Here is a 72,089-nt window from a genome sequence, read left to right on the forward strand (position 1 = left end):
ATCAGTGTAGGTTGAATTCTTCTTTTAATTAGCCTCCACACACTCCCACACTCCAGAGATGCCATAAAAGCTTCTATTTTTCTGATACATCTGACAGTTTCATATCTTCTCACCTTTACTGATACTGTACCTTCTGTCTAAACTAACCAGTGCTCCATAACAACCTGAAAGTGCTTTTCCTTCTGGATTCAGTGTCAGTGTTGGTCCTTCTTTAAGTCACTCTCAAACCTCTACCTGTCTGCAGGTAACTGACACTTCCTCACTTGCAGGTCTTCCTTCTTTTCTGGTTGAATACTTTTGGTTATGACTGGTTAGAAGATTCAGCATTGAACCAGGTCATGGCCTTTACCTATTGAGTAGGGGTGGCTTCCTCCATGGCTTTGCAAGAAGATGAGAAGTAAATACAGAGAATGATTAAAACCACGCCTTCTCGTTTTGCTTCATGTAGGCCAAATCTGTGGTGAATGCAAGCTGTACAATAGTAAAAATGCTGAGAAATGTCAAGGCCATATCATAGTCAAAGATTAGAATGAAGAAATAGAAAGCAAAATCTTGACCACATTTAGCTCTTGAAGCAAAGCCCCTTCACTATCTTATTGTCATGAAATCAAATATTTATGTGACTATTTTCTGATGTTAATTGTGTATATTAATGTAGATTTAGTTAATATTTACTGAGAGCCCACCATGCTGGAAAACGTTCTACATGTATGAATATGTGTTATCTGCAATGACATTACTATTAGGCAGGTCTTTGTGCAGCTGAAGATGCTGAGGCTTATGAAAATGTAGCCAAGAATGAGCACATATGGATATTAAATCCAGATTGTCTGTTTCTGAAGCCCACATATTTAACCATTTTGCAGACTTTTGGTGCTAACTCTGGGAAAATCCTGAGCAACTTGGTCTAGAGTTGGTCACTCTAGTTATGCTACAAAATCAGGGCAACTGCAATGAGGTCTTGAGTGCTATTATTAATAGCCCAAGGCTGCCATAACAAAATGCCAGAAACAGGATGGCCTATACAACAGAAATTTATTGTCTCACAGTTGTGGAGGTTACCGTCTGAAATCAAATTGTTGGCAGGGCCATGTTTCCTTCAAAGGCACTGGGGAAGGATCTCTAGTATCTTTCCAGTCCCCTCTCCTTCACCGGTAAATGGCCATCTTCACATTCACATGGAGTTTTCCCTGTACATGTGTCTGTCTCCTAGTCCTCCTTTTTATAAAGATCCCAGCCATGTTGTGTTATTGTCCACCCTAATGGCCTCATTTTAACTTGACTATTTTCTGTAAAGATTTTATGTCCAAATACAGTCACATTCTGAGGTACTGGGGTTTAAAAATTCAGCATGTGAACTTAAAAAACTATTTATTTTTTACTTCCTTGCATCTTCATTGCTGCACGCAGGCTTTCTTTTGTTGCACTGAGCAGGGGCCACCCTCTAGTTGTGGTAGACAGGCTTCTCATTGCAGTGGCTTCTCTTGTTGCAGAGCATGGTCTCTAGGGTGTGTGGACTTCAGTAGTTGTGGTCCACAGGCTAAGTTGCTCAGTGGCATGTGGAATCTTCCAAGACCAAGGATCAAACCAGTGTCCTCTGCATTGGCAGGCAGATTCTTTGCCACTGGACTACCAGAGAAATCTCAGCATGTAATTGTATGGGATACAATTCAGCTCACAACAAGGATCATCCAGTAAAGAGAGACCAAGGTCAAGGTCAGGCCATCAAGTATATCAGGGGCTCCCCATTTTGTCACTTGTTAGAATCATCTAGATGGCTTAAAAATAAAGAATAAAAAAGAAAAGAAAATGAACAGCAAAAAATAGCACCTGCAGGCCCCACAAGAGACCAATTAAATAAGAATTTTGATGGTGTGTCAAGCATTGGAAAAAAAAATTTCCCCTCTTTTATCTCTTTACTGTTTTTTACATGCATAAGGTTAAAAGCCCCAACACATACTCTTAAAATGGACAAGAGGAAGCCATGAAATGTGCAGCTTGACAAATAAGATTAATTCAGCATATCAGGAAAGATGACCTCTCAGTTTGTGGAAATAGAGTTGAAATATAAACACAGTAAATAAGGTCCCCAGATTTCAAAATGGAGGAATGAAAGCTTTCATAAAACTAAATACTTTAAACTAAGGATGACCTACTTAAGAAAATAATTTCCCTTTCTAATCCTTTTTGTTTTAAAATTAATTTATGTATTTTAATTGAAGGCTAATTACTTTACAATATTGTGGTGGTTTTTGCCATACGTTGATGTGAATCAACCACAGGTGTACATGTGTCCCCCATCCTGAACCCCTCTCCCACCTACCTCCCCATCATATCCTCTGAGTTGTTTCAGTACACTGGCTTTGAGTGTCCTGTTTCATGCATCAAACTTGTAACGGTGATCTATTTCACGTGGTAATATACATGTTTCACTGCTATTCTCTCAAATCACCCCACCCTCACCTTCTCCCAGAGTCCAAAAGTCTGTTCTTTATATCTTTGTCTCTTTTGCTGTCTCACATATAGGGTCATCATTACCGTCTTTCTAAATTCTGTATATATGTGTTAATACACTGTTTTGGTGTTTTTCTTCCTGACTTACTCACTCTGTATAATGGGTTCCAGTTTCATCTACCTCATTAGAACTGACTCAGATGAGTTTGTTTTAATAGCTGAGTAATATTCCATTGTGTATATGTACCACAACTTTCTTATCCATTCATCTGCTGATGGACATCTAGGTTGCTTCCATGTCCTAGGTATTGTAAACAGTGCTGCAATGAACATTGGGGCACACATGTCTCTTTCAGTTCTGGCTTCCTTGGTGTGTATGCCCAGCAGTGGGATTGCTGGGTTGTATGACAGTTCTATTTTCAGTTTTTTAAGGAATCTCCACACTGTTCTCCATAGTGACTGTACTAGTTTGCATTCCCACCAACAGTGTTAGAGGGTTCCCTTTTCTCCACACCCTCTCCAGCATTTATTGTTTGTAGACTTTTTTAATTGATTTTTTTTATTGAAGGATAATTGTTTTACAGAATTTTGTTGTTTTCTGTCAAACCTCAATATGAATCAGCCATGATAGCAGCCATTCTGACTGGCGTGAGATGGTACCTCATTAGGTTTTGATTTGCTTTTCTCTGATAATGAGTAATGTTGAGCATTTTTTCATGTGTTTGTTAGCCATCCGTATGTCTTCTTTGGAGAAATGTCTGTTTAGTTCTTTGGCCCATTTTTTTGATTGGGTCATATATTTTTCTGGTATTGAGGTACATGAACTGTTTGTATATTATGGAGATTAATTATTTGTCAGTTGCTTCATTTGCTACTATTTTCTCCCACTCTGAAGGCTATCTTTTCACCTTGCTTATAGTTTCCTTCATTATGCAAAAGCTTTTAAGTTTAATTAGGTCCCATTTGTTTATTTTTGCTTTTTTTCCCATTACTTTGGGAGGTGGGTCATAGAGGATCTTGCTGTCATTTATGTCAGAGAGTGTTTTGCCTATGCTTTCCTATAGGAGTTTTATAGTTTCTAGTCTTACAGTTAGATCTTTAATCCATTTTGAGTTTATTTTTGTGTATGGTGTTAGAGAGTGTTCTAATTTCATTCTTTTACAGGTGGTTGACCAGTTTTCCCAGCACCACTTGTTAGGGAGATTTTAACACTATATGTTTCCCTCCTTTGTCAAAGATAAGGTGTCCATAGGTATGTGGATTTACCTCTGGGCTTTCTATTTTGTTCCATTGATTATATTTCTGTCTTTGTGCCAGTACTGTACTGTCTTGATGACTGTAGCTTTGTAGTATAGTCTGAAGTCAGGCAGATTGATTCCTCCAGTTCCATTCTTCTTTCTCAAGATTGCTTTGGCTATTCGAGGTTTTTTCTTAATTTCCATACAAATTGTGAAATTATTTGTTCTAGTTGTGTGAAAAATGCCATGGGTAGCTTGATAGGGATTGCATTGAATCTATAGATTGCTTTGGTTCGTATACTCATTTTCATTATGTTGATCCTTCCGATCCATGAGCATGGTATATTTCTCCATCTATTTGTGTTATCTTTGATTTCTTTCATCAGTGTTTTATAGTTTTCTATATATAGGCCCTTTGTTTCTTTAGGTAGATTTATTCATAAGTATTTTATTCTTTTCATTGCAATGGTGAATAGGATGGTTTCCTTAATTTCTCTTTCTGGCTTCTCGTTGTTAGTGTGTAGGAATGCAAGGGATTTCTGTGCATTAATTTTGTATCCTGCAAATTTACTATATTCATTGATTAGCTCTAGTAATTTTCTGATGGTGTCTTTAGGGTTTTCTATGTAGAGGATCATGTCATCTGCAAACAGAGAGAGTTTTACCTCTTTTCCAATCTGGATTCCTTTTATTTTTCTTCTCTGATTGCTGTGGCTAAAACTTCCAAAACTATGCTGAATAGTAGAGGTAAAAGTCTTATTCCTGACTTTTGGGGAAAAGCTTTCAATTTTTTGCTATTGAGGATAATGTTAAGCATTGGAAAAAATTTTAAAGCTTCCCAGGTTATTCTAATATAGAGCCAGGGCTGAGAGTCACTGATGCTTCTGAGGACCATGCAAGTAACAAGATCAGGAGGAACAAAGTTGGGGATAAGACTTTAAGAGGGTAAGACCCAAGGAGAAGCAAAGACACAGTCAAGGGGCCATGTCAATAACAAAATACACAGCTCAGGTGGGACATATGGCACAGAGGGTCAGGAGGCAAGGAAAGTGAGACAGAGCCAGGCAAAGCAGTAATGGACTAAGGCAGGGTGCAGACTTAAACACAAGTGTTCAATCATCCAGTCCCAATAGGAGTAAGGTTGGTGAGCAGAACATGGAAAGTACCTGAGCAGTGGCTAGATTCAGGGGGTGGATTTGCACCAGTGTCTGTCAGAGGTGCTCTCTTCTCCCTCTGCTGCTGCCTTTTACCCACATTGCAGACTCGGCCAGCCTGTTACTACATTTATCAGAAGAAACGTGGGATAAGATTCAGTAGCTGAAATGGGCAGGCTCCCATGTATGTAGCTTTCAGCAATGTATAATATATTTTTAGAAAATCCAGATTAATAAAATGGATGCATTAGAGAATATTTACTTCATAAAATGACTCACAATGGTTCCTTTTTAAATAGAAAGTTTCCTCTGGGCCAACTGATTTTTTTTTTACCACAAGTCAGTTCACCTAACAGTTTTCTATAAGCAAGCCTGAAACATGAATTGAGCTTCAGGAGACAGTATTTCTTGTTTTTCTGACACTTATCACTTTTGAACATAAAACTATAATTTATCTCTCTAGGACTCTAGTTTCAGTTCAGTTCAGTTCAGTCGCTCAGTCATGTCTGACTCTTTATGACACCATGGACTGCAGCACGCCAGGCCTCCCTGTCTATCACCAAGTTCCGGAGTTTACTCAAACTCATTTCCATTGAGTTGGTGATGCCATCCAACCATCTCATCCTCTGTTGTCCCCTTCTCCTCCCACCTTCAATCTTTCTCAGCATCAGGGTCTTTTCAAAATGAACCAGTTCTTCACATTAGGTGGCCAAAGTATAGGAGTTTCAGCTTCAGCTTCAGTCCTTTCAATGAATATTCAGGACTGATTTCCTTTAGGATTGACTGGTTAGATCTCCTTGCTGTCCAAGGGACTCTCAAGAGTCTTCTCTAACACCACAGTTCAAAAACATCAATTCTTCAGTGCTCAGCTTTCTTAATAGTCCAACTCTCACATCCATACATGACCACTGGAAAAACCATAGCTTTGACAAGATGTAACTTTGTTGGCAAAGTAATGTCTATGCTTTTAATATACTGTCTAGGTTGGCCATACCTTATCTTCCAAGGAGCAAGCGTCTTTTAATTTCATGGCTGCAGTCACTATGTGCAGTGATTTTGAAATAAAGTCTGACAGTGTTTCCACTGTTTCCCCATCTATTTGCCATAAAGTGATGGGACCAGATGCCATGATCTTAGTTTTCTGAATGTCGAGTTTGAAGTTAGCTTTTTCACTCTCCTCTTTCACTTTCATCAAGAGGCTCTTTAGTTCTTCTTCGCTTCTGCCATAAGGGTGGCGTCATCTGCATATCTGAGGTTATTGATAAATCTCCCGGCAATCTTGATTCCAGCTTGTGCTTCACCTAGTCCAGCATTTCTCATGATGTACTCTGCATATAAGTTAAATAATCAGGGTGACAATATACAGCTTTGACGTACTCCTTTCCCGATTTGAAACTAGTCTGTTGTTGCACGTCCAAATCTAACTGTGGCTTCCTGACCTGCATACAGATTTCTCAGGAGGCCAGTCAGGTGGTCTGGTATTCCCATCTCTTTAAGAATTTTCCATAGTTTGTGGTGATCCATACAGTCAAAGTCTGTGGCATAGTCAATAAGTCAGAAGTAGATGTTTTTCTGGAACTCTCTTGCTTTTTGATGATCCAACGGATGTTGGCGATTGGATCTCTGGTTCCTCTGCCTTTTCCAGGTTTGAACCTGGAAGTTCATGGTTTGCATACTGTTGAAGCCTGGCTTGGAGAATTTGAGCATTACTTTGCTAGTGTATGATATGAGTGCAATTGTGTGGTAGTTTGAGCATTCTTTGACATTGCACTTCTTTGGGATTGGAATGAAAACTGACATTTTCCAGTGCTGTGGCCACTGCTGAGTTTTCTAAATTTGCTGGCATATTGAGTGCAGCACTTTCACAGCATCATCTTTCAGGATTTGAAATAGCTCAACTGGAATTCCATCACCTCCACTAGCTTTGTTCATAGTGATGCTTCATAAGGCCCACTTGACTTCTCATTCCAGGATGTCTGACTCTAGATGAGTGATCATACCATTGTGGTTGTCTGGGTCATGAAGATCTTTTTTGTACAGTTCTTCTGTGTAATCTTGCCACCTCTTCTTAATATCTTCTGTTTCTGTTAGCATTTCTGTCCTTTATTATGCCTATCTTTGCATGAAATGTTCCCTTGGTATCTCTAATTTTCTTGAAGAGATCTCTAGTCTTTCCCATTCTATTGTTTTCCTATATTTCTTTGCATTGATCACTGAGGAAGGCTTTCTTATCTCTCCTTGCTATTCTTTGGAGCTCTGCACTCAAATGACTGTATCTTTCCTTTTCTCTTTTGCCTTTCACATCTTCTCTTTTCTTAGCTATTTGTAATGCTTCCTCAGAAATCCATTTTGCCTTTTTGCATTTTTTTTTCCTTGGGGATGGTCTTGATCACTGCCTTCTGTACAATGTCACAAACCTCCGTCCATAGTTCTTCCGGTAGTCTGTCTATCAAATCTAATCCCTTGAATCTATTTCTCACTTCCACTGTAGAATCAGAAGGGATTTGATTTAGGTCATACCTGAATGGTCTAGTGGTTTTCCCTTCTATCTTCAATTTAAATCTGAATTTGGCAATAAGGACTTCATGATCCAAGCTACAGTCAGCTCCAGGTCTTGTTTTTGCTGACTGTATAGAGCTTCTCCATCGTTGGATGCAAAGAAGATAGTCATTCTTATTTCGGTGTTGACCATCTGGTGATGTTCATGTGTCTCATCTTCTCTTGTGTTGTTGGAAGAGGGTGTTTGCTGTGACTAGTGCATTCTCTTGGCAAAGCTCTATTAGCCTTTGCCCTGCTTTGTTTTGTACTTCAAGGCCAAATTTGCCCCTTACTCCAGGTATTTCTTGACTTCCTACTTTTTGCATTCCAGTCCCCTATAATGAAAAGGACGTCTTTTTTGGGTGTTAATTCTAGAAGGTTTTATAGGTCTTCATAGAACCATTCAACTTCAGTTTCTTCAGCATTACTTGTCGGGGCATAGACTTGGATTACTGTGTTATTGAATGGTTTGCCTTGGAAATGAACAGAGATCATTCTGTCGTTTTTGAGATTGCGTCCAAGTATTGCATTTCAGACTCTTTTGTTGACTATGATGGCAACTCCATTTCTCCTAAGGGATTCTTGCCCACAGTAGTGGATATAATGGTCATCTGAGTTACATTCACCCATTCCAGTCCATTTTAGTTTGCTGATTCCTAAACTGTTGATGTTCACTCTTGCCATTTCCAGTTTGACCACTTCCAATTTGCCTTGATTCGTGGACCTAACATTCCAGGTTCCTATGCAATATTGCTCTTTACAGCATTGGGCTTCAGTTCCATCACCAATCACATCCACAACTGGGTGTTGTTTTTGCTTTGGCTCCGTCTCTTCATTCTTTCTGGAGTCATTTCTCCACTGATCTTCAGTAGCATATTGGGCATCTACTGACCTGGGGAGTTCATCTTTCAGTGTCCTATCTTTTTGCCTTTTCATACTGTTCATCGGGTTCTCAAGGCAAGAATACTGAAGTGGTTTGCCATTCCCTTCTCCAGTGGACCATATTCTGTCAGACCTCTCCACCATGACCTGTCCATCTTGGGTGGCCCTACACAGCATGGCTCATAGTTTCATTGAGTTAGACAAGGCTGTGGTCCATATGATCAGATTGGTTAGTGTTCTGTGACTGTGGTTTCAGTCTGTCTGTCCTCTGATGGAGAAGGATAAGAGGCTTATGGAAGCTTCCTGATGGGAGAGACTGACTGAGGGGAAAACTGGGTCTTGTTCTGATGGGCGGGGCCATGCTCAGTAAATCTTAAATCAATTTTCTGTTGATGGGTGGGGATGTCTTCCCTCCCTGTTGTTTGCCTGGGGCCAAACTATGGTGGAGGCAATGAAGATAATGGTGACCTCCTTCAAAAGGTTCCATGCAGGCACTGTTACACTCAGTGCCCCCAAACCCTGCAACAGGCCACTGCCAGCCCATGCCTTTGCTGGAGACTCCTGGACACACACAGGCAAGTCTGGATCAGTCTCTTGTGGGGTCACTGTTTTTTTACTCATTTATGAAATTTGAAGTTTTGATGACGTCACTATTTTAAATTAATGAGATGGTGTATGTGAAAGCAACTATAAAATGATAAATGTTTTAACAAAATACAGTGTTCAAGGAAGTCATTGATAACACCAAAAAGTGATGAGAAAAGTTCATGATTCCATTGACATTTAGCTTATGATAAGGGATGTAAGACTGAGATTGCTCAACCAATGGCTTCAGGGAGGTGCACTGTTCCAAATCCGGAAATGGATTCTCTGCCTTTCCCACAGCAGGGAAGACAGGAAGAGTTCAGCAGAGAGAATCCGGGTGGGCGGGATGCAGAAGCTGAAAAAGGAACCACAGACGCATCAAGTCATTTCTAGAATTGACAAGCAAAGCAGGCAGCTAGCATCTTGCAGAACATATAATGGCTAGTCAGGGCTCTAGAAGCACATGTTTACCTTGAAGTTTGGGCATTTAAAGATGAAAAGATTAAAACTTTAATAATAAGGGCCCTGGTATGGAAAACAAAAGAAAGCCCAGTGAAGAAAGCCTGTGATGAATCGGCTTATATAAGAGATGGTGTGCTGCAGGCTGTTACTGAACAATATTATTGAATACTTCAGTGAAAGTTACCAACATGTCCTTTATGAGTATGGACTATGAGATAATAGAAGAATCCTGCTGGACGTTATTTACATCTGGTTATTTATAAGCTTAATATAGTTTGTAAAGAAATATATTCCTCTCATTAGCAGTTAACTTTTGACACTTTTTTTTGCTTAAATAAAAAAAAATCTTATAATTTCTCTGAGTTTTGTTAGTCACAGAATAATCCTGCCTAACACTCTGAGGCAAGTTGCCAATGCTCTAACGGACACAAGCAACGACCAGCATCCTGAGACATGTTGCCTGAATAGAGGTTTGTTCAGGTCTTGTCAGTATTCACATTGTATACACAGGTCCCCTCCTTCCTCCTGGTCCACACTCTCACCTGGTCAACTCAGGACTAGACAAATTTTTACTTGTCTCTCTTCCTATCTCTCCTCAGTGGGAGCACAAATACACAGGAGAAGTTCCCAGAGCCAGAAGAATCAAGCACAAGTGGAAACAGAGCATGTGGAGGTGGATGAGATCGTCCACACCTAAATAGTTCATACTTCATGCCAAGACAGTTGGGAATACAATTTTATAGAGAGCAGGAAAGGGTGTTAAAATGAGAAGCTTTAGTCTGAATCAAAGGATCTTAAAAGTCAAACTTGCTTCCATATCGTCTAATCATTCTTTTTGGAGTCCAGCTATTTTTTATCCTGTATTTGCTGCAACTTTAGGAAGATTCCAGAGATAAAGTAGAACTGAGCCAGCTCTGGAAATTTGAATGGGAAACTGGATTCCTCAGTGAGTTGTATGGAAGGTAAAATAGGTAATCAATGATCCTAAGAACAGGGTCCTTACGATTTCTGAAACCATAAATCATGTTGAACAGTTATTGTCTAAGGTCATGATCTGGATCAGTTGAAAAAAGTTCTGGAATACAAAGCATTTGATGATATATATGTCCAGAAAATGTCTAAACATGATGCTGAGGGTCAATGTTAGTGAATTTTCAAGCTAACTGCACTTATTTCTTCAAGCAGGAGAGGATACAGGTTCTTAGTGGGCTTGCCTGTGTGCTCAGTTGCTCAGTCATGTCTAACTCTTTGTGACCTCATAGACTTAGCCTGCCAGACTCCTCTGTCCATGGAATTTTCCAGGCAAGAATATTGGAGTGCTGTTTCCTACTCCAAGGATAGGAAAGACCTATCCTTGGGTCTTTCTGACCCGGGGATAGAACCCACATCTCTTGTGTCTCCTGCATTGGCAGGAGGATTCTTTACCATTGCACCACCTGGGAAGCCCCAGTGGGTTGCCTAAAAAGTTCAAAATACTGTGCAAAACTACCTAAAAGCATGACAGCTCTGACTTGGGTCACTTCTTACCAGTGTTGGAAAAGTGAAAAAAGAAGTGAAAGTATTATTTGCTCAATTGTGTCCGACTCTTTGCAACTCCATGGACTAGCCCACTAGGCTCTTCTGTCCATGAATTCTCCAGGCAAGAATACTGGAGTGGATTATCATTCCCTTCTCCAGGGATCTTCCTGATGCAGGGGTCAAACCCAGGTCTCCTGCATTGCAGGCAGATTCTTTACCATTTGAGCTACTGAGAAGCTTACACCAGTGCTGGAACACCGTCTAAAAAACATCAAGCCCCTGCTGTAGTGCCCATATCTGCAGAAAAGGTTTTCTGAGTATAAAGGCGATAGAATTTACAGTCTAAATCACAGTATAGCTGACCAGACATTTTATAAATGTTCTCTTTCTTCTTGTAAACTAGACTTTAAAATGTGATATGTTATAGTACAAACTTTGCTCCACAGAAGCATGGTCTTCAAGATCTTTCTGGCGCTGACTCAGATTCTGTTCTTGAGTTTAACTGGCTGGACCTAGAGCTGGTTTGCTCCATAACCACAGACTGAGTTAAAATTCCAATCTCACGACTCACCAGGCTCATGCACTGGGCAGTTCACATAAGCTTCCTCAGCTCTGTTTGCTCCACAGATGCTGTGAGGACAATATCAATGTACTGTAACAATTGGGAAGAATAAATGAGCTAATGCATGTGGGCACCCAATACGGAGACTCATTCTCAGTACATGGTTCATTCCCCCTGGATGGGTTGTGGTTACTTCCTCCTACTCTCTGGGGCTTCTGACCTTGGCCCTCTTCTTAAGCTGATTTTGCTAGAGGCCCAAAGAGGGCAGCACCAGCCTGTCTGACTCTGTGGGATTCCATCACTGTCTGGTCTGGCCTATGACTCGCTTGATGTGGTGAATTAGGTGAGTGTCAGGAGCTTCGTGTTGCCCATCAAGGCTCCCAGGAGATATTATGGTCTATGAGGGAAGATTCATTTAGCCACAGCTGGCCTTGCATTGTGATAATTGCACAAAGAACTTCCTTTTCTCCACTTCTTACTGCTCCACAAAGACAGCCTATTACTTCAATCAGCCACTCAATATATTTTATGTTGACAGTGTGGGATGAAATGTCTTTCAAACATGTTTACAATTTCTTTTTTACTACACACCTCTGCTGCTGAATGAGATCACCATTCTTGTTAATTCTTATGTGCATTTGGGTCAACCTCAAGCGTCAGTGCAGCCCTGGATGTCAGTTGCTCCCTAAGCTGGTGAGCACAATGGCCCTCAACCACCAGTGAACTTACCACGACCACAAAGAAGGTGAACCAAGCCTCTGTGGGTTAATACTTTCCTTCAAACAGAAACAAATAGACAGACCAGTGCTGACAAATAATCACTGTACTCAGACTACACCAAACATCAGGGCAGCAGACTGGCCTCAGGTGCTCTCTCCCTCATCACTGCATGTAAAGAAGTAGTGAGGCATACTTATTAGTAAGTAGGCAATCCTTATTTTCAAGAACAGAGCAGATCTATGAGTGAACAATGGTTTGGAGTTTGGGAACTCCCCAGTGAAACCTAGGGACCTTAGCCATCGGTCCCCAAGTCTTACCTTCCACTCTGGGCTGCGGACAATCCAACTTTCTGCTTTCCTGCGTGATCCCAACCCTGCTCTCCTTCTGGTGACTTTGACTGGAGCTCGTTCTCAGGTTTTGTACCAGAGAAGATATTATTTGAGCTCTGTGTATGGAAAGCAGATTGAGACAGTGCTCAAATACAAATCGAGACACGAGCATCCGTCGTTCCCCACTTAAGTTCTGCTGTTTTATGTCATAGCCTGGTTTGAGATCATATTTTCTGTGGAGGCTGCCTCTATATGCTGTTCTGCTGCTTTGTCATTTGTATAATCAAGAGTGAGTCTGACTAGGGTGTTACTGCTGGCCCATACCCACTGAGCACAGCTAGCTCAATAAGCAGGCAGTTATTTGAGTAGCTTGATAGAGAGTTCATCCATATTGATGCTGTCCAGGACTTGTGGCTTCATACTACTGCTGAACAGTTTTCTTTTAAAATCATATGGTTCATGACAGTATCATCTTTGTCAAGATTCATATTTTTCACCTCTTGCAAATTTCTTTTAAAGTAACACATAATTGGCAAAAAAAAAAAAAAAAAGTTGCTTCACTTTGAAGTTTTAAATTCATTTCTTAAATTTCTCTGGGGAAACAACCACTAATAATGATTTTTGGCATCAAATTTATATTTATTTACTTTTACTAGCTCGCACAGACAATAGCATGTAGGCTCTGGAGCTGGGCATTTGGTTTTGAATTTTTTCTGAACCACACATTATGTTTGTGTCTATGAGCAAGTGGCTGATTTCTCAGTGCCTCAGTTTCCTCATCTGTATAATGGAAATCATGAGTAGTGTTTACCTCTTACAGTTCTGTGTAGATTAATTTCAACCACAAATAAAAAAAAAAGGTTAGAATAGTAGCAAGCTAACAAGAAACACTCAGTAAATGGCAGCTTTTAATAATATATTTGAGATGTACTTATGTTTGATGCATAGAACTTATACACAGGAGCCCTTACATTTTGGTAAGTGACTTCCTTTTGAAAATTTATCAAATTGTGAACTAAGTGTTTAGAGTTTGGTTGACCATGAGAAATATTCTTCTTTTAATGAAGTATTTCAATCAGGGTATTGTTTTAGTCGTGAAAAAGGAGCTCTTTTTTTTTAATGAGGCAGTCAGTGCCTTGAATAAGGTGTCACATCTGATGATAGAATAACTTTAAAAATGAAAAAAAAGAAACACAATGGGCTTTTAGCATAAAACCACTGCTCTAAATTTATTAAAACTCATTAGATACTTTAATTTTTATGTCAAATAGTGTATAAATGGTGTTTTTGTGGCCTCAGAGTCTGGGATCAAGTTCAATGAAGACAGAGATTATGCTTGTTTTGTGGACTGCTTTGTATGGGCTGGACAGTAATGGACCTGCAGGAGTCACCCTATGAATGTTTGTTGACTAGACACACCCACTGATGGCTTGAGGCTTTGACTCACAAAGAAATTAACCATATGTTGTTGTTGTCTTTTTATACATTTCACTTATCCCAATGTCCTGGGAAAATTTTTTTTTTTTAAAGAGATGACATTATTACAAAATGCTGTGTATTGTGTAATTTAAAGTCAATTATTTGCCACAAGGTAGATTATTTGTTGATGGTAAACTTCCCATATGAAGTACTATCTTTAAAAAAAAATTTGATAAGGTTTAATCTAGTATGATATGAAATTTTTGTGGAAATTATTTGGTGACCAAACTCATTCTGGCTTTGAAACCTGTGACTGCTATGTGCCACCTTACTCATCTGACTCCTTCATTGACGTGAAAGCCAACGTTGACACACCTGGTTCTCGCCCAGCTGTCTCCCTCCCTTTGCTGCTTTATTTCTCCTCTAAGTTTGCTCCCACTGGTGTCCTCTCTAGAGCTCTTTGACAAAGCTTAATCACAGGGCCACAGTTACATTAGTTTTTGCAGTGTCCTTAGAATGATAATACAGTTTGCATGTGTCTCTCCTAATGGATTTATGTCACGTTTTGCTGAGGTCAGTTGAATACAGGGCATGGTGAAGTTTATTAATACTTTAGACCATTTCTTCCCTATCCCACATGGCCTGAGTCCCTGAGACAACCCAGGGCACCCCTACTCCCTTTCTATTCAGTTGCTTCTCCATGCTAAGCTGCCCTGAGAGTGAAGGACAGACATGATTCCTTGCCAAGGAAAGCCTCAGTCATGGGAGCCAGCAACTGGGCAACACCATTTATCCATTTTTCTCCCAACAAAGCCCTTAGGCTGTTAGGAAAACCATGCTCCAGAAGTACACCCAATCTCTTTGCTCTTAGCACAGGGAATGGTTTTATCTTGGAACCTTACCAACAACAAAAACATAACCTAAAATGGACAAAGTACCTCAGGAGAGCTACAAATAAAATGCTGCCTTGGGTGAAATGAGAGAGAGAGAGAATTTCTGGTTGGGATGATGAAGAAAGTGTTTAAAAATGATGTGGTAGCTGAAGGTGCTTCTTGAAGAAGGATCTTGGAAAAGGCAAAAATAAAAGATTTAAAGAACATTTTTGAGCCATGACTCTGTCACTCTGCTACAGATTATTGTTGACTAGATCTCAGGTCTATCATTGGTTTATGTTTAAAGTGCTAGTGTAACACCAGATTCCTACGGCCTCTCCCACAGCTTCACGAATCAGTGGCTCTATGAATGGGTAGGATTTAGAAAGGCAGAGATGGTGAGTGTTAGAGACAGAGGCAAGAGAGTAAGCTTGGGTCCAAGGTATGTTTGGGAAATGGTGAGTAGCCTATGGGGGGAGGTAAGACCTGAAAGGGAGAGAATAGTCTCAAGCATGGGAATGAAATTAAAGAACTTTATTTTGAGAAGTGAAATGGGTTGGTGCCCTTGGTTTCCTGGGGACAGGGATTAAACGTTTTTATATGGACACAGAAGGAACTCACTACCTTATGAGACTTTTCAAAGTCCTGCTAAATAGATCTTGCAAGTCAAAAGCAACTAGGAAACATTTGGTAAGCTAAGAATTCAGCTTTGCAAGTGACCTTGTAGTACTTTTTAATTCCCTGGAAGCGATTATATTAATTTATATTTTTCATTGTTATTGGTAACACTGACTGACTATTGTAAATCCTAACATTAACTTTCATTGAGTTCCATCCTAGTTTCTTGTGGGTTTGGGTTAATGTGGCATGATTGTGTTATCTTAGCCTGAGGAAGAAGCAGACTGTGTTTTAAAGTACATGAGTTGTGAAGGAGTCTCAAAAGAATCAGCCAATTATGAAATAATAAAAAGCATCACTGTGGATAAGAGGAGATAATAATGTGTATAGCATCCAGGTTGTCTCTCACAGGACTTACTATCTAGTTAGGGAAATCAGATGGACATAGACATTCAAAATGTCAAATGAAGTTCTATAGGACTTTATGAAGTTCTATAGCAGTGGGAGAGAGAACTCTGGTCAGAGTTACTAAAGTTAACAAATAAAAATATAGGACATCCAATTGAATTTGAATCTCAAACAAACAATTTTTAGCACAAGTATATTCCAAATATTGAACAAAATATACTTATATTAAACACTATTGATTGTTTAACTAAAATTCAGTTTAAGTGGGTGTACTGTATTTCATGATAACTTTATAAAAAAAAAAAAAGGACATCTTATCCTATAGCTTGATGGTTATAAAAACTTTTAGAAAGAATGGAATCTTTAGAAGAAAGAAGAGGTGTATAATTTACAAAGTAGGCCACTTTTGCAAAGTGATGATACTAAAACAGGTGGTCTGGAATGAAGAGTTTATGTAGAAGACAAAGGTGGATTGGCAGAAATTCACCACTCTCATTACATGGAAATTTAAAACTGGTCCAATGAACTCTGAGTTGAAGATATAAAAGTTAGACAGATATGATCTTTCTGTTTTATAACTGAAAGTTCGTGGATAACTAATGCAGGAAGAAACCTTAACAGTCATTTCCCTCTTCATTTACAGATGAAGAAAGCACAGCCCAAACTCACAGATCTGGGATCAGAACCCTAACCTTCTAATTCTCAGGTTAATATACTTTCCATTTCACCATGCAAAGTTTATTTTTCTTATTTCTCAAATAAAGTAGTAGTTTCAGACCAACAGTGGTCCCAAACCAATCTATTGGGACATGAGAGTGAAAGCTAAGTAATGAAATTCTTTTCTAAGTTCCATCATGACTCTCTCAAGTCACCTCAAGTAACTTTGGAAACCTTCCTTGGGTGTTCAGATTTCTCTGGGCTCCACTTCTTTTATCAGCCCTCAGTGAGGCAAATTGCTACTGACGTCCTGAAAAGTTTAGAGAGGTAGTTTCCCTTTAGGGTTCTGATGGTTGTTATTTTCCACAGACAATTAAATTCTCCACACACAGATCTGTGCCAGAAAATAATCTTCCATGTGTATCAATGTCGTAAGCAGTGATTGACTTGGCTTGAGCATGTAAATAAATCTAAATTTCACTCAAAAAATTAGTCCCTTAGTCATTTTCTTCCCTCCCTAAACATTGTCCCTGAGGGAACCCCACTCTCAGCTGACACTGGAAATTTGGCTCAGGTGATCTTCTGAATGTGGCCTCCTCTTTTTCCTAAGCCAATCAAGATGTTCAGCCATCATCAACATAATTTATTGAAAAGAGCCCAGTAATTCATAAAATTAATTCAGCATTCTCCTTTTAGGTGGGATGAGTTTTTTATTAGAAACCAGTGACATTAATGCACCATAATAATGAAGTATCTAAGTGGAAATGTCATCTGAGAAGATGCCAAAGATATGGAAGTCTCATTTCATCTGAATGATCATAGAGATTTGGTGTTAACTGGAGCTTTTCTGGCAATTCTGATTTATGTCTTCTGGATTATTATCTACCTTGATTACATATTCAGTTGACCATAGAAATTCATGAATTCACTTAGTTACCATTTTTGTTTTTTTCCATTGACAAAGCACTGTTGTGGCCTCATTAAAAGTTATTATTGGGGAGAGAAGTACTAAGAAATTGTCTATTTTCTTCACTTTATTTTATGTATTAGGAACACTGAGAATCAGAAAGAGAAGTGACTTTCCCCAAAGTCACCACTTTTAAGCAAAGTGGCAACAAAATCCTGGCTCTTCTGTCTTCCAATCCTGACTCATCCATAGATTGCCTCAACCCAGTGGAAATGATTTTGTAAAATATAATTGTTGGAATTGTACCACCAATACAAAACAGCTGCTAAAGATTACAGCTAGTATTTGAAATATTTACTATTAAATAAACATTTAGTTGGTACTATTAACCTGCCAAATGCGCTCTCCTAATTTAGATGAATAAAGGCAAGAGGAACAATGGATCAATGTCACAATGCTTCTGAAATGGAAAAGCAAAAGCTACCTATTGCTGTTATTAAGATACTAATACAAGTCACAGCCTGTCAGGTAGTGAACTGTCTCAGTAGGGTGTTAAAAAACTAGATTGCTCTTTGGCCGGGATGATGCATAAAAATTATGAAATGGGTGGGAGATGAAGCTTGATGATATTTTTAGTGTTTAATCCATCTCTAAGATTCTATAATCAAGCTTAGGGAATCCTAAAGGAAACTCCAAGTCTGGTCGTTTTTATCTAGAAGCAATGACAATATCAACAATAATGAGGCACTCTATAAGATGCTTAATAATAATACCTGCTCACATATGGAAGACCAATGCCAGTTTCAGTTTTTCCTTTTTCCTTCCGTTATCATTCAGTTGGGAGTTGAAGTGTTAAGAGTAGAGCTCACCTGAGAAAATATAAAGGAAATAAAGAGACCAAGGCAAAACTTCACAGCTGTGAATAGAAAGGATCAGCAAAATATCCTGATATTTAACACTGATAAATATACTGATAGGTTTGTTTGATAAACACTGATAGGTTTGCTGTGAGTCCAGCTGTTTGGAGCTGGAGGGTTGGAGAAGAGACCAATGCCTTTGAGTGGTGGCAGCTTGGAAGATTTAGAACCTGACTTACAAGGTGAAACATGAATGGAGGACCACAAATAATTGTCAGTTATGCTTAATTTTTCTTTCAAGGCTTGAAAGCTAAATGTATAGCCCTGTTTGATATCACCCTGGCTCTGTGATCCCTCAGGAAATTGCAGTGTGGTGAAGATGAAGAAGGGTACTCAGCTGTCCCCAACTGACCTTCCTCTACCCCCATTTTTCAGAAGAGGAAAACTGAACCCAAGAGTAGTTCAACAACTTGACTCAGGACACACAGCTGATACCTGACAGAGCTTAGTCTCCTGGTTTTACTTTGATTGGGATAGTGTTTGCCATATTTCAAATCAGTTTCTGAGCTTCACTTTAAAGGATATTATGGAGTAAACCATTACCCCATATGAGTGTGTGTTAGCAGGTCAATTCTTGCATTTGAATATGCTTCCTCCCACCCCAAGCAGCCCCTGAACTGGGCTCACCATTTCTATTTTTAAAGCATAGGGTAGAGCAGATATGTGCACCTAGGGAATGAGTTTTCTCCCTAGCAGCGAGCATGTCACAGCAGATCTCTCCCACCATGTCAGCATCTCTATTAAGAGTGACACTCACCCTTCCTTCCCCCTAGCTATGACAGAGTGCTGGCCATTTTTCTTTTTTGCCAGTGGATTTCCAGGTGACTGGCAGGTGGTTGTAAGGATAATTTCTCCTGGACAATTTCCTGCAAACCTTATTCTTCGCTCCACCATTTTCCTAACTACTATCTTGAGAGTAATTGTTCTAGGAAGACCACTCTAGGGAAGTTACACATATTCTCTAATTTGCACATTTCTTTCAGAACTAGGAAGAAATGGAATCCTGTTATAAGTGGAGAGTCTGCCAGAATCACCATTTTTTTTTTTAAAGTCAGAATTTGAATGTCAGTCATAAATTGCCATTCCTCTTCATTTTTTCCACCTCTAATAATAGTTACATGAACTTCCCTTCTTAGCATACACACACATATGTGTTATTAACTGAAAATTAAGGCAAGAAGGGGCCCTAACAAAAAACAAAAAAATTGAGTCCCAGGGTATCCTACTTCTGTTAACAGTAGTCTGTTCAAAATTATAGAAGGTGAGGTATACATGTTTAAAACATCTGAGATAAAGAACAACCTAATAGATGGATGGATCATGAATATGAACAGTGAACGAAATGGAAATACAAAAGGCTTTTATATAGAAAAATGCACAATCTTGCATAATAAGAGAAATAGAAATTAAAATTATACTGGGATCCCATTTTTGCTTATCAGATTGGCAAAAATCCAGAAGATCAAAAAATATACACTGTTGGCAAGGCTGTGGGGAAATAAGCCCTTTTCATACACTATTGGTGGGAATTTATGTCAGTATGACCCCTGTGGAGGGCAGTTTCGTGGTATCTGTCAAAATTACAAATGCAAATATGCTTTGACCCAGCCATACCACTTCTGGGAATTTATACCACAGATATACTTGCACAGGTGCAAAATGATACACCTACAAGGTTATTAATTGAAGCCTTGTTTGTAGTAGCAAAGGATTGGAAACAAACCACTAGACTATCAATAAGGATACTTAAATAAATAATTGTATATCCATACAGTGACTTAAACAAGAAGGGAGCTCTTTATATACTGATGTGAAAAGATCCCCAGGATATATTAAGTCAAAAAAAGGAAGGAGAAAGCAGTGTCATAATATACTACATTTAATGACTCAACAAATGGGAGTGGAGGAACAATGATACCTGCCACAACAAGGGCAACTCTGGAAGTTTCCTGAGAGACTAATAGCTTTGTTTGCCTGTATGATATGATATGATATGATATGATATGACTGATAGCTTTGCTTGCTTGTCTGTGTGATAACTGGGCAGGTGGAGAAAGAGGGAGGAGCCTCTTCACTCCATACAGTTTGACTTTTTTGGCTTATGAATGGATCATGTTCCAAGGAAAATAGGACTAAAGACCTAAGTTCTTGAATAAGTTGTTTTCCAAGGTGACAGGCAGAAAGGAATAAAACTCCGGTTCAGAAAGTCACGCTGCAAACTGTTCCTTGTGATGGGTGACAACATTGAAGAGCATTCTGTTGTGTTCTCTTATGGCTGGGCCATGGGGTTATCAACCTTGATGAGCCTCTGTAAATAATGCTGACAGCATACTTCTGAAAGGGGTCACACTATTTGAACACTATTTGTTCAGGGGAGAAAAATATAAGTTTTATCCGTTTTCTGAACCATTAATTCTCAGTCTATGTGACAAGTAACGAGGGGCTAATTTCTTCTTCACATACCTGTTCAAATAAATAAAATTTTAAAACTATAGCATAAGAGTCTCTGACTAATAACTTTCTATTACCTACCTATAAAATTAGTAGGAAGAAACAAAATAGACAAGTTACCTTACCAACCTGGTGAAGTGGTGGCAGTGAGCAGACTGCCAGAGAGGCTGGACCAACGTCCACACTGGTTGTTCACCTCTGCTGTCCCTCCCTGAAAAAGAATGGATTTGTCCATTTGAAGTGAAAAATCAAAGCTAATACTGAGTGTTCCTATGTGCTAGACACTCTCAGGATTATTTTGCAAATATTAATGCATTTGATGGTCACAACTACATGTGATAAATAATATTTTTATTTCCATTTTACAGATGGAGAAATAGGGCACAGAAAACTTGCTCAAGTTTCCTTAGCTAGTGAGGAAGCAGAGCTGGGATTTGAATTCAGGCAGTCTAACTCTAGAGCCCATGTGATCCTTTTGCTCCAAAATCACCATCTCGCACTCAACCTTCCCCTTACCAATGAAACACAGGATTTTCACCCTATAGAAAATTTCCACAGAGTAGGTACTGATTGTTTTATTGCTGTTCTGTCACTAAGTCATTTCTGACTCTTTGTGACCTCATAGACTGCAGCATGCTAGATTTCTCTGTCCTTCTCTATCTCTTGGAATTTGCTCAAACTCATGTCCATTGAGTAGAAGATGCCAACCAACCATCTCATCTTCTGTTGCCCCTTTCTCTTCCTACCTTCACTCTTTCTCATCATCAGAGTCTTTTCCAAAGAGCTGGCTCTTCACATCAGGTGGCCAAAGTATTGGAACTTCAGTTTCAGCATCAGTCCTTCCAATGAATATTCAGGGTTGATTTCCTTTAGGACTAACTGATTTTATCTCCTTCCTGTTCAAGGAACTCTCAAGAGTCTTTTCCAGCACCACAGCTTGAAAGCATCAATTCTTCAGCCGTCAGCCTTCTTTATAGTCCAACTCTCACATCTATACATGACTATTGGAAAAACCATGGCTTTGACCATATGAACCTTTGTTGGCAAAGTGATGTCTCTGCTTTTTAATATGTTGTCTAGGTTTGTGATAGCTTTTCTTCCAAGGAGCAAGTTTCTTAATTTCATGGCTGCAGTCATGGTCCACAGTGAGTTCAGACTCCAAGAAAATAAAATTTGCACTGTTGCCATTTTTCTTCATCTATTTGCCATGAAGTGATGGGATTGAATGCCATCATTTTAGTTTTCTGAATGTTGAGTTTTAAGCCAGTTTTTTCACTCTCCTCTTTCAACTTCATCAAGAGGCTCTTTAATTCCTCTTTGCTTTCTGCCATTACGGTGGAATCATCTGCATACCTGAAGTTGTTGATATTTCTCTTGGCAATCGATTCCAGCTTGTGATTCACCCAGCCTGACATTTTGTATGATATACTCTGCATGTAAGTTAAATAAGCTGGGTGACAATATATGGCCTTGATGTACTCCTTTTCCAATTTTGAACCAGTCTTTTGCTTCATGTCTGTTTCTAACTGTTTCTTCTTGACCTACATACAGGTTTCTTAGGAGGCAGATAAGGTGGTCTGGTCTAGCCTGGATTTTTGCCTTTAACCCTCCCCTTCCCAAGGAGTATTTCCATTTGTATATCTACTGACAGATGGAAATTCCCAGAACTATATTTTTACAATCTTTATTAGGAAAATAGGAAAGGAGTGCTCAGAGTGACAAATTTCTTCTTTGACTATGCTGACCATTACTTTGGAAACCCTCCCTCCTCAGTTGCTTTCACACCCAACTCTCCTGATTTTTCTTTCTATATTTTGGATCTGGTCTCCTATCTTGCCTGATTTTCTGGTTCATTCTCTCAGCTAAAAAATGTGGATTCAACAAGGCTCAGCCCTAACCTACTTCTTAGGCATGCCAATTCTTCCTTGAAGCTCTCATGGACAACCATAGGACTTGTTTATTCATGAAGACTCACAAATCTTACAAAGTAAGCCTAAACCTGTATTTTGAACTCCATATATGTGTTTTAACCCTTCCTGACATTACTGCTTGGACTTCTCAGACTTAAATATTAGTTTCTACCTTTTCTAACCAAACCTATTTTCAATTTTATCTTGATGAAAAATTCTATCATGTCAGTCAAGTAACAAATTAGGAGCATCCTTGATCCTTTTTTCTCCTTCTACCCCATTCTTTCACCAATTTCTGTCATTTTTGCTTCTCGTTTGTCTCTCCAATGTACCCACAAAATGCTTGGTAGAAACTATCATTCTCTCTTACTCAGGCCACTGAAATAGCCCCTAGCTGGCTTTGCTAAGTCCATGAGTGGTCCTTTAAATATTTTTACTTTCCAATCAGGGAGATTCACTAGAGACCAGTACTAGCATACTGTTATACTGCTTAAAGCCTGGTTAGTTGCATTCCATTGCTTCAATATCTTAATAGGAGTGGCCAGGCCTACCTGAGATGGCCCCTGGCTACTTTTGTAGAGCATTGCCTTTCACAAGCCTCTTTGCATTTTGGGCTTTAGCCACAAGCTTTTCTTTCAAACCTCCTTGGTATATTTACATACAGGCTTTTCCTCATCTGCAATGCTCTTCCTCCTATTCCTTTGAAAGTTTCCAATTCACCCTTCAATGATTAGCTTCGAATATAAGTTCCACAGAGAAGTCCTCCTTGCTTGCTACCCAGATTGAATTTGTTTCTGCTCTGAAATATATGTTCACCTCATTACTCTTTCTCTTCATAGCATTCACAAATCCACAATTATATCCTGTTGGTATTATTTATATGTGCTTCTTGCTGCTGCTGCTAAGTCGCTTCAGTCATGTCCGACTCTGTGCGACCCCATAGATGGCAGCCCACCAGGCTCCCCTGTCCCTGGGATTCTCCAGGCAAGACCACTGGCCGTCTTCTTCTCCAATGCATGAAAGTGAAAAGTGAAAGTGAAGTCGCTCAGTTGTGTCTGACTCCTAGCGACCCCACGGATTGCAGCCTACCAGGCTCCTCCGTCCATGGGATTTTCTAGGCAAGAGTACTGGAGTGGGTTGCCATTGCCTTCTCTGTGTGCTTCTTGAGGGATGATATAAGGAATGTTTTATTTTATCCCTAGTTCTTAGTGTAGAAAGACATGCAAATTGAATGCATGCAGTATGGTAAAGGACAGGGAAGCCTGGGTGCTGTAGTCCATGGGGTCGCAAAGAGGCAGACAGGACTGAGTGACTGAGCAACAAACAAAATGCATGAAAAACTAAAGGATATCTATCTTCATCTGTAATTCTTCACTTTTGATCATCCTTGTTCATTATTCAAGTTCATTTATTCATTCAATTTGTCCGCCATAGGGATTTCCACCATAAGAACAAGTCACTGCCAACTTTTTGCGATGTCACTGAAGTCTTTGCTTACTTGACTTGCCAACTCCCTTGTGGGTACAAGAACCAGTACTTCTCCACATGGTAGGGGAGACCGGTTGGCCTACACCACTTGTGCTGAGTGATGCCGAGGAAGCTTCTTAGTGGCATGGATTTGGAGTCAGATGCAGCCATGGCAAAAATGGAGATGCCGTGAAAGCAAAATGAGAAGAAAGGTAAAAAATGAGAAACAAAAATCTAGTAAGACTGAAGAGGCAGCAAAAGAAAAGGAAGAATTGATTTCCCCCAAAGCTAAAAAAGTTAAAAAGAAAGCAGGGCCTTCTGAAGTTGTGTGAATTCTCCTACATCCAAAAAGGCAAAAAAGAAAGAGGAGCCATCTCAGGATGACCTTACTTCTCCTAAAACCAAAAGTTTGAAAATATCAAAGGAGCCCTGTGAAAAGACAGTTGTTTCTCCTAAAAGCAAAAAGAGTTATAAAAAATGAGGAGCCTTCTGAGGAAGAATTGGTTCACCTAAGCCTAAAAAGATAAAGAAAAAGAAAGAAATGGAGAAATTGGAGAGAAAAGCCCCAAGCTGAAGAATGAATTTCCTGATTCTGGACCCAACTCTAACTCCAAGGAAGTGGCCAGTGAAGAAAATAACAGTGAGTTAGAGCAGGAAATGACTGTGGAGGCAAAAGGAGATTTCTCTAATTTTCCCATATCTGTAGAAATGATTAAACTTCTCAAAGTCTGTGGGGTGACCTTCCTGTTTCTATACAAGCATAGACGTTTTATCAGGTCTATAGAAGGAAGGATTTGATCTTACAGGTGCAGACAGGAACTAGAAAGACACAGTCTTCTTTAATATCACTTTGGCTGAGAAACTTCAGGGAGAACTGCAAGACTTTCTCTTTAGCCTCCTTGCTTTTTCCTCTGTCTTCCCAGACACTGGCTATTCTACCTTTATCAGATGGTGTGCCAGACCGAGCTCTTCCATTAGTTTTCACAGAGCCATGTGTTATATCATGACACCAAATTTCTGTCCGTGAGTTTGGAGACTTGGGAAAGGTCCTGAAGAGCTTTTGCAGAACATGATGTGGATTGCAGGCCATCTGGCTGGCTCCTTTTCCCCTTTCTACTTGCCTTGTTCACCCATCTCTCTCCTCACTCCCCCTACCACCTTGCCTCACACACCAGTCTCCCCAGTTCTCTTCATCAATACACTTAGAGTCTTGCCACCTGACCCTAACAGTTTATTGATGTTCTCTTTTGAGAAAGAAAATAAAAAGCAAAAACAACACAGGGTGCTCTCTGAAAGTTATTCTGTGAATGTTATTTTCCACCTTGTTAAAAAGAATAAACCTTTTTTTGTTGTTGTTATTTGAAGACTATGCTGCAGGTTAATTTAAACAAATAAATAGGGGTTTCATAAACAAAAGGAATATAATTCTTGGGCTTTCCTGGTGGCTCAGCAGTAAAGAATTCACCTGGGAATGTAGGAGATGTGAGTTCAATCCCTGGGTTGGGAAGATCCCTGTAGAAGCAAGTGGCAACCCACTCTAATATTCTTGCCTGGGAAATCTCATGGACAGAGGAGCCTGGGGGCTACAGTCCATGGGGTCACAAAGAGTTGGGCATGACTTAACGACTAAACAACAACAATAACAAAGAATAATTCTCAGGTGTATAAGGACTCAGAAAATATACCACTCAAGTATTGTTTTATTTTTAAGAAATGACAAGAGCCCATAGAAAGATTAATTAAAATTAGGAGCTTACAGATGAAAGCCAGCAGAGCAAATCGACCAAATTCCTGAGTGCAGCATCTTGTTGCATAGCTTTCAAATCCTGGTTTTGTTGAAAACTAGCCATGAGACTATGGAAAAGTTATTATCTCTATGCCTCTGTTTATTCAACTATAAAATGGGGATAATATTAACACACATCCCACAGGGCTATTATGAGGATTACAAGATTCATTATTCTAATGTACTTAGAATTCTTGGTACCTAGAAATTGCTATGTAGTTATTGCTCATTGTAATAAAGAATGTGAAAATTAAGGCATGAAAGATTGAGAAATAATCATTGAAATCATTCACTTAATCATAGAACTAAAACTAAGTAGTTTTTGCTAACATGGATACTTAAAAATAATGTAAATGTCAAAGAATTTGAAAAATGATCTATGTATTATAAAAAGACTAGTGATTTTTTAGCAAGTTATATAAAAATCCCAGTTTATATTTTAAAGGAAGAAGAGTGTCAAGGCAGGGGAATACAACCATACTAAATCTCTTCCCTTGTATAGTAAGGACTCCAGAGATTACAGTCCATTCTTGATTTGAATAGCTACAGAAAGCTAAAACATAGCAAAATGATATATTCAAAAAACTGGAGGATATTCATTGATAGATTTCAAAGAAGGGCATAATCCTCTCAAGTCTCTGGAGCACAAAAAAATCAAACAACATATATTTCACATAGTAAAATACAGAGAATGAAAGAAAGATCTAAGAAGTACTGCAAAGAGAAAATGTGAACTAAAGTGCTATTTGAGTTTTCTGGTTCCTGGGTTCCCTGGGGTGAGAAGGGTCTGGGGGAAGTTCAGAAGCTCAGGACAACAGCCCGACAGCCTTGATGGAGACCTGGAACACCCTTTAGCTTTTGGGCTTGGTTGTGTTTTGCTCCCCATGCCAGTTTCCCAGGGGAGCTCTTCCACTGTATTCTCAGCCTCTCCAGATGCCATTGACCAACTGCTTTCTCATCTCCTCTCCTCCTCATCCTCTCTGCGCATAGTCTGTGTGTCTTCAGGGGCTTGTATTGCTCTCTTGACTGCTGACTCTCTGTTTTTGTCGTGCTTTCAACTTCTTAAAATATGAAGAAGTGATTGGGCTGCCCAGTCATCACTCTTTAGAGTCATCACTCTGTTTAGGGTGGCCTACTGAGGTCTTGAGTCCACCCACTTCATTTGTCTCTTTGAATCCAGTGCCTGGTTCAAGTCAATGATCTTACCTATTATCTATTCCTAGTCATGTGTCTAGTCCTGTTCCTGGTCCTATTACCTCTGCTCAGCAGATGTACGAAGCCTTAGGAAGGAATTATGGATAGAGTGGGCGCTGTGGTTTCTCACAGGAATATAGTGTCATTCAAAGTACCATTACAGGATCTTTTCAGTTACCCTGAAGAAAGACCAAACAAGACAGAGAATGAAAGCTAATTATCTTAATTCCTTTTATAAAAGACTATCCATTTGTAAAATTTCAAGTATGTGTTCTTCATAAGCAAAACAGCTCTCAGAAAGTTAAATAAAAGCAAACAACTGCAACAAGAAAACTCAAGCATAAGAAAAAAACAAGTGACAATATTAATTTTAAATAAAGTAAAATAAAAATAAAAATTGTACAAAATAAGTCAAAGGGTCATTTTTAATTGATAAAAGATGCTATCTAAAAGAGAGATTTATATACCAATTAATAATATCAAAATAGATTTAACATTCATGAGAAACAGAAATTTGCACAAAACAGGGCACTTAAATACGTATTTGTCACTATAATGCATAAAGTAGACTAATTGAAAGATTTGAATATAATAACTAATGAGGTTGCACTGATGTGTATTAAGTGAGTTCTTTAAAAAAGAAGATTATTGGGGTATCCAGGGATGGGGGAGCCTGGTGGGCTGCCGTCTATGGGGTCGCACAGGGTCGGACACGACTGAAGTGACAGCAGCAGCAGCAGCAGCTGCTTTGTAATGTTATGTTAGTTTCTGCTGTGCAGTGAAGTGAATCAGCATGTGTTTTACACATATCCTCTCTTTTTTGGATTTCCTTCCTATTTAGGTCACCACAGAGCAAGTAGAGTTCCCTATCCTATACAGTAGGTTCTCATTAGTTACCTATTGGGTAACTAATAGGTAACTAACATGTATACATGTATACATGTTACATATGTATGTATATGTGTCCATCTCAATCTCCCAATTTGTCCCATCCCCTTTTCCTCCCTTGGTGTCCATATATTCTCTAAATCTGTGTTTCTTTCTGCTTTGCAAACAGGTTCATTTGTATCATCTTTGTAGATTCCACATATATGTGTTAATATACAATATTTGTTTTCCTGACTTACTTTACTCTGTATGAGTCTCTAGGTCCATCTATGTCTCTCCCAACGGCACAATTTTGCACCTCTTTATGGCTGAGTAATATTCCATTGCGTATATGTACCTTTATCCATTCCTCTGTTGATGGACATTTAGGTTCCTTTCATGTCCTGGCTATTGTAAATAGTGCTGCAATTAACATTGAGGTGCATTTATCTTTTGGAATTTTGGTTTTCATAAAAAATTTACTGGAATTTTTTACTGGAATTTTTTACTGTAAGCTATACTTATAAACTGCTTATAAAAAGTATCTAAAACAAGAGCAATGTTTATGAAAAGGTAAAATTTTTAGCCAAAAAAAGATGCACAGTACTTTTATAGTAACATATTGCTGTATAACACCCTATGAAAGTAAATTTAAAAATCTCAAAGAAATCAATGATTTTTTTTGGAAAGATATATCTTTGCACATTGATTTATACAGAAGGGAAATAATTGAAAAAATACTCCTCAAATAATTCAGCTGATTTGAAAAATACACTATTTCAAACTTTGAAGAAATAAATAATTCTCTTGTGCCAAAATGCAGAAAAACAATGGAAAGTATTTAACAATAAAATTAACCTAAAACTACTAAAGCCAACAAAAGTATTTGATAATATATAAAAGATATATAGAAATCATAATTTTTCCTATAGTCTAAGTAAAACACATAGAAATTATTTTTAAAAGTAATTTTTTAAAAAGAATGCAAAACCACAAAAATACTAATAGATAAAGCAGTAAAAAAAATACAAAAATAAAGTAGCCAAATATAATGTGTTATACTCACATGAAGAAAGTAAAAAATGTTGGCCAAAGGATATAAGTATAACCTAATACATGAGAAATATCCTATTTCTATATATAGGAAAACCAAATATTGTAAATATGACAGTTCTGATTATTACATACAGATTAAGTCAATCTGAAGTGATTCTAGAACTTATCTGGAAAAATAAAAATTGCCAAGAATTTTTTTGGCTTTTATTGTAATTTTCTTTTTTGTGGTATCTTTGGTTTTGATATCAGGTGATGCTGGCCTCATAGAATGAGTATGAAAGTATTCCTTCTTCTGCGAATTTTGAAAAAGTTTCAGTAGGATCCATGTTAAATCTTCTCTAAATATTTGGTAGAATTCACCTGTGTGAATCCATCTGGTCCTGGATTTTTGTTTGTTGGGAGTTTTTAAATTATTGACTCAAACCAACTGATAGCCTTAGTTCCCTTGTATGTTGTTTCTTTCGCCTTACTGCTTTAATGTTCTGTCTTTATTTTAAATTTTTGCCATTCTGATTACAATGTGTCTTGATGTGTTCTTCTTTGGGTTAATATATGGTACTCTGTGCTTCCTGGGCTTGGGTGACAGTTTACTTTCTCAGGTTAGGGACGTTTTCAGCAACTCGGCTCAGTTCAGATCAGTCGCTCAGTTGTGTCTGACTCTTTGTGGTCCCATGGACTGCAGAATGCCAGGCTTCCCAGTCCATCACCAACTCCTGGAGCTTACTCAAACTCATGTCCATTTGAGTTGGTGATGCCATACAACCATCTCATCCTCTGTCGTTCCCTTCTCCTCCCACCCTTAATCTTTTCCAGCATCAGGGTCTTTTCAAACGAGTCAGTTCTTCACATCAGGTGGCCAAAGTTTTGAAGTTTCAGGTTCAGCATCAGTCCTTCCAATGAATATTCAGGACTGATTTCCTTTAGGATGGACTGGTTGGATCTCCTTGCAGTCCAAGGAACTCTCAAGAGTCTTCTCCAACATCATAGTTCAAAAGCATCAATGCTTCGGTGCTCAGCTTTCTTTATAGTCCAACCCTCACATCCATACATGACTACTGGAAAACCATGGCCTTGACTAGACGGAACTTGTTGGCAAAATAATGTCTCTGCTTTTTAATATGCTATCTAGGTTGGTCGTAACTTTTCTTCCAAGGAGTAAGTGTCTTTTAATTTCATGGCTGCAGTTACCATCTGCAGTGATTTTTGAGCCCCCCAAAATAAAGTATTTCACTGTTTCCATTGTTTCCCCATCTATTTGCAATAAAGTGATGGGACCAGATGCCATGATCTTAGTTTTCTGAATGTTGAGCTTTAAGCCAACTTTTTCACTCTCCTCTTTCACTTTCATCCAGAGGCTCTTTAGTTCTTCTGCGTTCTGCCATAACGGTGGTGTCATCTGCATATCTGAGGTTATTGATATTTCTCCCAGCAATCTTGATTCCAGTTTGTGCTTCATCCAGTCCAGCGTTTCTCATGATGTACTCTGCATGTAGGTTAAATCAGGAGGGTGACAATACACAGCCTTGACGTACTCCTTTTCTGATTTGGAACCAGTGTGTTGTTCCATGATGAGTTCTAATGGTTGCTTCTTGACCTGCATACAGATTCCTCAGGAGGCAAGTCAGGTGGTCTGGTATTCCCATCTCTTTAAGAATTTTCCACAGTTTGTTGTGATCCACCAAGTCAAAGGCTTTGGCATAGTCAATAAAGCAAAAGTAGATTTTTTTCTGGAAATCTCTCGCTTTTTTGATGATCCAACAGAGTTGACAATTTGATCTCTGGTTCCTTTGCCTTTTCTAAATCCAACTTGCACATCTGGAAGTTCACAGTTCACGTACTGTTGAAGCCTAGCTTAGAGAATTTTGAACATTACTTTGCTAGCGTGTGAAATGAGTGCAATTATGTGGTAGTTTAAGCATTCTTTGGCATTGCACTTCTTTGGGATTGTAATTAAAACTGACCTTTTCCAGTTCTTCGGCCATTGCTGAGCTTTCTGACTTTTCTGGCCCATTGAGTGCAGCACTTTCACAGATCATCTTTTAGGATTTGAAATAGCTCAACTGGAATTCCATCACCTCCACTAGCTTTGTTCATAGTGGTGCTTCGTAAGGCTCATTTAACTTCGCATTCTAGGATGTCTGGCTCTAGGTGAGTGACCACACCATCACAATTATCTGGGTCATGGAGATCTTTTTTGTAGAGTTCTTCTGTGTATTCTTGCCACCTCTTAATATCTTCTATTTCTGTTAGGTCCATACCATTTTTGTCCTTTACTGTGCCCATGTTTGCATGAAATGTTCCCTTGGTCGCAGAAATCACACAGAAACACAGAAAACCAATCTGATCACATGGACCACAGCCTTGTCTAACTCAATGAAACTATGAGCCATACTGTATAGGGCCATCCAAGGTGGATGGTTCATGGTAGAGAGTTCTGACAAAACGTGGTCCCCTGCAGAAGGGAATGGCAAACCACTTTAGTATTCTTACCTTGAGAACCCCATGAACAGTATGAAAAGGCAAAAAGATAGGACACTGAAAGATGAAGCCCCCAGGTTGGTAGATGCCCAATATGCTACTGGAGATCAGTGGAGAAATAACTCCAGAAAGAATGAAGGGATGGAGCCAAAGCAAAAACAATACCCAGTTGTGGATGTGACTGGTGATAGAAGCAAGGTCCAATGCTGTAAAGAGCAATATTGCATATTCATGGAATGTTAGGTCCATGAATCAAGGCAAACTGGAAGTGGTCAGACAGGAAATGGCAAGAGTGAATGTTGACATTTTAGGAATCAGTGAACTAAAATGGACTGGAATGGGTGAAAGTAACTCAGATGACCATTATATCTACTACTGTGGGCAAGAATCCCTTAGGAGAAATGGACTAGCCATCATAGTTAGCAGAAGAGTCCAAAAAGCAGTACTTGGATGCTCTCTCAAAAGCGACGGAATGATCTCTGTTCATTTCCAAGGCAAACCATTCCATATCACAGTGATCAAGTCTATGCCCTGACCAGCAATGCTGCAGAAGCTGAAGTTAAATGGTTCTATGAAGACCTACAAGACCTTCTAGAATTAACACCCCAAAAAGATGTCTTTTTCATTATAGGGGACTGGAATGCAAAAGTAGGAAGTCAAGAAATACCTGGAGTAGTGGGCAAATTTGGCCTTGGAGTACAGAATGAAGCATGGTAAAGGCTAATAGAGCTTTGCCAAGAGAATGCAATGGTCATAGCAAACACCCTCTTGTAACAATACAAGAGAAGACTACACATGGACATCACCAGATGGTCAATACCGAAATCAGATTGATTATAGTCTTTGCAGCCAACGATGGAGAAGCTCTATAACAGTCAGCAAAAACAAGACCTGGAGCTGACTGTGGCTTGGATCATGAAGTCCTTATTGCCAAATTCAGATTTAAATTGAAGATAGAAGGGAAAACCACTAGACCATTCAGGTATGACTTAAATCAAACCCCTTACAGTGACGAATAGATTCAAGGGATTAAATCTGATAGATTTAATCAGATCAGAGTGCCTGAAGAACTATGGATGGAGGTTCATGACATTGTACAGGAGGCAGTGATCAAGGCCATCCCCAAGAAGAAGAAATGCAAAAAAGCAAAATGGTTGTCTGAGGAGGACTTACAAATAGCTGTAAAAAGAAGAGATGAGAAAGGCAAAGGAGAAAAGGAAAGATACAGCCATTTGAGTGTAGAGCTCCAAAGAATAGCAAGGAGAGATAAGAAAGTGGTCCTCAGTGATCAGTGTGAAGGAATAGAGGAAAACAATAGAACAGAGATCTCTTTCAGATTATATCTTCAAATATTTTTCTTAGGTCCTTTCGTTCTTCTAGTTGGTTCTGCGTGGTGGCTTATATGGTAAAGTGTCTGCCCGCAATGCGGGAGACCCGGGTTCAATCCCTAGGTTGGGACGATCCCCTGGAAAAGGAAATGGCAACTCACTCCAAACCTCTTGCCTAGAAAATCCCATGGATGGAGGAGCCTGGTGGGGTACAGTCCATGGGGTCACAGAGAGTCAGACATGACTGAGCGACTTCACTTTTCGTTCTTCTAATTCTGGGACCCCCTAGAATGTGAATATTAGTGCTTTTAATGTTGTCTCTGAGGTCTCTTAAATTGTACTTATTTCTTTTCATTCTTTTTTTTTTTTTCTGGTTCAGTGACAGTGATTTCCATTGCTCTGTCTTCTAGCTCACCAATATGTTCTGAACCAGATAGTCTACTATGGATTCCCTCTAGTGTATTTTTTCATTTCCATTATTGTATTTTTCATCTCTGTTTTGTTGTCCTATTTTCCAACTCTTTGTTAAAAAGACTAACTTCTTGGCCTTCCCTGGTGGTCCAGTGGCTAAGAGTCCACCTTGCAATGCAGGGGACATCAGTTCAATTTCTGGTCTGGGAAGATCCCACATGTTGTGGAGCAACAGAGCCTGTGTTCCACAACTAGCGAGTAGCTCCCACTTGCTGCAGCTAGAGAAAGCCTGCACACAGAAAAGAAGACTCAGCACAGTCAAAAATAACTAACTAAATAAAAATAATTTTTTGAAATAAAAAAAGACTATAAGTCTTCAAAGTCTATAAAGACTAACTTCTCTGCGCATTCATTCTGCCCCCAAGTTCTTTGATCATCTTTATGATCATTACTCTGAATTCTTTCTTTTACGTATGTGGTAGGTTAGGTACATTTCTTGACCTTGACCTTATGTAGGAGACATCCTATGCCTCCCAGAAGTGCACTACCCTCTTGTCTCCCAAGCTAAGTGCTTTAGGGGTTCACCTTAACAAGACTGCATGAATCCTAACATTGTGATGGAATGGTTACATGGGCAATTTGGTTGGTTGCCAGGCCCTGCCTTGTGTATATGCTACTGGCTGCTCTTTATCAGGGCGTGGTCATGGAGTAGCTGGTTGCAGAACTGTAAGGGGTTCCTGAGCTATACCGCTGGCCCATTGGTAGGCAGAGTTGAGGTTCTGAAGACTCTGGGGCTGTTGCCCACCTGTTAGCAGGTGAAGCTAGATTCTGAGGCCAGTGCCAAACTATTGACAGACAGAAATGGCTCTTGGACTCCAACTACAGGGCCCAGCTATCCCAGAGCTTGTTTCAGATCATTGTTGGGAGAGGAGAGAATTCCTGGCACACTTGGCTATGGAGTCTGGGGTGTCCTGAATATTATATTGGTCTGCCAGTGGGCATGGTCAGGGCCCAAATGGTCCCAGAGTAAGGTCTCATCTGCTGTTGGTGTGCTGGATCTGCAGGCTGAAGGATTGTACTTTCTTGCATCTGGTGTCTACCCCTTGGTGAGTGAGGTTAGTCTAGAGGCTAGTGAAGACTTCCTAGAGGAAAGGGCCTGTTTCTGCCCACTGGTTGACACAGCATATCTTGGAGAATGTGAAGAGGTGACTGTGGACTCAGAACATCTTTAGGCAGCCTGTTTGCTGATGGGTAGGTTTATATCTCCATCCAGTTAATTGTTTGGCCTGATATATCCCAGCACTGGTGCCTACATGTTTTTGTTTGGGCCCAGGTCTTGGTGTTAATGAGCCAAGATGGCAGATACTAGCAGCAGTCTTCATGGGGTTGAATGTTCCCAAATATGTCTTACATCAGTGTCCATGTCCCCAGCATGAGCTGTAGCCTCCCACCTCTCCAGGAGACACTCCAAGAGAAGCAAGTAGGACTGGTCCAGACTCCAATCAAATTACTACTCTTGCCCTGGGTCCTGCTTCATGGGAGATTTTGTGTGTGCCATTAAAAGGGAAATCTCCACTTCCCTTGGTCCCATGGGGCTTCTGCAATTAAGTCCCACTGGCCTTCAAACCCAAATGTTCTGCAGACTTATCTTGCTGGTGCCTGATCCCCTGGCTGGGGAGCCTGATATGGGATTCAGAACTCTCATTTCTGTGGGAAAAACTCTGCAGTATAATTGCTGTCCAGTCTGCAATACCCAGGAGGCATTGCATTTAATTATATTGTGAGTCTGCCTCTTCGACCCATCTTGCTATGGTTCCTTCTTTATGTCTTTAGTTGTAGAATTTTTCTGATAGATTTCAGTCTTTTTCATCAATGGTTGTTCCTTAGATAGTTGTGATTTGGGTGTGTGATAAGAGGAAGTGAGTTCAGCTCTCTCTACTCCACCATCATGGCTGCTCCTACAGGTCTCTGTTCATGGTCATGGAAAGTTGAGAGGTTCAGAGAGGCTGTGTCTCCCATGCTGCAGTCAGGGCTGTGGCTGCCCTGTTGGCAATTCCTCAACACCACTTCCAGGAATTTTTAAAATTAACATTATGAGGGAATAATTGTAACAGGATGGTATTGGTGTTAGACTTGACAGACTGGCAATTAGAACAGTATAAAAGCCAAAACCAGAGACCAGTATAGATTAAAATTATGAGCAGTTAGATTTAGAAATATTGCTCATAGGTTCACTTGTTCATAAGTCCAAAGTGATTATGAGGGTAATGTTTAAGATGGCTGCCCCCAGTATGTTCTCACCAAATTAGGTTGGGGTGTAGTCTTTCAGTGCCTTAAATCCAGGCATACCATTCACTTTCTTGTTGCTTCTCATGCATTGGCTCAGCCTTTTGGAAAGCTTATCAGTTTTGTGGAAGCTATAAAGCTTCCCAGTGAAGGCAGCTCTCTTCTTAAAGATCTCTTAATGAGTCCTAAAGACCCTCAGCAGTTAAAATAATCTTACCTGCTATCTCACTGCTCCCTTTGATGTGCTGATTTGGATACAAACAAAACAGTCTACATAAATGAAGCAGTTTATTTTTTCAGTGTTATAAATTAAAGGAAAAAAGGTAGATATTTATTTAAACCCACAATTATTTCCCGTTGTGGAATTAAAAGTAATAGGAGAAATCACAAATAATGACTGAAACATGAAACAAGGCATAAGTAGTGTACTTTCAACTGAAATTAACAGCATATACAATTACTTAATTAGCTTAGATAATAAGAAATTTTATTGCTTCATGAGTGGAATCCAGAGAGAGCACATTGCAGAGCATTGACATAGTCCAGTGAGCCCAGCTCCTTTTCTTTATGATTAGTATATCTTCACCACCTTTGTTGGCTACATCCTTCAACAAACTCCTCTTGTGTTAGCAAGATGAACAGAGTAGTTCAACATTTCACGTCTGTAAGCCTTCTTAGCTTGAATCCCCCAGAGAGCAAAGGCTATTTGCTACCATTATATTAGAAAGCATAACTCAGGAGAAGCGGGAGTGAGGGAAAATTAAAGTGAGGCAACAATGGAGGGAGAGTCAATTGTCAAATTAACTTCTGTCTGGTATCAAGCCTCACAGATGGCTTGACTTTATCATTTGCTTGACCCACTAAGAGGTTACAGAAACATTTATATCTCAGGAATGGCCTTCCAGACAGAAGGCAAGAGAAGAATTCATCTGCCACTTTTCTCAAGAGTCAAAGGATTACCCAACATAGGGAAAATTCCTCTGAACTTCCAGGTTGTACACATGTGTTATCCAGCATGTCCCAAGTCATCTGTGCTTCAACACTAAGACGGAAGACTTGGAGCATAAGGAAAATGAGATGTACACAGTGCAAAACTGTCAGATTTGTAGCCATATGAGGTTGGTCAGAATCTGCATAGACATGGTTACCTCAGAGGATACTAATATAAGAATAACTGGCCTTTGCCCCAAGATTAGAATTAATAGAAGGACTTGTCCTCAACTTGATAAAGGGAATCTACAAATATGTATCTAGTAAATATATAGCTGAGACCATCCATTATCATCACTTTGACATTATGCTAGAGATTCTAGTCAGTGAAATATAGCAAGAAAAAAATACATCTGAATTAGAAAGGATGACATAAAACTATCATTATTTGCATAAAATAGAATCATTTGTGTAAAAATGTGATGATTTACACAAAATTATTAGAATCAATAAGTAAATTTACCAAGGTGGTAGAGTAAAAAGTCAATATACAAAAATCAGTTGTATTTATATACACAAGCAACAGTCAGAAACTTAGGTTTAAAAAATAATGTCATTTATAATACCATAAAAATAGTTAAGCAGTAATCTGATTCCCAAAAAGTGGAAGACCAATACACAGAAAATTGCAAATCATTTCTGTGAGAAAATAAAGGTCTAAATAAATGGAACAATATGCATTGTTAATATGCCAGAAGATTCAGTATTGTTAAGATGTCAATTATTTTCATATTGACTTCTAAATTTAACACAATTCCAATCAAAATACCAGCAGTCTTTTTTTTTTTTTTTTGGTAGGAATTGGCAAGAGGCTTCTAAAACATCTAAGAAAATGCAAAGCACTTTGAAAAAGAAAATTTTTGGCAGACTAACACCACCTGATTTCAATACTTATTTTAAATCTATATTAATCTAGACTATATGGTTTTGGTTTTAAGAGACACACAAGGCCAACAGAAGCAGAGAGAGACCCACTTGTATATGGAATACTTATTTTGGATAGAGATGCAAAGACAACTAAATGGAAAAAAAAAAAGATCATTTTTCAATTATAGCACTGGGACAATTAGATTTACATATTTTTAAAAGGAAATAAAGAAAAACATATCTTCAATCAACACTTTGGAATTCTGAGCTACAAAAATTAAGGTAATGGATCCAGACAAATATAAAGTCTAAAATCACAAAACTTACAGAAGAAAATATAGGTGAAAACCATTAGAGACTTTCAGTTTCAGCTCCTATATGTAAAGAAGCTGGAATGAATCACTTTTCCCCTTAATACAAGAAAGGGTAGACAAACTGAATATAAAGGGCTTTTCTTGAACCCATCAGAGACCTGAAAATTGCAGGGTAAATTGCCACCTCAGAATCTGGAAAGACAGTCATATCTCAAGTGTTACAGTTGAGAACTGCTTTCCTGGAATAGGAAGCCATGAGACCCATAAATTAGTAAGACTGCTTACATGGTAATTTGGATGAACTGTTGAAGGCTGAGTGTGAACTAGTGTGGGAATAAAAAACTCCCGAGGGCTCCAGTTATGGGGAAAGCCCTCATACTTTTATGACCTTTCCAGCCAGGAATTCTACCAGGTTCTCATGGTAAATATTCTCTGAAAATATTCTCTCATGGCTCCATCAGTTCTCCACATAACCCCAGGACTCTGCCTTCTTAAACCTAGAGGTTCCTTGATGTGAATGGATTCCCAGTCACTTTCTTTGCTGGGACAATCCTCTATAGTCACTTGTGAGAAGCTTTTAGAGAGTTTTCACAAACTATTATTGCCCACTACAGCACTTATTAGGCTGTTGTACCAAAGAATTGTTGTTTTAAAGAACATAGATTACTCCAGAAGTTAGCTCATCATCCAGGAACATTCTCCATTCCTTTCTCTTTAAAAACATATTTATTTATTCATTTATTTGGCTGTGCTGGGTCTAGTTGCATTATGGGAACTCTTAGTTGTGGCATGTGGGATCTTGTTCCCTGCTCAAGGAACCTGGGCCTGCTGCACTGAGAGAAGGGAGTCCTAGCCACTGGATCACCAGGAAAGTCCCTCATTCTCTTTTATCTTAAAATGTTTTAGTCTACTTTGGTAACTGTGGCAGAAACATGAAAAGCCTAAGCCATGACCTATATGAACCAATAATCGAGGACTAGAGGAAATTTAGAATGGTTCTGTGGTGACTGGGTAGACAGACAACCTCAAAGTTTAAATAGACATGCAACCCAAATTTAAATATAATCTTGAAAAAAGGAATGGAAGGAATGTTAAACAGAATAAGGTTAAGTGTCTTCTACCAACCCCAAAAGAATGGGATTCACAACTGGAGTTAAATTAAGTTGTGAAACAATAATGATATTTATTTTGAGATCTAAAGTTGCAAACTGAGATTTACATTCCCTAGGATATTCTTAGGATAAAACAGTACTGTTGCTTACTTGGGGCTGGGTAGGTCTAAGCAATGGGGCATTGGGAGATCCCTAGATCAACTAGTATGTTTCTGGCATTAATGGGTGGCTGCAAAGTGCCCCAAAGAAAATGAGGTCACCTGATGATGCTGCCACAGAAAAACATCAATGACTCAGGACAAAACTAGCATTTCCAAATCCCTCCTTCCATATTTTCTGATAACTACTCTCCTTCCCCAATCTCTACTTCTGGTAAAACATTATTATTATTATTATTTCTGGTGACAAGAAGGTTTTAATTTTGTGAAAAATGTTTATTTTTGTGACAGTATTATATATCCTTTTGAGTCAAGTTTGAATCATTTCATGCCAGCAAGTATTATAAAGTCAGTAAAATTTCCCAAAGGGCCTATGAGACAGAGTAGGCTCCTGTTTTTCTACGTTGCATTGAGACTTGAGGGTATCTGTGGCTACTGTAGAAAGTGCCCGGTCTCTGCTGATAGGGTTATCTCCCAGCTCATCAAGGACAGAGCTGTGCAATGGCAATCCAGGCTCATTTCTTCTTATGCCAAGTGAATCTTCAGAGCAGTTTCCTTTGACATGTGAGACTTATGTCAAAAGTTTATAGGATACATACATATCCTGGAGACATCAGTCTTCCAAGTTAGGAGGGTATAAGTTAGAGGTTACTAGAAATTAAATATTTGGGTATTGCTACAATCTAGAGGTCCTTATAGAACAGATGTAAATTGTTGAAGATGATAGAAGATGGAACCACTGTTGGTAGACCAAGGATATAGTCTGAAGGAGGTATAACAAAGGTAAAACATAGCAGGCAACCAAAAGTAGTCTTATATCTTGCCTTGATCCCCTGCTTCCCATTCTGACAATGCCCACAGGCAAGAATTTACAGAATCTTTGGGTATTTGCTCAATGATGATTGCCACTAATTCATACTGGTCACTGATACTGATCCAAATTATATCCTATGTCTAGTAACTGTGTTATCATCTTTTCCTCTTATGTCTAAATCTCTGCTTTGATAACTTATCTGCAAGCTGGGGTCCTCTAGGACTGTAATCTAGTATGTTCCTAGAACTACCTGCCTTTGTCCCTGTATTCCAGCTTCTTGTCACAGGCCCTGGACTAGTACATCTATCATAGGGCCTTCTAGATACAAATCCCTCCTACTATAACATCTTTACTTTCATCTCCTCCCCAAATTTTCTGCTCCTAAGAATTGCCTAGAATTTGACTTAGAGTCTTTGTTCTAGAGCCTTCCTGACTGCTTGGCCCCACAGTAAGGAAATGCCTTGTCACCATGCCTTGAAACATCCCTTCCTTCCCCTGCCAATCCTGCCTAGGATAGAGTGTGGGACTAATCAGACCTGGGGAGTTCCCAAAGTATAGAGATCAAATAAGAGCCAGGAATCAAAGTCATTTTGACAACTGAGAGTTCAGGACACTACACTGTGTCAGATGGCAAAGCAAAGGCAAGGGAAATGAGGAATGAGCTATTTGAATGGAGAAGAAAATGGCAACACATTGTATTCTTGAAGGAAAATCCCATGAACAGAGGAGCCTACAGGCTATGGTCCATAGCGTTGCAAAGAGTCAGACATGACTGAGTGACTGAGCACACAGCACAGCAAAGAGTGACTAAAAGTAGAGATACCTCTTCCTCCAGGCCTCCTATTGGATGATTTTCTAGTTTGAACTCTGTTCCAAACAAGGCAGTTATGTGTTTTCTCTTAGGATGTGAGTTTGTGACTCAGTTTCCAGGGCAAAAGCCAACCCATCGTTCTGAGGCAGAAACAGATGATTTACATAAGGAACTGATAAGCAGATTAAGCTAGATGTGCTCTGTGATAAAAAAATACTGAAAAATATTACAGAAGTATGCTTAAAGGTTATGAGCTTGTGCTCTGTAGTAGAATGACTTGAATTCAAAGCTAGACTTAACAATTATGAATACTGTAACTCTGAGCAAAGCTCTCAGGCTCAGTTTCTTTTTAGATGGAATAAAACTAATAATACAACCTGCCTCATAGTGTTCTTGTGAGAGTTGAATGAAATAATGCATAAAAGCCCTTGGAAACAATCCTGGCACACTATTTATGTGCCAGTAAGTGTTGTCTTTCTTGTTGATAGAAAATAAGTCTGCAAGTCAAATGCAAGAGAATTTAGCCTGTGGAGAAACTGTCATCAATAGATAAACTGAGGTTATTGTAGGTATGAGGCATTAGAGCAGTATGATTGAGACCCAGGTCTTATACTCACACCTCAGTTGTTTTACTAGCCGTGAGACACTGGCCTTGTAAAGTAACCTCTCTGAATTTGACTTCCTACACCTGCAAGGAAGGTATACTTCAAGTAGATGTCAAGATAAAAACACACGAAATGCTTAAGCCATGCCTGGTCCTCAGTAATTGCCCCATTAAGAGATAACAGCCTTTCAATTTAAGTTAAATAAGCCAGGCACAGAAAGAGATATAGCATGATTCCACCTATATGTGGTATTTGAAAGAGTCAAATTCATAGAATCAAACAGTGAAATGGTGGTTCCCAGAGACCCAAGGGAGGGGGGAAGTGGGGAGTTACTAATCAACAGGCATACAGTCTCAGTGAAGCAAGATGAATAAACTAGAGATCTGGGTACAACCTTGCCCCGATAGTCAACAATCATGTAGTCTACACTGAGAAGCTTTGTTCAGAGGGTCGCACTTGTGTTCTTACCATTACAAAATAAAATTTAATAAGTAAAGAAGATGACAGCAGAAAAAAAGAAGTGCCAATTGTCATTAATGAAGCCATTAATCTAGGTGTGGAGGGCTCAAGGCCTTGGCTTAGAGTGGTGAGAACGGAGGTGAAGGCGCAACTCTTAACAAGTAAACGGAAAGCCAAGAGTGCGCATGTGCGCTGGCAGTGCCGCCCCTTCGTTCATATTTAGGTGAGCCCTGTTTCTCAGCCCTCTGAGGAGTGTCATCTCCTGGCTCAGGAAAACACTCCAAAAGCACGAAGGCTGAGGTGAGGGCACTGTTTCCCCAGGATGCAGATGATGCCTGGGTCGGGAGCAGAGCTCAGGTTTATAATATGAATTTGAAAATCAGGAAAACCTTTTCAGGTGTTATAAGAATAATTTATAATGAGCAGATTTTCTGTTTAACAGCATTATTTGCACACAAAGTGGCTTGTATAGTTGCCTGGCAACCATTTGTTGACCTTTCTTCAGCAGGCTAAACATTATTCTTGTTTATACAACAATTTCTCTGCAAACTCTTTCTTTAGATGTTGCTTCAGGAAGCAGGAAATCAAACTAGAAAAGTTTGCAAATCCATTTTTGCAAGACAGACAAATGAGCATTGGCACTTTGTGTTGAAACAGACCTCAAGCTTCAAATGGTACAAGTTTCCAAATGGTACTATAAACTCCTGAAGGAGACAATTAAAAACATAATTTCCTTGTCCCTACTCCCAGGCTGAATGGAACAGAAATTCTGGGTGGGTTTAATAGTCTGCATTTTTACCAGCTGCCTCAGCTTATTAGCATAAACACTTGGGTTTGGGAATCAACATTTCAGGTTACTCCCTTTGGAATTTCTGCACTGAATCAATGACCAAGTTGGTCAACTGGTTTAACTCCCAATTTGTGATAAAGATGGGCTGTGGCAGTGTCATGAAGTTCACCAGAATTCATATCTTTGTTCCTCCGGGGCCAATGTCTTCCCATTGCTTGCAGCTCAGTGAGAACCAGACATCTTCCTACCAATTCTGTGGCACAAAGGAAGTACATCCTGCCAGCCCAGCTTGTATAAAAAGCATCTACTAAGAGACACTTTCACACAACCCTCAGTGTATCACCTAATTTTTCAACCAAGATATGAAGGTATTCTTATTATTCAACTTTCAGATACAATGAAAGTCACATTCAGAAGTAGTAACTAATTTTCCCAAGTCCTCCAAGCTCAGAACTGCAGGGCCAGGATTACAACAAGGTGCACTTTCTGCTACTTCGTGTGGCATTGCTCAGTTGTGTCCGACTCTTTGGGACCCCATGGAATTCTCCAGGCCAGAATACTGGAGTGGGTAGCCTTTCCCTTCTCCAGGGGATCTTCCCAACCCAGGGATCGAACGCAGGTCTCCCACATTGCAGGCAGATTCCTTACCAGCTGAGCCACAAGGGAAGCCCAACAATACTGGAGTGGGTAGCCTATCCCTTTTCCAGTGGATCTTCTCTACCCAGGAATCGAACTGGGGTCTTCTACATTGCAGGCGGATTCTTTATCAGCTGAGCCACAAGGGAAGCTCCACTTTGAGTGAGTCCCTCATTCCCCACTGATAGCTCAGTTGGTAAAGAATCCACCTGCAATGCAGGAGACCAGGGTTCGATTCCTGGGTTGGGAAGATCCACTGGAGAAGGGATAGGCTACCCACTCCAGTATTCTGGCCTGGAGAATTCCATGGACTGTATAGACCATAGGGTTGCAAAAGTCGGACATGACTGAGTGACTTTCACTTTCCCTCTCTCCAGGTAGGACACTTTGGCTATCACTGACAAGGTATAAAGAAATAGAGCATCCTCCTTGTGCTAAGGGGCTTATAGCTTAATGAGGAGACAGGAGAGCAGTGCCTTCTCTCCCGACTGGCAGGCAGCTCCATCTCCTCTGAGTCTCCCTCCTCTTGGATTATGTCTTTTTAAGGCACATTCTAACCAGATTCCTGGTCTGATCCCAATCCTTTTCCCCAGCAGACCAAGTTCCTTGTGTGGGTAGAGGCTGTGACCTGTTTGGAGTCATGCTCAAAGCTGTTGCTGTCTGTCACCCCACTCTTGGTGCCTGATCCATAGTCTCACTCATATTTTGCATGAGGTAAAGATGTGTTGTGTGAGAGGAAAAATAAAATGGAAGCATATGAATTAAGGAATCTCAGAGCTGAATCAGAAAGATATGATGCAATGTAAGGTATCTCTTGACCTGTTGTCCTTTCCAAGAGCCCTGGAAGAATCAGAATGCCTAAGGAGGAATTTATACAAACGTATACACTCATTTTCACACTTGTTTTAAAATACCTTGGCTAGTAGGACAAATTCTAAGTCGTATCCCCAAGGGAATTGGATATACTTTAAGTACTGAATTAAATGACATAATCTGGTCCTCATGTTCAGGCCCGGCTATTTCTTAGGGACCTCAGTCAGGGTCCTCCTTTGTCTCCATGAACCAGGTCCTTTAGGGTGAAACTCCAGGACTTTGTCCAAACACCTTCCTTCTCAACACTGAAAGTCCAGGAACCTGTTCATATTAGTGGCATGAGACCTGGGAGTTTCAAGCATACACGTGGAATCTGCCCATCCAGGGAGTTAATTTAGGTAGTAATTGGGAAAAACAAGATGGAAAAACCCATGAACAGATCTGGAAACCATATCTTGCCTCTGGGGAAACTGGGGGTATTTATTCTGGATAAAAGGAGACCTAAGAGGAGTGAGGACAGCTGCTTTGGTGCACTTGATAGACTGTCATGGGAAGAAGGCAGAGCACGAAAGGAGGAATTATGATCTGTGTGTACAGATAAAGCTTGTCTATTGAGGAGTTCCAGTTCACTGGGGGCATCCATCCCTATGCTATGACTTTGTATTTTTCCAGTCTCGGCTTTCAACTATGCATCTCTGAAACCCTCCTTCCTGCAAGGTAAGTAGGGGACAGCTTGTGCTAATCCTAGAATTATTTTTTCACTTTTGATTAGTGAAATGTATACTAGTACAGTTTTTTTCTCTTTCTTTTTTCTTAGCATACTTGAAGATGTGGTATCAGACATATATTCAAAACATTTTTTAGTTTTATTGAATTAACCATATTTAAAGAATGTAATTTGATATGTTTTCACATATGTATGTATTTAAGTGATCACCAATATCAAGATAGTAAAGGTATTCATCACCCCCAAAAGTTTTCTGGTGCTCCCTTGCAATCTGTCTCTCCCATGGTCATTTCTTCCCTCACCCTATCCTCAGGCAATCAGTGACCTTCTTTCTGTCACCATGCATTTCTTTCTATATCCTATTATTCCAGTATTCTTGCCTGGAGAATCTCATGGACAGAAGAGCCTGGCGGGCTACAGTCCATGGGATCGCAAGAGTTGGACACAACTTAGTGACTAAACCAACCATTATTTTTGTAAATGTGATTATAGTGTATGCACTCTTTTTTTTTGGTCTAGATCCTTTAACGTACTTCACATAATTATTTCAAAATTCATCTATGTTGTTGTATGTCTCAGAAATCTATTCCTTTCTATGGCATTGTATGGCTATGGCACAATCTACTTACCTATTTTTCCTGTTGACAGAAGCTGCTTTGAGCACCCATGTACTAATCTTTGCTATAAACATATACTTTTATGCTTTTTATTTCCCTTGAGTGAATAGTTAGGATTGGGATGGTTGGATCATATAGTAGGTGGTGTTTAATTTTCTAAGAAACACTAAACTCTTCGAAAGTGCGTGCATCATTTTCCATCCATATAGGAATATAGACAACTTCTAGATCTTTCACATCTGTCAATACTGGATTTTAAGTTTTAGTTTTTCTAAGAGTGTATAGTGGCATCCAAATGTGGTTTTTATTTTTCTTTCCCTAAAGGGTCTCTTTTCATATGTTTATTTTAAAATGTTTAATCTTCTTGGTCAAAAGTTTGTTGAGATGTTTCACTCATTTTTATTGGGTTGTTTGTTTTCTTATTATCACATTTTGAGAGTTCTTTATATATTCTGGATAAAAGTCCTTTACTGGATGTATAATTTGTCAATATTTAGACCCTGTCAGGGACTTGTGTTTTCAAATAAGTTGTAACCTATTTGTGGGCCTCTCAAAAAGTAAGTAAAATAGAAATGTATTGTTTTGTTGATTTTTTTCAGTTAAACAATTCTCTTACCGTTTTCTTAACAGTGTCTTTTGCAAAAATTTTAATTTTGAGAAAGCCCAATTTATTAATTTCTTCTTTTTATGCATCATGTTTTTATGTCATACCTAAAAAAATTTTTCCTAACTCAGGAACATAAATTTCCAGTTTTTTTCTAGACATTTTATTCTTTTAGGGTTTACATTTAGTCTATGATTTATTTTGAATTAATATTTGCAAATGATGTAAGTATATATTCAAGTTCACTTTTTTATGCATATGTATATCCAATTGTTCCAGCACCTTTTGTAGGAAAGATTCTTTCTATATTGAATTTTGTAACTTTGAAGAAAATAAGTTGCCCATATATGTGGCAATTTATTTCTGGACTCTTTTCTATTCATCAGTATATGTATCTATCTTTATGCCAATAGCACATTGTTTTAATCACTATAGCTTTATAATAAGTCTTAAAATCAGGTAGTGTTAGCCATCCAATTTCGTTCTTTTTCAAAGTTGTCCTGGTTCTTGTAGGTTCTCTGTATTGCCATAGGAATTTTAGAATCAGTTTGCCAATTTCTACAAAAGTCCTAGTGAGATTTTGATGGCAATTGCATTGAATCTAGAGAATTTGAGAAAATTGCTACCCCATGAACACATTTATTTAGACCTTTTAAAATTTCTTTCAGGAATCTTTAATAGTTTTTAGTGTGTAAATTTTGCACACATTTTGTCAAAATTTCCCCAATATTTTATGTTTCTGATACTATTTTAAGTGGTTCTTTTCTAGTTGAGACTGGGGATGGGAAGAGGAGGTGGGGTTTATTGAGGGGGAGCCATCCGTGGCCTCTCAGAAAGCCCCGAGGGGAGACGTCCAGCTGCAACTGTTCACAGTGAGCAGGGACTGTGGCTGTCGCCACAATCCAGGACAACCGGAAAAGCTCCAAAGCACATTGGAGCACAGAAATTACGGAGAGAGAGGATCCTATCAAATATTCCAAGGAACTTCTTATTGATCAGAGAGAGGGTCACGAAAAAGATTGACTCAGGTACTGAATGAAATGGGAATAAGAAATTCTTATTTGTTCTGTGGAGAAAGTAATTTCTATATTTGAGACACAAATTCAACATTAAAACTGAATTGTAATGGAGTAGACTAACATGATAGGATACAATAAGATACAATAGAGTATGTAGTATCAATTGATCCACCTACTGTAGTCAGCGTTTCCAGAAATTTGTGTTTCATTCTCATTCTCTTCCTCTGTCACTGAATCACATGTATACACTATTTTGCAATGTAAGATGGAAGTCTTCTTACAGATTTTGTAACAGTTAAAAGAACTTTGAAGCTCCTGAACTAAAGGACCTTCACTCTCTAAAGCTGCAATTCTCTGAAGTGCAGGAGACACTACTCAGTAAGGGAAGGTTTTAGAGCTGTTGCTAATAGTCCTTTAGATTCTCCCTCTAAGTCAGAATCTACTTTGAGTTTGTCAACCTTAAGGTAATTTTGAGCAATATCTCTTAAAACAAACTGCTACTTTTGCAGAACAGTGGAGAAACATGAATATAGATAACCTGAGGGTGCTCTGTGCCCCAACTCACTGGGCCTGATCCAGAGGAGTGGAGCTGATATCTTCTCCCAACAGAGGAGTGCATGCCATATGATTTACCACCCGGCAATCAAAAGACATGATGCAAATGAACTTATTTACAAAACAGAAACAGACTCATAGACTTAGAGAACAAACGTATGGTTTCCATGGGAAGAAGGGAGGGAAGGGACATTTATGAAGTTTGGGATGGACAGGGACACCCTGTTATATTTAAAATGGATAACCAACAAGGACATACTGTATAACATAGGGTACTCTGCTCAATGTTAGGTAGAAGTGTAGATGGGAGGGAGTTTGGGGGAGAAGGCATATACGTATATGTATGGCTGAATCCCTTTGCTGCCCACCTGAAACTATCACAACATTGTTAATTGACTATGTTGTTGTTCATTCACCCAGGGGTGTCAGACTCTGTAACCCCATGGACTGTAGCACACCAGGCTTCCCTGTCCCTCACCATCTCCCAGAGTTTTCCCAAGTTCATGGTCATTGTATTGGTGATGCCATTCAGCCATCTTATCCTCTGATGTTCTCTTCTCCTTCTGCCCTCAGTCTTACCCAGCATCAGTGACTTTTCCAATGAGTCATCTGTGTGCATCAGATACCGAAATACTGGAGCTTCAGCTTTAGCATCAGTCTTTCCAGTGAATATTCAGGGTTGATCTCCCTTAAGATTGGCTGATTAGATCTGCTTGCTCTCCAAGGGACTTTCAATAGTCTTCTCCAGGACCACAGTTCAAAGGCATCAATTAACTATACTGCAATACAAAAAATGGTCAGTTTTCATTCCAATCCCAAAGAAAGGCAATGCCAAAGAAGGCTCAACCTACTGTACAGTTACACTCATCTCACACACTAATAAAGCAATACTCAAAATTCTCCAAGCCAGGCTTCAACAGTACATGAACTGTGAACTTCCAGATGTTCAAGCTGGATTTAGAAAAGGCAGGGAAACCAGAGATCATATTGCCAACATGTGTTGGATCATCGAAAAAGCAAGAGAGTTCCAGAAAAACGTTTATTTCTGCTTTATTGACTATGCCAAAGCCTTTGACTGTGTGGATCACCATAAACTGTAGAAAATCCTTAAAGAGATGGGAATACCAGACCACATGACCTGCCTCTTGAGAAATCTGTATGCAGGTCAGGAAGCAACAGTTAGAACCAGACATGGAACAACAGACTGGTCCAAATAGGAAAAGGAGTATGTCAAGGCTGTATATTGTCACCCTGCTTATTTAACTTATATGCAGAGTACGTCATGAGAAATGCTGGGCTGGATGAAGCACAAGCTAGAATAAAGATTACCAGGAGAAATAGCAATAACCTCAGATAGGCAGATGACACTACCCTTATGGCAGAAAGTGAAGAAGAACTAAAGAACCTCTTGATGAAAGTGAAAGAGGAGAGTGAAAAAGTTGGCTTAAAACTCAACATTTAGAAAACTAAGATCATGGCATCTGGTCCCATCACTTCATGGCAAGTGGATAGGGAAACAGTGACTGACTTTATTTTGGGGGGCTCCAAAATCACTGCAGATAGTGACTGCAGCCATGAAATTAAAAGACGCTTACTCCTTGGAAGGAAAGTTATGACCAACCTAGACAGCATATTACAAAATAGACACATTACTTTGCCAACAAAGGTCCATCTAGTCAAAGCTATGGGTTTTCCAGTAGTCATGAATGGATGTGAGAGTTGGACTATAAAGAAAGCTGAGCAGCAAAGAATTGATGCTTTTGAACTGTGGTGTTGGAGAAGACTCTTGAGAGTCCCTTGGACTGCAAGGAGATCCAACCAGTCCATCCTAAAGGAAATCAATCCTGAATATTTATTGAAAGGACTGATGCTGAAGCTGAAACTCCAATACTTTGGCCACCTGATTCGAAGAACTGATTTATTGGAAAAGACCTAGATGCTGGGAAAGTTTGAAGGCGGGAGGAGAAGGGGACGACAGAGGATGAGACGGTTGGATGGCATCACCGACTCAATGGAAATGAGTTTGAGTAAACTCCAGGAGTTGGTGATGGACAGGGAGGCCTGGTGTGCTGCAGTCCATGGAGTCTCAAAGAGTCAGACACAACTGATAGACTGAACTGAACTGAACTGCAATACAAACAAAAATTTAATAAAAATAAGTAAAATAGATAACTAACAAAGAGCTTCTGTACAGCATAGGGAATTCTCAATATTCTGTAATAACCTAAATGGGAATAGAGTTTGAAAAAGAATAGATAGCAATATATGTATATGTACAAATGAATCACTCTGCTGGACAACTGAATCAAGCACAATATTGTTAGTCCACTATATTCCAATATAAAATAAATGTGTGGTTAATTCTCTAGTGCCTCATAAGTTGTCATCACTGTTCTTAATCTGTGTTTCAGCTCCTGAAACAAGAAGCTTCTTGGCAAACAAAACTAATATCCCTAAATAAATCACAGACCAAAACAACTTATTAATAAGGGCTATGCTTCAAGTGATTAGATCTGGTAGACAGAGTGCCTGAAGAACTATGCACAGGATGTGGTGACCAAAATCATCCACAAGAAAAAGAAATGAAGGAGGCAAAGTGGTTGTCTTGAGGAGGCCTTACAAATAGCTGAGAAAAGAAGAGAAGTGAAAAGCAAAAGAGAAAGGGAAAGATATATCCAACTGAAAGCAGAGTTCCAAAGAAGAGCAAGGAGAGATAAGAAAATCTTAAGTGAACAATGCAAAGAAATAGAGGAAAACAAAAGAATAGGAAAGACTAGCGATCTCTTCAAGAAAATTGGAGGTACCAAGGGAACATTTCATGCAAAGATGGTCACAATAAACGACAGAAACAGCAAGGACCTAACAGAAGCAGAAGAGATTAACAAGAGGTGGCAAGAATACAAAGAAGAACTGTACAAAAAATGTCTTAGTACAGAAGATTGAGCAGAGTTCCCTGTGCTATATAGAAGATCTTTGTTAGTTGTCTATTTTTTTTTCTTTTTGCACGAAAATAGTTCATTTATTCAAATGTTCTCCAGCACAAGGAGCTTTATAATATTCTTCTGGGCACACACACAAAAAATGTGGTAAAGGTGGAATTGACAGACTTTCTACATCATGGATGACCATGATGGTGTGGTCACTCACCTAGAGCAAGACATCCTGGAGTGTGAAGTCAGGTGGGACTTAGGAAGCATTGCTACAAACAAAGCTAGTGGAGGTGAGGGAATTCCAGCCAAGCTATATCAAATCCTAAAAGATGATGCTGTTAAAATGCTGCACTTTATATACCAGAAAATTTGGAAGACTTGGCAGTGGCCAGAGGACTGGAATGGTCAGATTTCATTCCAGTTCCAAAGAAAGGCAATGCCAAAGAATATTCAGACTACCATACTCATTTCACACATTAGCAAGGTAATGCTCAAAATCCTTCAAACTAGGCTTCAACAGTATGTGATCATAAATATAAAAGGAGTTCAGAGAAAACAGAGAAGGAATGAGCAAATGGGGAGGTCTTCTCTGGTAGAGTTCTACTAATGATGAATGATGGTGTGGCTTTAGACACCCAGAAGGAAATGCAGAGCATTCCAGAGTCAGAAAATACTAGTTTATGAATTTGATGTTTCACATAGGTTTTGTTCTCTACCGTGTACCCACTCCAGAAAAAAAAAAAAGAAAAAAAGGCCTATTATGTGCTCCAACTAATTTTCTAATCTGGGAGTGAATCCAGTGCCATAAAGAGAGAGTTTTCATTATATCTAAGTGTCTGATCACATATTAGATTATTGATTACCTTTCTCATTCAGCTATTCTATTCCTAAAACCTTTGGCATGCAGCAATAATCTGATTCTCTACAGATAATAATCATGATAAACAAAAGACCTTCCACCTACCCCCAAATTTTCTCCAATTGTAGGGAAAAAGTAAGAGAGGTAAGAATCTATGGATATGAACCAATAATAATCAAGCTAGCAGGCTCCATACACAAGGAAAATATTCAAGGTCATAAAAGGTCAGAGTGAGGACGAGTATAGTCAAGAAAGACATCCTTGAAGAGGTTGGTGTTTATGTTTGTGACAGTCCTGTGGGTCCTTCTCAGCAGTGACTCAGCAAATTGATTTTAGAAGCCTCTGGCACTCACATCCCGCTGATGGGTTTGTAACGAAAATGCTGACGCACTGCTGCTCAGTTGCACTGGGACTGTTGAGCAGCACTACAGAATCGAGTGCGTCATTTCCCCTGAACAATGCATCTCATTCATTGCTTGAAGTGTGACCATTCATGTTGAAAATGAAATTCTGCAGAGTGATCTGCTTGGGAAATTACTCAGAGCTACTCACTTAAAGATCTTGCTATCTTTTGTGGTCTTCAATTAAGGCTCACAAGAACCTCTTGAGGGTAAATTGGTGCCAATCTAAGCACTGAGAGTAGAAGAAAAAGTAATGAAAACCCAAAGCTTGTACGAACTTTCAAAAGTCATCTCTAAGGACTCGAGGGAGCAGCTAAAATTGATTGTAACCTGAACATCTAGAATATTGGTGTAAAAGAAAGAACCATGGACTTGAAATTAGGAAACATTGGTGCTAGTCTGGATTCTGCCTTTAGCTCACTGGATGCTGTGAGATAATATAGAGATATACACATTATTAGACTAAGAAGGAATAACCTAGTCTAAACACTTTTTGTTAAAAAAAATAGAAAAACATAAGGCATACAAAGAAAAAAATCTAATAATATCTGGGTTTCTATCATCTCTAATTAAGCCTGAAATTTAATATTTGCATTATCTCTTTTTTAATATACAAATAATTAATATATCATAGGTAAGGTGAGTCTTCTGGGACCCCTCACCCAACATACAACCACTATCATGAATTTAATGAGTTTGATTCTTTGTCTGTTTAAAGCATTCTGTAGATTTGATTACATATATGTTATTAGACATTTTATGTAATAGGCATCAGTGCTATATACGAAGTATTATTCTGAAACTTGCTTCCCCATATATATTTGGATTTTATTTCTGCTACCTTATTGTGTGTTCTCTTTATGCTACTTTAGGTTTACTTCTATCTCCCTCTTTATTAGCAGTCTTAATTGGACTGATATAATTTTCTTTCTTTTGCTCTTTTCCTTCATATACTATTTGGCAAGGCACACAGTTTATTTCTTTTCTTTTAGTGGTTATCTTTAAATTTTCAACATACATATTCTATTACTAATTTTCTAATAAAGTATACATGAAGGATCTTAGTGTACCTCATGCTCCTTAGTTCCATAGCTCCTAATCCCAGTTTTCATACTGTTGATGTCTAGAATTTTAATTCCAACATGTTTTAAACACAAAAGAAATTTATCTTCTTTATTATTTACAGTAAGCATCTATGTGTTTTTATCATCACTGTATTCAACTTTTTTGCTCACCAACTTTCTTGAATCCCACTCCTTAGTTCTGAATTTATTATTCTTTTTGATGAATTATAGCCTTTAATAATTCTTGCAGTGAGGATCTGGTAGTAATAAACTTAGTCCTTAAATGTCTAAAGATGTCTCCATTTCACATTTACTCTTGAAGGCATAACATTCTATATTCACAATTATTTTCCCATGACACTTTGAATGAATTCTTTTATTAATGAAAAAATGAGCTGTCAAACAGATGCTGTTCTTTTTAGGTAATTTATCTCTTCTCGTGGGTTTTACAGCCTATGTGTGGACTATATTTTTTATTTCTCTTGCTGCGTACAACATGGGTCTCCCTAATTGACAGACTCTTTTGGAAACTTTGGAAATTTTCAGCCATTATTTAGCTCTTTTAGACCCTCTCCCTAATTCTTTATATTTTCCTTATGAAATTCTTATTAGGTTTATATTGATACTTCTTAGCCTTCAGCTCGGTTTCTCTTTTATTTACTATCACTTTATCTCTTTGCTTCCATACTAGGAAATTTCCTCAATTCTATCTTTCATGTTGCAATTTCTTTGCTTGTGTTAGCCTAGTATTGGACCTACTCTCGAGTTTCCCATTCTCCTCTCTTATTTCTTTGAGAATTTGAAGGATATTGAATTTTAAGGAACTTTTTAGATTTCTTTCATCATTTCTTTTTCCTAGAATTGGAATCCACCCAGTTTTTTGGTTTCACTCATCTCTTGAAAAATTCCCTCCTGCACCCTTTTCCGGAAGCCATCTCATGACGGCCTCAGCCTGTGCCTCTCGTGCCGTCTGGACCCACAGGAGGTCTGAGCTCCACTCTCAGTGTGTGTCCAAGTAACAGCCTGGAAATCAGGCTCACATGAGAAACTTGACTCTGGCGGCAGGCTTTGGGAAAGGATGATATTTCTAGAAGCCACCTGGACAGACAAGATGGGATATTCCAATTTCTATCACAGCCTGAGCTCATTCTGGAGCACACGTTCCCATTTGAGGACTTTAGGTGGATCATCCACATACAACAAGTCTCATCCCATTGGTGACCATGAGACTTCAGCCTCTGCCTATACCTGTAATTTCCTTTCCTTTTTGGTCCTTGGCTTTTTTTTCTTAATATTTAATACACTTCTGTATTTATTTTTAAATAAATAAATTTATTATATCCTATGTATTTGGAGTTGGACGGGGGTTGTATTATACAGGAACTTTCCTCTACCATGGAAATTTCCTTCATTTTTCAAACAGGGAAACTTAACCCCAGAAAAGTTAGCCAGCTTGCTCAATTCACAGCCTAATTATTGCCAATATGTAGATTATAAAGCTCTTTTCCACCTTGAATACATCATATACTGTCTCTTTACCTCAAGATTTTTGATGTTCAAAATGCAGAGTAGTGCCTACCTTGCCTTTTTCAATTTATTATTAAAGGAATTGACATTGCAAATACATGTGAAAGTATTTTGAAAATAAAACATTTAGTCTCATTAATATTTTCATTTTTAAAGTTCTATTGTGATGGAAATTATAATGTCAATATACATTGCTAAAAAATTACTTCTGAGTTTTCCACTATAGAATTTCCTTTTTTCATATTTGAATACCATCCTCAAAGTTAATTAAATAAAAGAACTCTTGGATGGAAGTTGATGTGCTATGGTAAATTTATGGAGACTAGGGACAAATGTTATTTTCATATATTTAGCAAACATTTTTTGAATACCAGTCTATACATGCACCTAGGTGTTGCCTGGGAAGTAGTAGGTAGATGTTTTTTAAAAAATAAATAAGCTTTTTATTTTTTAAATGAGTTTTAGATTTATAGAAAAATTGCAAAGGTAGAATTCCCATATATCCTACACACATTTCTCCCATCATTAACATCTAATGCCAGTATAGTACATTTGTCACAATTAATGAACCAATATTGATCCATCATTATACTTGTATTCAGACTTCCTTAGTTTTGACTTTTTTTCTTTAGGATACAATCCAGGACACCACATTACATTTACTTATCATGTCTTCTTAGGTTCCTCTTCCCTGTGACAAAAAGTCAGACTTTACATTTTTGACCTTGACATCTTTGAAGGCTACTGGTCAGGAACTTTGCAGAATGTCTCTTAATTGGAATTTGTCTGATGTTTTTCTCATGATTAGAGTGGGAATGTGAGTGTCCCACTTTTGGAGAAAGATCACAGAGGTAAAGTGCCATTCTCATCACTTTATATCAAGTGTACATGAAATCAAGATGACATCATTTTTGATATCTCAGATAATATTTGTAAGATTTATCAACTGGAAAAGTACTCTTTGTACCTTGTTCATATGTTACTCATGAGCCCTTGTTCATGCCTCAAGACGGCATACACTATGAGCAGCCCACACTTGAAGAGTGGAGAGTTATGTTCTACCTTCTAAGGGGCTGAGTATCCACATAAGTTGTGTGGAACTGTTCTGCATGGGTGATTTGTCTATTCCGTACATTTATGCATTCATTTATGAGGTTGGTGAAAAAGTAATTTCAGTTTTGGACTGTGAATTTTCAATCATTATAACTAGGCTCAAACACATCTTTATTAATCAAAATAGGAACCATTACATTCAACACATTTTTGCCAAAGAGAAATATTAATAAGTCAGTTTATTCCTGTAGCATAAAAACCTTTGTTTCAGGATTAGAGGAACTCTTGGAAAGTTTTTTCTGACTACTTCTGGTTGTGGAAGCATTTTCCCTGCAAAAAGTTGTCAAGATATTGAAGAAGTGGTAGTTGATGAGAGGTCAGGTGAGTATGGTGGATGAGGCAAAACTTCGCAGCCTAATTTGTTCAACTTTTGAAGCCTTCATGTGTGATGTGTGATTGGGCATTGTTGTGGAGAACTGGGCCCTTTCTGTTGACCAGTTCTGGCTGTAGGTGTTGCAGTTTTCTGAGCATCTCATTGATTTACTGAGCTACTTTCAGATGTAATGGTTTCACTGGGATTCAGAAAGCTGTGGTTGACCAGACCAGAAGCAGACCACCAAACAACGACCATGACCTTTTTTGGTGGAAGTTGGGCTTTGGGAAATGCTTTGGAGCTTCTTCTCAGTCCAGCCACTGAGTTGGTCATTGCCAGTTGTTATTTGAAATCCACATTTGGTTGCACATCACAATCTGATCAAGAAACGGTTTGTTGCTGTCGCATAGAATAAGAGAAGATGACACTTCAAAATGATAATTTTTTTGATTTGCAGTCAGCAAATACTTACTAAGTATGAAAGGGTTCAGAACATGCCACTTCAGAATATGCCACTTGGGCATATTGATTATTTTGAGCTAAAACATTTGAGAGACAACAAATGCAAGAAGGGCTCTATAAGTTTTTGTGTCTACCAGTTTCATCAAGTCTTCATTTTCCTTCTATTTTTAAAAGCTGTGAAATTCTCTAGGCTTGTCTTGTATATTTCCTGCCCCAATTCTAGAATCGGCCACATCTCCAAGGGGCCCTGGTTCCCTTTAGTAAGGGGATTATTGACTAAAAGAAAATGTTGCATTGAATCTAACATGACTAGACATTGTTTTCTTCTTTCATCCACTTATAAAATATTTGATACTTTTCCCTCTGTCAGTCTGGCAGGAATGCTGAGATTAAAATGAATGGCCTCATAAAGCCATTAGATTTCTTTGAAAGAAATGATTTTCAAAATGGGGATGTATAATTTCTGAAGAAAATTAAGAAATTCCTTAAAGATAACAAAAAACTTCATCTGTAATTGCCAGTTGAGACCATACATCTCTTCTAAATGTGGATCTAATATTGAACTATCATGTAGAGATTTCTTAAATGCAAGAGCAAATTAACCTGGAAATACACTAAATTTAAAGAATCTCTTTTCTTTAATCAGAACAAAGGGCAAGACCTCAGCAGTGACTAAAAGCTGGTATTGCTGGTTTAAACAAAGAAACTAAAATGTTTATTATTGCAACATATCTTTTTATATGTGCCCAGACTCCAAAGCCTAGTTTTGTTTGTAAGGTTCCCCAACAGAGTGGTTGCTAAGATATGGCAAAAGCCCAAAGGACAGCATGCTGAGCCTTTGGAAAAACAGTTTCATTTCTAAAAGCAAGGGATAGATATTGAGGCTTAAAGAGAGTTGATCCTTAGGATAAAGTCATAGCTAATGTAAGGTTTTCAGAATAAAATCTAAGATTTCAGGGAAATCTAGGGACCAATTATGTGATGTTCAAAGGAAACAGAGAATACAAGTGAGCCTTAGTTTTTACCCTATGCTTAAGGCAAATTATTCTACTCAATGTTAAGGGATAAAAATTACCTTTGTTTCTTTCTGTGATCATGATAATAAAGAGGAGGAGAATGAAATGAGGGTGATGAAAACTGGAGTCTAGGCACTTGAGTCGTTAAGTTGCTTCAGTTCAGAAAAAAGACACAGTGAAGGAATATGACTTTGGTCTGCTGTCAAAGAGAAAGGGACCAGATCTCATGGGAAGGGTTTCTCATGACCTTTTCTTTGAACTTGATTCTCCCACCTGAATTTCACGGCCAGGTATGCTCATGGATCAGCCTTTAAGATGGCAAATTAGTTTCTCAAATGGAGTTTTCCATCCTGAGAGGGCCAGGTGTATGAGCCCTCCTTATCTTCCATCTGCTCAAAGACAAAAATGTCTTATAAGATTTGTAAAAATTTAACCTCTCGGTAATGTGCAAAGGAAAAAAAAGGAGGAAACAATGTGGCAGAGAGGCAGCCAAGCAGAACCAGAGTGGCTACAGGAAGAATTATCTTCCAATGGTTCTTTCTTGGGCCCCTGAGATGGGTTGTCTGACTACTTAATAAGAAGCAAATCTCCAGTGGGAAAACAACCCTATCCTCATGCGCCACTTGATCACTGAAGGAGAACGGGATGCTAAGGAAAGCAGTCTAAGGGGAGGCATTTTAAAAGCAAGCCTCCTAGAATGACGGACCCACTTTAGGGCTCAGTTGCTGGTACAGTGAGGAAGGACAGAGCGAGCCAGTTTAGCAAACACCTGGACATCGTGTGTCCTCCATGTTCGCAGCCTTCTTTGCCTTGATCACCTGAGAAGGATCTCAAATTCTTGTTCCAAACTGTCTCTTTGGTGACACTGGCTACTTTTCCCTAAACCATCGTTTCAAGGCTCAAGAGGAACTGTGAGGTAAGGCAGATCTTTTTTTCTTACTTTGTCATCTCTTGCCAACATTTGGAAACTCTTTTCTACCTGTTCATGGAGGACATTACTGGCTTCTAACTTTCTTTTTCTTTTCCTCTCCACTCACCAAAATAAAAATGCAACATTATATATATATAGATATAGATAGATAGATAGATATGTATAATCATGTTCTTGCTATTAGAACATTTGAGGTACTTGTTACCTAATAATACAGATGATTTGAAAGCCTTTAAGAATAGAATCCTACTTTTGATGACATAATAGTATAGCTGTTAATTCATGTAGAGCATCTCCCAATTACTTTACTTTCAACCCCCCTCCATGCCTCAACTCCAACCTCAATTTAGATTACAGCATTGAAAAGATCATCATAAAATGTAGCCTTGTACAAGGAGAGGATCTAATTATTCAGCCTTGCCGTACAAGCCTGATAAATTATGCAGTTTTGCCCACAGTATTTCACCTGAGAGAATGAGTGTGTGAAATACCATAGTGAACGAATTCTCCAACCAGCCTGTATAGATGCCAGAGCCACAAATATTTAGCGCCACAATCTGAGATTTGGTTTTATGGCACTTGAAGAGTGGGTGTTAATAATTCTCTCTCTCTCTCTCTCTTTTTTTGGTTGGGGTTGAGAATATGCACTATCCTGAAGGGACTTGTATGCACATAGAATACACTACCTGTGATAATTGTGATATATTTAATAATGTCCAAAGGGCATGCTGTCACCTAATTATTTGCATATTATTCCAGAATGGTAATGAAAAGTTAAAGGGATTCCACCAAGAGTTCAAACGAGTTTATTTGGGACAAATGAATATCAGCCTCCTGAGGCTCCCATCAGTAGAACAAGAGAGCATATTTACAGCTTCATCTGTGCATATGGAAGAGAGTTCAAAAAATCTATTCTAACTATTCAGGCTTGATGGGTTGTAGAATGGAAACCATCTAGTCTACCCGATGGTTTGCTCCACCTTCGCCATGTGTGATGGCAGGGCTTACAAATGCTGCTCCCTGTTGAGAATGGAAAGTTTTGACAGGTCTGATGGAGGGCTGATGATCCCCAAGGGCACTGACAGTGGTGGTGGCTTTAAGTTTTGTGTAAGGGTAGGTTTAAAAGCAATGGCGTTACGTGTGCAATCTTACTTTGTCTTATTAATAACACTAAGTAAGGCAAATACTATAACTTTATTATGACTAATAATCTAAATGCAAATTGGCCTTCACAATACAAGAAAGATAATCAATAAATCATTGCCTTATATTCAGATTGACTGGCTGATGTCAAGGCAAATTTTATTGGACTTATAAGCCATGATTTTGTTTCAGTGAGCCAAATTCAAGCAAAACATTTGCATCAATTAAAAACTATTTCCAATTTTTAAACCTCTACTTGAAGTTTTAAAAAACCTTTACTAGTAAGGCATCTACCCTATTACTTTCCAGAAACCCTCTCTGCCATATGTGCCATCTGTACTAATTTTGCATGAGGAAAAAATGTGAGGTGAGGAGAAGTGAGAAGTAGGGAGTGGTTTGCAGAAAGAAGGAGATAACTTGCCTTGGGTAGCAGTCCCATGCTCAGACCACCTTGATATGAGATGCAGGTGCATGCATGTGTGCTAAGTTGCTTCAGTTGTGGCCAATTTTTTGCAACCCTATGAACTGTAGACCACCAGGCTCCTCTGTCCATGGGAATTCTCCAGGCAAAATTGCTGGAGTTGGTTGCTGTGCCCTCTTCAAGGGGATCTTCCCAACCTAGGGGTCAAATCTGCATTTTTCATGTCTCCTGCATTGGCAGACAGGATCTTTACCGTAGCGCCACCTGGGAAGCCCATGAGATGTAGGTTTTGAGGCATAATTATGGTCCTGACCGTGATCAAAACTAGGCGAGAACTAGGGGCTGGCACTTGGTGCTGGGCTTGGAGACCACTCCGTCTCAAGATCCTGTTCCCCAGTATGCCAATACTCCAGCATCCTAACATCAGGGTGCCCAGAACATCCCCTGGTGGCACCAACTGTCAGGCAGCTTGGAGGGTCAGAGATCTGCATTACCATTCATCTGCAATGGGTGATATTCTCATGTCAACAGGCTAATGGTGATTTAGGTATAAGATGTACAAGTACAGGTGGCATAAACTTAGAGCCAGTGGATGTGAAGGATAGGCTGGAATGTTCTTTTATCAATTACCTGACAAAGAATCTTTAACAACTTTATGCTGTACACTGCAAAACATTTTGTTATAGTCGACCAAATTATCTGGAGATTGAAGGAGTAGAAAGAGCTGGACATTGGCATTTGTTGAACAGAGTAATATAATGAGGGTTGTGGGGGTTAAACACAGAAGTAGAGAAAAGGTCATTGCCTTTGTGGTGCTTATGAACCCTTAATGGAAAAATAGATTGAATAGGTGCCGTTCAAAGACACAGGACTAAGATATCACTGCTTACATTGAAGCTAAAATCCTAGCACTAGAGAACCAACTCTGTGAGTTTATAAATCTTTTAAATCTTTCATGTATTAAAAACATGAAGGTACTATGGAACACATCAGAGAGCAAAGCCTTAAAATGTAGATTCCTGGCTGGACCTATTCATTAATTTATTCCACAAATATTAAAGTGATCACTTCATATAAGTGAATCCTTGAGATCTTAGCAAAGGAATCTGTTATAGAACCCCTCTAAGGAGACAGGGGTACGGGAAGAGAGAGGGACCTTCTCAGAGAAGAAGAGGTGAGAGGAAGAGCCATGTTCAGAGCATGGGTGGTGCCTCAGACTTCTGCTTGTAGCAGAAGGACCACCATCAGAGTGTGAGATAGGAAGACAATTTGGAGAGGCTGGGAGGGACAGAAAGACCATGGAAAGAGAGGAGCAAGATGTATTGTTTCATCTACATATGTGAGATAGTAGTCATTCAAAACAGAATTGATCTTTATACCAACATTTAGAAGACAATTCTAAAATGGATAAGGAAGCTGTGGTACATATACACCATGGAATATTACTCAGACATTAAAAAGAATTCATTTGAATGAGTTCTAATGAGATGGATGAAACTGGAGCCCATTATACAGAGTGAAGTTAGCCAGAAAGACAAAGACCAATACAGTATACTAACACATATATATGGAATTTAGAAAGATGGTAATGATAACCCTATATGCAAAACAGAAAAAGAGACACAGATGTACAGAACAGACTTTTGGACTCTGTGGGAGAAGGCGAGGGTGGGATGTTTCGAGAGAACAGCATCGAAACATGTATATTATCTAGGGTGAAACAGATCATCAGCCCAGGTTGGATGCATGAGACAAGTGCTCGGGCCTGGTGCACTGGGAAGACCCAGAGGGATCGGGTGGAGAGGGAGGTGGGAGGGGGGATCGGGATGGGAAACACATGTAAATCCATGGCTGATTCATGTCAATGCATGACAAAAACCACTACAATATTGTAAAGTAATTAGCCTCCAACTAATAAAAATAAAGGGAATATATATACATATATATATTAAAAAAAAAAAGAAGACAATTCTAATAGGCCAGATGGGGATACGATTAAGTTCTGAACTTTGCCACAAAATATGCAATGTGGCTTATGCTAGTCACTAGAGAACATGCTTTCCTGAGAGGCTGTGATATGAGAACTCTCAATGAAACAAGTCCCAACAATAATCTTTGGGGAAAAATTTAGTACAGGCACATGCACACATACACACACACACACGTACTTAACTTTATAAGGACCCTTGTCTGTAATTCTCCAAGGCTAGCCTTAATATGCAATAAACTGTAAACAATTTTATTACATTTTATTTCAACTTGAAAATTCCATGATTATATTGTTTTTATAGGCCTTTCTTATTTATAATTGTATGTCTGTGGCAATTCACTTATTTCCTAGGCAGTATTACTTTCCTTGACCTTGTGTGTTTTAAGGAAGGCTGAACTGCTACACTTTAAAGACAAAAATAATTTGAGCAGTTGAGCACTATAAGCAGCTGTTGTGAGGTGCAGGTTTGGGGTGTTCTTCAACCCAAGTCTCATGAAGGGGTTTTGCACATATACTGAGCTAATACTGAGGATACTGAGTTGATTAATTATCTGATCAATAATCTACAAACTGTGAGTATGTAGGAAACCAGAGTCTGTTGGCTTTTCAATCCATTTTGGAAATAAGGGTCTTTATGAGGACTCTCAGAGTGTTCTGGTTCAGTGAGTCAATAATTCCCATCCTATCAGAGAAAATGTATTGCCTCCACAGGTCATGGAATGCCTGGAAGATGTTCTTCAGTAATCAAGTCCCCTGCATAGTAGATTGTGCCTTAACTTCATAGCCTGATCTGGGACTTAGCTGGTAAATAACACACAGTTGGGCCCATTTTATCTACCAGAGATTATTTGAATGCTCTGGAGAAAATGGTGAGGCTTTACAAGTGTTTCAGGCAGGAGAGAAATAAAAGAGTCACTCTGGGCAAAGATTCATGTGATACTCTCTGAAGTGAATATTTCTAGACTTTAATTGGAGGAAAGAAAAAAGAATAAGGATGGAAGAGAAAGTTAGGAGGGATAGAAGGAAGGAAGGAAAAAGGAAAATAAACCTAATGGTGTGTGTGTGTAGTTGAAAGTCCAAGGTTGATATCAGCATCTAAAATGGCAAGTTTATCCATCTAAAATGGCAAGTTTTGACTTCATTGTGTCATAAGTTTGAACAGCAGACTTCAAATGCCAAAAAGAGAATTTTTGGTTAAGAAGTTGAGCCTGCTGCATGTAAATATAAACAGAATTAAAACTGGAACATGGAGCATTTGTACAGACCTAAGAGGCCTCCCAGGTAGCTCAGTGGTAAAGAATCTGCCTGCAATACAGGAAACACAGATTTGATCCCTGGGTCAGGAAGATGCCCTGGAGGAGGGGATGGCAACCCACTCCAATATTCTTACTGGGAAAATCCCACAGATAAAGGAGCCTGAAAGTCTATGGTCCATGGGATCACAAAGAGTTGGACACCAGTGAAGTGACTGAGCACGCACACATGCAAGAGAAGCATACGTTTCATGACAGAAATTATTCAAGGGTAGTTGGAAATACCTCTAGTATTGTCTTATGCAAATAGACAAGCAACAAAAACCTGGAGATGCCCAGAATGTTTCTTTAATAACAACTAACATTTGCAGAGTCCCTTAGAATCTACAAGGTATTTTATAGCAATTACCGCAGTTAATTTCCACAATAACCCTGTGAATTCAGATATTACATTTCTTATTTTACAGCCAAGGGAACTGCTGCCCAAGAAGGGAAGGTGGCTTTTCCCAAGATCACTCACAAGTCAGTTATGAAACTGGAACCCAAAGCCAGAGCTTTGACTGTAGACTGTCTGTCCAATCTCAGACTCTTTGTCTTCCTAGCTGTGGTGAAGTTGCTCAGTCGTGTCCGACTCTTTGCGACCCCATGGACTGTACAGGCTCCTTCATCCATGGAATTTTCCAGGCAAGGATATTGGAGTGGGTTGCCAGTGGATCCCTCTGCAAACAATTATGTCTGTAACAAGGTAGAGATGTAACTACCTGGAAGGCAGAATAGGCACTTGACGCAAGCTTATGGGCATCTGAAGTTGTTCTTTCAACCAACATACAAACTTGAGCTTGAAGGTCTAGAATTTCAATAATTTTTTAAAAGGCAATTAAAATAGAGATAGCTTTTTTCCCTTAAGTACAATCACTTAACATATTTCTAAGAAAGAAAGTGAAGCTGCTCAGTTGTGTCCAACTCTTTGAGAACCCACGGACTGTAGCCTGCCAGGCTCCTCCATCCATGGGATTTTCCAGGTAAGAATACTGGACTGGGTTGCCATTTTCTTTTCCAAGGGGTCTTCCCGACCCAGGGATCAAACTCGGGTCTTCTGCACTGCAGGCAGACTCTTTACCATCTGAGCCACCAGGAAGTTACATATTTCTAACCTTCATCATAATAAAACTTTGTCACCATAGTTAAAGTCTAAAAATAAAACCACAGGTCAGGTGTGACTCTGGTTGTGGACATTCTTTGTTTAAGAGATGTTAAGATGGAGTGAAGGCAGTACAGGTGGTCGGCTGAAGTTGTTACAAGATTCTTAGTGTAAGACCTAGGGTCAGGTTCTGTGAGGGAAATGATGATGAGCAGATCACAGCCTCTGCTCTCAAAGGAACCTGTGCTCTATTGAGAAACACACCTGCACAAATGGAGAGAGGAGAAAAGGTTGGGGAAGTGAGGAAGTTTGTGCCCAATTTGAGCATCAGAAAATGTGCTAATTTTTAAACCACAGGGCTTGTCTCGGAGAACAGTGGAGAAGGAACCTGGAGAAAGAGAAAGACTGAAATGCCAGACTGAGAAGTTGGATTTTATGCCGAGAATAATGTATGTTGTGGTGATGATAGAGTGGGAGGAGGGCATAGTGAAAGCGTTTTAGAAAAGGCATGTATAGAAGGAGTCCAGAGAATCAATCAGTTAGAAAGAGTTAGGGAGAAACCTGTTGTAAGGAGACGGTGGTATTCCAAGGTGAGATAGTATGAACATGAAATACCAATAAAAGTCAATTACTATCATTATGATTTAGACCATTATTTTTAATAGGAAGCATTTCCAGAACTCCCTCTGAATTACTTTGTGATGTACTACTGAAAGTGGATTTTGAGACATACTAGTGCCTCTGGATATTGACAGGTGTTTAAAAAGAAAAAAACATGTGATCAAAGTGTACAGAATTTGTGGGTGAAACCAAGTCTTAAAAATTTATAGCATAATTTATGAAAGAATTTAATATGCAAAATGTACATTTTAATTTCTGAAGGATGGTGGAGAATGCTGTGTTTCCTAAACACCTGACTGACTAGGATCCCCCCCCTTCTTTCTGCAGCAAGTCATCTTTCACTATTAACACCCTGAATCAAAGATTAGTTTTGGCTGGAGATAAGAAACCTAGGTTCTTGTTTCTTAGAGACTAATGGTGTGACCTTGGACATCTACGGGCCTCAAATTCCTCATTCGTCTTTCTATCCTAGTTTGGTCAAGAAGATAGTAGGAGACAGTAGTGGAAATATTGAGATAGTTATTCATTCGACTTCTTAAGACAATTACTAATTAGTGGCCACCATGCCCACTGCTCTTGAGACAATTTGCTACATTTCTCTTTAAAAGCTCAGGAAATTACCTTCTGGAAGCAAATTAAGCATTGGGTTTCTCCCTTAATTTAAAGTATACTGCAGATCATGTAAGCATGAATGTCTCAGAATGGCAGACATGAAAGCCCAACAGAGTCAGATATCTTCCTTCTCACCACTGCACATCTCACCTCCCCAAATAATCCTTGCAGGTAACCTCCAAGTGTTGTCCCACGTCTCATGGCTTATTGAGTCTAGGGAAGGATGCTGAAGTTTTATGCTGAGATCTAAGATCTACAAAGTAGAAATATTCAGGAAAAAATGGCTATTTTAGACTCCCAGATCAAAGTTAGTATCACTCCCCTCATGAGAGAGTATCACTTCTCTCAACTTTAACACAAATGAAAAGAGAGCTTTATTTAAAGAGGTAATAATCCAAGGGGTAACTGTTTTAAAAAGCAAAGGGAAGCCTTAATCATATACTGAATGTGTGTGGCAGTGAAGGAGGCATCTTGTAGCTTATCTAAATATAGTCTGGTGGTCTACAGAGGGTTTCATTTTCAGCTAGCCCATGGTTTGCATTTTAGCTCTGCTACCTACTACTTATGTGACTTTAGCCAAATTATTTAAATTCTCATCTGTAATATGGCACCTACTGGATGAGATGGTACTGAGTATAAGCTAGTATAAAGCTTGGAAAGCAGTACTCTACATATGATAAGTATTTGATAAATGTTAGTCTTTATTATCACTATTATTTTATTATCAATTCAATTTCCAACATTCCCCAACAGAAAGGAAGAAACAAAGACTGAGATCTGATGTGACAAAAATCTACTTAAGAAATTTTACCTTTCAAGATAACAAAATATTTTCCTTCCTCCTCCTGCCCTGCTTGAGTTACAACTTCTTTCTGACACTGTTAATTAGAGAACAGAAACATCAGAGAAAGTCTATTTCACTTTGACTTATCTAGAAGGAGCTTCCATCACCTCCACCTGGGTTCAGAGGCCAAAGTTAATCTTTATTATGGTACCAACTAGTCTATTTGCAAACCACACAGCTGATATACTCTCCAAGGGACCGCAGCACATGTGGGGCAAATGTTGCCTCTCTCTTCTCAGTCCCCTGGTCCTGGCCAGGGGCTCAGCACACAGCATCTTCTTCCTACAGAACAGCAACCAGTCTTAGACCAAAACAACAAGGAGAGCTGCATGGAGTCAAAGGTAAAGAATGGAGTAATTTGCAGGCTGCAGCACAGATATCTAAATTCTGTATAATTTAAGATGATATTTTTGTATCTTTAGGGGGAAGATCTGATGCTAAGAAAACAAAAACTGTGAATTTCCAGTTGGGCCCTATATCTCTCTTCAAGCCATCTTCCTCTTCTCATCCTCTTCTTTTTCTTAAAATTTCCTCTTCTTAGTCTTTGTCTCTCCTTTCAGATCTCCCTCCTCTGTTTCCTCTTCTTTCTTCTCCATATAATTATCATCATCAACACTGCTGACTTTAATTCAGCACTTACTATTTGCCAGAAACTGCCATTCTCAATATGCACTACATTTTTAAATCAGTCTACAAAAATGCAACTTATAGAACAACATACTTTCTTTTTTATTTATTTTAATTGGAGGATTATTGCTCTGCAATATTGTAATGGTGTTTGCCATACATCAGCATGAATTAGCCACAAGTATACATGTATCTGCTCATCCTGAACCTCTCCTCCCAACTCCCTCCCTACCCTATCCCTCTGGGTTGTCCCAGAGCACTGGCTTTGGGGGCTCTTCTTCATACATTGAACTTGCTTGACCATCAAACTGGTCATCTGTTTTACATATGGTATTGTACAAGTTTCAATGCTATTCTCTCAAATCATCCCACCCTTACCTTCTCCCACTAAGTCCAAAAGTCTGTTCTTTGCATCTGTGTCTTCTTTGCTGTCCTGCACGTAGGATCGTCATTACCATCTTTCTAAATTCCATATATACATATATGTTAATATACAGTATTTGTCTTTCTCTTTCTGACTTACTTCACTCTGTATAATAGGCTCCATGTTTATCCACCTCATTAGAACTGACTCAAATGCATTCTTTCTTTATAGTTGATAATATTCCATGTGTATATATACCACAACTTCCTTATCTATTCATCTGCCAATGGACATCTAAGTTGTTTCCATGTCCTACTATTGTAAATAGCACTGCAGTGAACATTGGCATTCATGTATCTCTTTCAGTTCTGGTTTCCTTGGTGTGTATGCCCACCTGAGAGATTGCTGGGTCACATGGCAGTTCTATTCCCAGCTTTTTAAAGAATCCTCACATTGTTCTCCATAGTTGCTGTACCAGTTTGCATTCCCACCAACAGTGTAAGAGGGTTCCTTTTTCTCCACATCCTCTCCAACATTTATTTTTTGTAGACTTTTTGATGATGGCCATTCTGACTGGCATGAGATGATACTTCATTGTGGTTTTGATTTGCATTTCTCTAATAGTGAGTGATGTTGAGCATCTTTTCTTATGTTTATTAGCCATCTGTGTGTCTTCTTTGGAGGAATGTCTGTTTAGGTCTTTTGCCCACTTTTTGATTGGGTTGCTTGTTTCCCTGGTACTGAGCTGCATGAGCTGCTTGTATATTTTGGAGATTAATTTTTTGTCCAGTGCTTCATTTGCTCTTATTTTCTTACATTCTGGGGGCTGTCTTTTCACCTTGCTTATAGTTTCCTTCATTGTACAAAACCTTTTAAGTTTAATTAGGTCCCATTTGTTTATTTTTGCTTTTATTTCCATTACTCTAAGAGGTGGGTCATAAAGGATCTTGCTGTGACTTATGTCATTGAGTGTTCTGCCTATGCTTTCCTCTAACAGTTTTATAGTTTTTGGTCTCACATTTAGGTTTTTAAATCCATTTTGAGTTTATTTTTGTGTACAGTGTGGAAAGTGTTCTACTTTCATTCTTTTTTTTTTTTTTTTTTTCTCTTTTTTTTCTTTTTTTTCTCTTCAGCCATAGATTTACACGTATTCCCCATCCCGATCCCCCCTCCCACCTCCCTCTTCACCCGACTCCTCTGGGTCTTCCCAGTGCACCAGGCCCGAGCACTTGTCTCATGCATCCCACCTGGGCTGGTGATCTGTTTCACCATAGATAGTATACATGCTGTTCTTTTGAAACATCCCACCCTCACATTCTCCCACAGAGTTCAAAAGTCTGTTCTGTATTTCTGTGTCTCTTTTTCTGTTTTGCATATAGGGTTATCATTACCATCTTTCTAAATTCCATATATATGTGTTAGTATGCTGTAATGTTCTTTATCTTTCTGGCTTACTTCACTCTGTATAATGGGCTCCAGTTTCATCCATCTCATTAGGACTGATTCAAATGAATTCTTTTTGACAGCTGAGTAATATTCCATGGTGTATATGTACCACAGCTTCCTTATCCATTCATCTGCTGATGGGCATCTAGGTTGCTTCCATGTCCTGGCTATTATAAACAGTGCTGCGATGAACATTGGGGTGCACGTGTCTCTTTCAGATCTGGTTTCCTCAGTGTGTATGCCCAAAAGTGGGATTGCTGGGTCATATGGCAGTTCTATTTCCAGTTTTTTAAGGAATCTCCACACTGTTTTCCATAGTGGCTGTACTAGTTTGCATTCCCACCAACAGTGTAAGAGGGTTCCCTTTTCTCCACACCCTCTCCAGCATTTATTGCTTGTAGTCTTTTGGATAGCAGCCATCCTGACTGGCGTGTAATGGTACCTCATTGTGGTTTTGATTTGCATTTCTCTAATAATGAGTGATGTTGAGCACCTTTTCATGTGTTTGTTAGCCATCTGTATGTCTTCTTTGGAGAAATGTCTGTTTAGTTCTTTGGCCCATTTTTTGATTGGGTCATTTATTTTTCTGGAATTGAGCTTCAGGAGTTGCTTGTATATTTTTGAGATTAATCCTTTGTCTGTTTCTTCATTTGCTATTATTTTCTCCCAATCTGACGGCTGTCTTTTCACCTTACTTATAGTTTCCTTTGTAGTGCAAAAGCTTTTAAGTTTCATTAGATCCCATTTGTTTAGTTTTGCTTTTATTTCCAATATTCTGGGAGGTGGGTCATAGAGGATCTTGCTGTGATTTATGTCAGAGAGTGTTTTGCCTATGTTCTCCTCTAGGAGTTTTATAGTTTCTGGTCTTACATTTAGATCTTTAATCCATTTTGAGTTTATTTTTGTGTATGGTGTTAGAAAGTGTTCTAGTTTCATTCTTTTACAAGTGGTTGACCAGTTTTCCCAGCACCACTTGTTAAAGAGGTTGTCTTTTTTCCATTGTATATCCTTGCCTCCTTTGTCAAAGATAAGGTGTCCATAGGTTCGTGGATTTATCTCTGGGCTTTCTATTCTGTTCCATTGATCTATATTTCTGTCTTTGTGCCAGTACCATACTGTCTTGATGACTGTGGCTTTGTAGTAGAGTCTGAAGTCAGGCAGGTTGATTCCTCCAGTTCCATTCTTCTTTCTCAAGATTACTTTGGCTATTCGAGGTTTTTTGTATTTCCATACAAATTGTGAAATTCTTTGGTCTAGTTCTGTGAAAAATACCGTTGGTAGCTTGATAGGGATTGCATTGAATCTATAGATTGCTTTGGGTAGAATAGCCATTTTGACAATATTGATTCTTCCAATCCATGAACACGGTATGTTCCTCCATCTGTTTGTGTCCTCTTTGATTTCTTTCATCAGTGTTTTATAGTTTTCTATGTATAGGTCTTTTGTTTCTTTAGGTAGATATACTCCTAAGTATTTTATTCTTTTTGTTGCAATGGTGAATGGTATTGTTTCCTTAATTTCTCTTTCTGTTTTTTCATTGTTAGTATATAGGAATGCAAGGGATTTCTGTGTGTTAATTTTATATCCTGCAACTTTACTATATTCATTGATTAGTTCTAGTAATTTTCTGGTAGAGTCTTTAGGGTTTTCTATGTAGAGGATCATGTCATCTGCAAACAGTGAGAGTTTCACTTCTTCTTTTCCTATCTGGATTCCTTTTACTTCTTTTTCTGCTCTGATTGCTGTGGCCAAAACTTCCAACACTATGTTGAACAGTAGTGGTGACAGTGGGCACCCTTGTCTTGTTCCTGATTTCAGGGGGAATGCTTTCAATTTTTCACCATTGAGGGTGATGCTTGCTGTGGGTTTGTCATATATGGCTTTTATAATGTTGAGGTATGTTCCTTCTATTCCTGCTTTTTGGAGAGTTTTAGTCATAAATGAGTGTTGAATTTTGTCAAAGGCTTTCTCTGCATCTATTGAGATAACCATATGGTTTTTATCTTTCAATTTGTTAATGTGGTGTATTACGTTGATTGATTTGCGGATATTGAAGAATCCTTGCATTCCTGGGATAAAGCCCACTTGGTCGTGGTGTATGATTTTTTTAATATGTTGTTGGATTCTGTTTGCTAGAATTTTGTTAAGGATTTTTGCATCTATGTTCATCAGTGATATTGGCCTGTAGTTTTCTTTTTTTGTGGCATCTTTGTCTGGTTTTGGAATTAGGGTGATGGTGGCCTCATAGAATGAGTTTGGAAGTTTACCTTCTTCTGCAATTTTCTGGAAGAGTTTGAGTAAGGTAGGTGTTAGCTCTTCTCTAAATTTTTGGTAGAATTCAGCTGTGAAGCCATCTGGTCCTGGACTTTTGTTTGCTGGAAGATTTTTGATTACACTTTCGATTTCCTTGCCTGTGATGGGTCTGTTAAGATCTTCTATTTCTTCCTGGTTCAGTTTTGGAAAGTTATACTTTTCTAAGAATTTGTCCATTTCATCCAACTTGTCCATTTTATTGGCATAGAGCTGCTGGTAGTAGTCTCTTATGATCCTTTGTATTTCAGTGTTGTCTGTTGTGATCTCTCCATTTTCATTTCTAATTTTGTTAATTTGGTTCTTCTCTCTTTGCTTCTTAATGAGTCTTGCTAATGGTTTGTCAATTTTGTTTATTTTTTCAAAAAACCAGCTTTTAGCTTTGTTGATTTTTGCTATGGTCTCTTTAGTTTCTTTTGCATTTATTTCTGCCCTGATTTTTAAGATTTCTTTCCTTCTGCTAACCCTGGGGTTCTTCATTTCTTCCTTCTCTAATTGCTTTAGGTGTAGAGTTAGGTTATTTATTTGGCTTTTTTCTTGTTTCTTGATGTAAGCCTGTAATGCTATGAACTTTCCCCTTAGCACTGCTTTTACAGTGTCCCATAGGTTTTGGGTTGTTGTGTTTTCATTTTCATTCATTTCTATACATATTTTGATTTCTTTTTTGATTTCTTCTATGATTTGTTGGTTATTCAGAAGTGTGTTATTTAGCCTCCATGTGTTTGAATTTTTAACAATTTTTTTCCTGTAATTGAGATCTAATCTTACTGCACTGTGGTCAGAAAAGATGACTGGAATGATTTCAATTTTTTTGAATTTTCCAAGACCAGATTTATGGCCCAGGATGTGATCTATTCTGGAGAAGGTTCCGTGTGCACTTGAGAAAAAGGTGAAGTTGATTGTTTTGGGGTGAAATGTCCTATAGATATCAATTAGGTCTAGCTGGTCCATTGTATCATTTAAAGTTTGTGTTTCCTTGTTAATTTTCTGTGTAGTTGATCTATCCATAGTTGTGAGTGGGGTATTAAAGTCTCCCACTATTATTGTGTTACTATTAATTTCCTCTTTCATACTCGTTAGTGTTTGCCGTACATATTGCGGTGCTCCTATGTTGGGTGCATATATATTTATAATTGTTATATCTTCTTCTTGGATTGATCCTTTGATCATTATGTAGTGTCCTTCTTTGTCTCTTTTCACAGCTTTTATTTGAAAGTCTATTTTATCTGATATGAGTATTGCGACTCCTGCTTTCTTTTGGTCTCCGTTTGCATGAAATATTTTTTTCCAGCCCTTCACTTTCAGTCTGTATGTGTCTCTTGTTTTGAGGTGGGTC

At 38.8% G+C, this 72,089-nt stretch overlaps 1 long non-coding RNA gene across 1 annotated transcript; it reads left to right on the forward strand.

The window, feature by feature from the left end:
• The first annotated feature begins 33,881 nt into the window (after positions 1 to 33,881).
• LOC122684909 lies at positions 33,882 to 55,741 on the forward strand. The gene is made up of 3 exons (XR_006338193.1): positions 33,882 to 33,896; positions 41,236 to 41,239; positions 55,674 to 55,741. It is a non-coding gene; the product is annotated as an uncharacterized LOC122684909 (long non-coding RNA).
• Positions 55,742 to 72,089: the final 16,348 nt, after the last annotated feature.

Source organism: Cervus elaphus, chromosome 27 (genome assembly GCF_910594005.1).
Source record: "Cervus elaphus chromosome 27, mCerEla1.1, whole genome shotgun sequence".
Classification (NCBI taxonomy): domain Eukaryota; kingdom Metazoa; phylum Chordata; class Mammalia; order Artiodactyla; family Cervidae; genus Cervus; species Cervus elaphus.